The sequence below is a fragment of the Pundamilia nyererei genome, unplaced genomic scaffold, assembly GCF_000239375.1.
Source record: "Pundamilia nyererei isolate P.nyererei 1_Seehausen unplaced genomic scaffold, PunNye1.0 scaffold00002, whole genome shotgun sequence".
In the NCBI taxonomy this organism is placed as follows: Eukaryota; Metazoa; Chordata; class Actinopteri; order Cichliformes; family Cichlidae; genus Pundamilia; species Pundamilia nyererei.
Genome location: NW_005187403.1, coordinates 6,330,601 through 6,402,689, shown reverse-complemented (window position 1 = coordinate 6,402,689; position 72,089 = coordinate 6,330,601). Strand labels below are relative to the sequence as shown.

The 72,089-nt window shown below is 41.7% G+C and overlaps 2 protein-coding genes across 2 annotated transcripts; one reads left to right on the top strand and one right to left on the bottom strand.

Moving 5' to 3' along the window:
* Window positions 1–11,535: 11,535 nt before the first annotated feature.
* On the bottom strand, window positions 11,536–45,808 carry LOC102210561 (serine/arginine repetitive matrix protein 2). The gene is made up of 3 exons (XM_005720297.1): window positions 42,115–45,808; window positions 38,392–38,466; window positions 11,536–11,795 (listed from the first exon to the last, which is right to left on the bottom strand). The coding sequence occupies exons 1-3, from the start codon at window positions 45,072–45,074 to the stop codon at window positions 11,606–11,608; spliced, it is 3,225 nt and encodes a 1,074-aa protein (XP_005720354.1). The 5' UTR covers window positions 45,075–45,808; the 3' UTR covers window positions 11,536–11,605.
* Window positions 45,809–60,612: 14,804 nt separating this feature from the next.
* Window positions 60,613–66,909, top strand: LOC102210274 (BCL2/adenovirus E1B 19 kDa protein-interacting protein 3). Its single transcript, XM_005720296.1, has 6 exons — window positions 60,613–60,839; window positions 63,730–63,880; window positions 64,143–64,224; window positions 64,340–64,413; window positions 65,053–65,199; window positions 66,137–66,909. Exons 1-6 carry the CDS (start codon window positions 60,797–60,799, stop codon window positions 66,183–66,185), a joined length of 546 nt encoding a protein of 181 aa, XP_005720353.1. The 5' UTR covers window positions 60,613–60,796; the 3' UTR covers window positions 66,186–66,909.
* Window positions 66,910–72,089: the final 5,180 nt, after the last annotated feature.

Sequence of the window (72,089 nt, the reverse complement as noted above, 5' to 3'; positions counted from 1 at the left end):
GTGCTTATCCCAGCCTTCAGGGTGAGAGGTCATCAAAAGTGGCTGAGGGGTGGCTCTAGCTCAGGAGACCAGGTCATCTACTAATTGGAAGGCTGGTCATTTGATCCCTGGCTGCTCCTTTGGCAAGATACTAACCCCAAGTTACTCTCCAATGCATCCATCAGAGAGTGAATGTGTGTGAACGTTAGATAGAAAGTACTTCACCAAAGAAGCAGTGGCTGTACGAATGGGGGAGTGAGGCATGTTGTATAAAGTTCTTAGTGGTCAGGTAGAGTAGAAAAGCCCTATATAAGATCCAGTCCACTTACCATTTACCAATCAGTTACAGCGTTAGCACACAGAGCGAGACGAGCACAACCTTATAGCTTACAGACTGATCACTCTGGGCGTGACTAGTCCTTCCAAAAAGTATCTCGGTGGCTATTTTGCTTACAGGTTGATATTTGGTTGAAGAGCAGAGAGCTCCCCTATATTTACCTCTCATGGATACCATGCTCAGTGAAAGGTACATCATGATAGGTTACATATGTTAGCCAGCTTGAAAGGAGTAGCCATAGATATAAGCTGTTTTCATTTATCAGCAGTTTGTTTAACTGTGGGCTGAGCATCTAAACCACACATAGGCAAAATATGGCCTGAGGACAGGAACCACCCAGCCAACTATCTCAATCCAGCCCACAAAACAAAACAGCCCCCCTCAAAAAAAATCAATAAGAAAGAGCAGCATACAGAGGAATCTTGAAACAAATAACTGCAACAAGTCTGCTCTGCTGTTTAACTCTATTCCAGTCCAATGTGTTTCAACAGTGACCTACACAGTGGTGAATGTGAAACACCTGAAGAGATGTAGGCTAAATGTTCTTAAAGCATTTAGGTGATATTTTTTTGAAATCGCGATTTGAGTTTCTTTATGGGGCGATTGTGGCTCAAGGGTTGGCAGTCCGCCTTGTAATTGGAAGGTTGTCGGTTTGAGCCCCGGCTCCGACAGTCTCGTCATTGTGTCCTTGGGCAAGACACTTCACCTGTTGCCTACTAGTGATGGCCAGTGTCAGGCAGCCTCGCCTCTGTCAGTCAGTGTTGCCAACTCCTCAGTAAGGAAAATCGCTATTGGTTGTCCTAAAAGTCGCTAGAAGTCGCTAAATGAAGTCATCGTCTAATTTGCATAATTGGTCATGCTAATCTAATTGTAACCTACGTTGTTGGAGAGAGAAATAACATCGTGGAAGAGACATAAAGTGAGTAAAAAACGTCCTAAATGCATTTAGAGTTTATTTAGAACTACAAATTAAATTTCTTTTAGCAATTATTGTTTTTTTAACGTCACAATTCCAACCCTGCTCCTTTACCCGGGCCTGGAGTGGCAAAAGTGACCCGAAATAGGCACTCTGGTGGAGTTACTTTGTGTATGTGTTTGTAAGTAGTTTTAAACCTTGTGATCCACAAAACAGCATAAGAGTAAAAGAGTAAAAGAACTGACTGCGTTACAGCACCCGCTGCTTGTTGAGAGTAAAAGAGATACGCGCTTTCACGTCTTTTTTAGCGACTTTTTTTTAGAAAAAAAGTCGCTAAGGGGTCTGAAAACTCGCTAAATATAGCGACAAAGTCGCTAAGTTGGCAACACTGCTGTCAGTGCGCCCCAGGGCAGCTGTGGCTACAATGTAGCTTGCCATCACCAGTGTGTGAATGGGTAGATGACTGAATGTAGTGTAAAGTGCTTTGGGGTCCTTAGGGACTAAGTAAAGCGCTATACAAATACAGGCCATTTGCCATTTTTCCACCATGCAGTCCTTTTCTTGCTTTATCAAAGTCAGTGTGGCACTCTGGAAAGAAAATTTTGTCTACTCCTCATCTAAACTCTTTAAGACGCCATAGTTACCTCTTCCAGCTTCAAATAAAACGTTTTCTACTTGTTTGATTTTTTTGTTTTTGAAACGCTAACCTACGCTTCTGTTGATGTTATCAGCCTGTTTTTGAAGCCTGTGCTAATACACCTATTTGTATCATTTGTAATGTTAACGAAGACTAGACATCAGTACTGGGACACTGACATGTTACACCTACTGGAACTGATGGCCATGGAAACCCATACAGTGAAACTCCCAGTGCACACTGTTTATGCTGATGTTAATGCCAGAGGAGGCTGGGAATGCTACAGTTGCATGGCTAGGTGCTTGATTGCGGCAGCTGACATCAAAGATCAAGTCCAAGCAGAAGCTTTTTTCTCACCACCATACATAACAAATTTTTTTTAACTTGTTTAGTATTGAGATTAAAGTGAAGAAAAATTTGAAGAAGGAGATGAATTAACTGAAATAATCTGTGTGATCTGCGAAGTTGGATAGCTCAGTTGCCTTAGTTACATTGCAGCATACTACAGATAAAACAAATCCTCTCATCCAGAGCCAAAGTAAGCGATTATTCCATGTTTTATACTTCTACAATACTTTATTACATGAAAAAAATGCAAATGGCAGGGGATGATAGGAACCAGAGGATGATTAACAAGAATATGCGACACAGCATGTCTCAGTGTGTTCCTGTTAGTCGAATCATTATGCTTTATTTCAGAAGAGCCGGAGCCTTTTCTTGACTTACATCAGACAAAAAGCTGCTAAAAACAGCCGTCCTGCCATTCTTTTATTTTCCCACAGTCCCGCTGTTCATTTCTAACTACACAGCGTAAGTCAAATGTGCACAACACTGCTTTGTTTTACTCATGAAAACTTAAACCAAAGCTTCACAAATCCCATAAATACTCAAACTCAAATACAAATTTCAGACCGTGCTTAGTGTGCTCGACAGGCAAAGATTGGACGAACGGGTGCTTCGTTTTCCACTTCACGCTATGTATTTCATACTGTGGTTTTATTTTGCCTGAATGGGCTCAAGGCCAATATGCAGAGATGTTTCTATAACATCCACCGACACTCACAGTAATTCCAACTAATGCCTCGGCATCAGTCATATAATTATGTCACTAGAGACCTAGTATATGTGCAGCAGGTAGATGAGGTTCATAACAGCATGTATGCAGGGTATTGTTGGAGGATGACTTACTAATTAAGAAGACGTGTAGGCCTCAGCCTCTAGTTGCTGTTTTGATGCCGTGGGAAATAAAGGCAGCACAACAGCTGATCATTTCTGAAAAGGGAGCAGCTGTTCCCTTCTGCCATACTGCACTTTGTATTCATACATACTTATGTACATTTCCCGTTTAAAAACCTTTATCATCCAGAGACTTTGGCAGCATTTATTTGTTCTGATTTTCTTTGAGGAATGAAAGGAAGGTCTCACAAAAAAGAAAAAAATCTTGTTAGATAAAGAAAAATATTGTCTGGAGCATCCGTTCTCTTGTGTTCCGTGTAACCTGAAGGTCATAGTAATTCTCGGACAATATCGTTGCTGCCTTCAAAATAACAACCTTAGGGAGAAAAAAAAATAGTTAGAATGATAGATTTGATGTGCAATCAGACAAAAATTTGTAAATTACAAAATTATAATGTAATTTCATCATGGCATCTCGCTTCATGATGCTTTCAAAGTAAGAAAAAAAGAGAGAGAAAGAAATGGCACAGCTTCAAAAGACCTTCTCGGAGCTTCTTCCTCGTGTACCTACCTGTCAGAATATTTTGGTGGTTAAAGTCTCGCCCGATGCCTGTTCAGACCTTGAGCGGTAAATTACAGAGAGCAGGTCCATGATGCAACGTGGACTCACAGTCTTTATCATCTGCTGCACAATGAAATGGAAAACAAAACTAGCTGAGCAAAACAAAGGGAAAGCACCTCTTGGCAAAGCAGTCACAAGACTTTGAAGTTATCTAACATGTCTTCAGAGAGACCGACTTTGATGTTCAGAAAAGTCTTCTCAAGCAGTGACATATTCCCCTGAAAATAATTGTCAAACGTGTTCCTGAGCACACTGACTGCCCTGCAGGCAGCACAGGCGTGAACTCTTCCTCTTTGTTCAACTGTTCTTGCTGTTTTGTATGCTCTGTTGTGTGGCATCATGGCGAGTGTTTGCCACTAACAGTGCGGGTACAAGCAGGGAACAAGGGAGCAAGCACATCAGTAACATCGAGAGGACAAGTTTTGTGGCGTTAGCTTCCAAGAGGATGCGCGTGACTTGAAATGGAAGAACGCAAATGCAAAAGTCCAAAATCCAAATTTTTTAATGGCAAGAAAGGTGATCGGGAGAAGCAAACAGATCCAGCAAGGGAGGACGCAAAAGCAGAAATCAAACGAGACTAAAAAAAGGAAGAAAAAAAGATGATAACTCAAAGAGCAGACAAACAGGCATGCACAAGGAAAAATAGACAGGAACTGCTCAAGGAAATGTTTGAACAGCTGGACAACAATGGCTTCAAAGACAGTCTGACAAGTAGGGGGAGGCTGCGCACAGTAGCTATAAGGAAGAGCTTAGTAAAGGAGCGAAGAGGTGGTGAATGGAACTTGTGTGGAAAAGAAACAAACTAAAACTACCAAGTCTGCACGAGAGCCAATGGAAAAAAATGTAAAACAGGAAATCAGCTGAGTGATAAACATGAAAAAATCCTTTTCTCTGGCATTGTGTTTGGTATATAGGTTTGCATGGTTTAATGAAACCATCACATAAATCATAAATCTACATTGTTGACATCTTATGTTCAAAGATTGAAACAGGCAGACAGTTTTTATCACCATTTTTTTTGTTTTTATTTTATTTGTTCTTTGAACCAACCTTCTAGAAATTCTTCATGCGGTTATACATTAATGTTGCATTTTATTCAAAGTAATATTAGGCTAGTGATGCACTTGAAGCCTCAACAATTCATTACACTTTTACTCCTAAAGACTTGTAAGAGAGGTCAAAAAGCACAAGGGGTCACTCTGATGAGGAGTCTCTCAGAGGCCAATTACTGCACCAGAGCCGTTCAGTGAAACAGCCAGACGTGGAGGAATGTAATGATTCAGCATCTGGTACCTTCAGAGCTACTCGCTTCTATGCTGGGGAGGAAGACCTTGCATAGTTTCACATTCTCTGTCTCAACGGGCTCACCACATGTGTAACATCTTGGATCCAGACAGTGAGGAATGCGGAATGCTCAGAAACGGATACACTTTGTGAAATGTGCACCCTGTTGTCAGGAAGGCTTCCAGAGTGACAGTGGCTTGACACGTGTTAACTTGTTCTGCTGCACTCTATTGACCTCAATAAACGTCTCTGTGAAAGACATTCCTGTCTCTTGTATGTCCTTTCTGCACAAGCAAACGTCTCACATTATAAAGAAGCGTGATTGGAAATATTTTTAAAAATTTTCTCTTCAAACCTCGCGGAAATGCTTTGCTACAACGGGCTTCTCTAGCCAAATGCCTAAGGGGCTCTAAAATAAGGCTAATCAATGGCAGTGGGAGCCTTTAAAAAGATAGGAAAAGCACTTCCAGCCTGCAATTTCCACTGTCCAAAATGTCATGTAAGAAACAGCACTTAAGGGGGAACTGCCGAAGACAGCCTTCAACCTTTTTGTAGGATACCCCTGCACATTTTAAAAATATATATATATATTTTTGCCACAGCGTGTGGGCAGAGTGACTCCTTTTAGATGTGGAGAAAGCTTTTTCACACAAGGCTGATTATTGGCTGGAACATGACCAAGTGTCACGTACGCGAATATAAAATAAAAAAGGCATGCAAATCTCAAATGACCCCACACCGTGGCATCTCAAAGAGACAGAAAAACAAGTTTCGGCCCTAAAAACCTGATATTAGTTTTACTACAACTACTAAAACCCTAGCGCAGAGGCTCCACAGTGAAGTGGTTTATGCTTTCCTATCAAATGAATGATTGCCAGTTCGATTCCGGCAGGAGGCACAAATCATTTGGGGATTGTGTCTGGTGTACAAAAAATTCTGTCAAGAAATGTGGAGCTTCTTGCTGTGGCACCCCATTGTGATTAAGGAAGCAGCTGAAAGTAGAATTCCAGTGTGTTTGATTTGTGGCATAAATATGCTCAGTCTTAAGGAAGGGGGGTTCAGAAATGCAAAGAGCTTTAAATAACACAAACTATAGAGAAAGCCATTAGAAGGGAAAGGAATTAAAACTATTTTAATGAGAACAGCTCCTACGTAGGTGTTCCTCCAAAGCTAATATTGTATACTATTGGGAAGTTGGTCTGGCTCTTCTGAACCTCCTCCAGCATGAATTCAGTCAGGGCCCCCTTGTCACATATCATCCCACTCTTTCTTAAGATCTCTGCTGTGTGTGCCTTCTCTGAGGTTTTCCTCTGAGTGGAAGATGTCCAGAACAGAGCCAAATAGATTATTAACGAATTCAGCTGGTTGGAATTTTCCTTCTTTTTTTGTTGTTTTCCTGTTACCTCAGTGTGTGCCGAGGACATCCCATCACATTTCTCTCCAAAGCTGGAAAAACCCTCGAAAACCCTTCGTGTCACAGAACCACTTTGAGTCCTTTCTCAGCCCCAGACACGGCGTGTTTGCGTTACATTGCCCCCACCCTGCCTTTTTTTTTTTTTTGCATCACTGCCAGCAATGGCAGGGGAGAATTTAGCTCATATTTTATTAAACCAATCTGCAGCTATCGCAGTTGACTCAGAAACTTGGCAGGTCGTCTTGAAATGGGTACTTTTTAATTCATTATTTACCATTTCCAACTGATGCATGCGCTCATAAATATAACTGTGCGTTTGTGTGTAGTGCCTCTGAAATCTACAAAGATAAGCCAGAGGATGTGCCCAGGCATTGTGTCAGTCGGTGTGTGTGTGTGTGTGTTTTAATTTGGATCCCCAGGTCCGCATTCAATCCATATTTTTCTTTTATTTGGTCACTAATGAGGCTTCTTTCTCAGTTCAAAGAAAAGAAAGTACTTTCAAGTATCATTGCAACTCTGGGGCTTGTTTATCAGCATCATTATTAAGTCATTGAGAGAAGACAGTTTATGTTGCATCATTTATTGCATTAGCCTCCAAACAATATTCGCTGCAGGACCGGCGGACAGGTTAAGGCTGCTGCACCTCTTGACTTCTCACTCTGAGTGACTGCGAAATGACCTCTTTAGTTGTAATGTGGCAAAGTAGCAGCCGAAGCTCAATGATTCATGCAGTAATAGCTTTACCGCTTCCTCTCAGCGTGTAGGGCCGGTTGTTTTCACATGCCCATTATGCATGCTTGTTGATGCCTCCAGACATGCCCCCCCACCACCACCACCCCTCCTTCATTTTCAGCCTCCTTGATGTTGCACTGAATTGCGTGAGCCAACTTTGACCCTTGATGTTTCTTTGAAGAGGCCGTTGAAATAAGCTTGTTCTCTCACATTTCTCTGCAGACAAGCCTGGACCAGAGGCGCTTTATCTTATATGTCAGTGTGACACACCGGCAGCCAGGGTAGCTTTCCATGTGTAGCTTTTGTGTGTGCCAGCATTCTTGAATAACACTGCAGCAGTGCTGACAAAATAGTTACCGACCTCACCTCAGAATCCTTACACACTCACACACACTCACACACACACACACTCACACACACTTCCTTTCTCTTTATAGATTCAAAGCCAGTCTTCTCTGGCTCCTTTGTTCCCCACTCCAGGCTGGGCTCAGATCCTCTCTGCTCTCTGTAAGCCCGCTCCGCTCTGTCATCAGGATTACAGGCTGTGCTGTAGCAGATTAATGACTGACAACGCTACACTCCTCTCAGCATTGCACGGCACACACAGAGCAACCAGGATGGAGCGTGTGCCCGGTTGTGAGGGAGAGAGGAACAACTGCGGGGGAGATAATGCATTGTGTTGGTCTGAGAACAATATGTTAGCTGTGAGATTGGATGTGAGTGCCTGTGTGCGTGTGTGTAGTTGCGAGAATGTGTGCAGTTGCGTATGCGGCCGAGTTTGTGTTTGTGAATTTGTTGCTTATATGCACGTGCAGAGCGAGCTTTTCGGCTTCTACACGGCAGTGCAGTCATGTCAGTGAACATTGGGGGGTAGTGATGTGCGATACTGCAGATTTTGGTGTTGATCCAATAAGTATATACAGGGCCAGTATTGGCGATACCAGTACCAATACTTTTAACTTAATAAACTTATGGGGAGAGCAGTGTGTCATGACTTATGAGATGAATCATCATCGGTTTGTAAACTCTGAACAAACTTTAATGACCACTAAACCACTGATGTAACATTTTAAATTGTATTAATACAATGTCTGGCACATGTCTGTTCACAGTAAAGGAAGAATTCCAATGAACAGGGAAACACATGACAAAAAGACCCCAAAACAAAAAATAAAAATCTTTTGGAGATCTGCAAATGTGGCTGTCTGTGAAGCACTTCTGGTTAAAATGTTTTACATTAATAAAACATTATTTAGACATTTTTCATAGTGCATGTTTTAAGTATATTTTCTTTACCCCCACCCCCCACCCCCAAAGAAAAAAAGGAATAGAGGATAGAAACAAAGTATTGATCCTACCGCATTAGTATCGATCCAATACCAATACCACCACTGGCATTGCTACTATTGATTTGGATCAATCTGCCCACCTCTACTGGGAGTTTAAAACTGCTTAAAACAGTGTGTGTCTGCACTTATCTGTGCATATGTACATATATACTCTTGTCTTGAGCGAGTGGGGGGGAGGATGCAGCAGATACGTGTCCGGTACATAAAGAGCTGTGGACGTCCTGAAATATCCTGAAACAGCTTTCCCCTCCAATAACTCTCCCCTGCAGACACAAAGCACAGTCTGTGTCTAACTGCTTTGTTCGAGGCAAAGTGGAAACTGCCAGTTGTTGTGCAAATCCAAACAAGCAGGCAAACAAAACTGAGAGCTAACGCTAGAACTCCGAAGTTTGGAATAAATTAGGCCAGGATCTCACACCACCTCAGAGCCTCGCAGAAGCAGCTTATGTGTGTCATGAATTACTAAGTAGTAATATTTGGGGCTTCTCACAGCCATCAAACAGCTGAGGCTTAATTTCCCGAGACTTGCCCTGGAGTGTCCACAAAAGTGGGCTGTCGGAGCTGCCATCTGAGGACTGAAGACTCGCCTCTTTTTGATGTCTTAGAAATGTTCCTAGAAGTCAACAGTGATTGTTTCTTAGAAGTGAGAAATGCCTAATAATAATCAGTGATACCCATGCTCCATTCTTAAATGACTTCATTCATTTTCTCTGCTCGGCTAACACATTTAAATATTACAATTTCATTGAAATTATTTGAAAACTGGGGGTAACTAAATTAGTGAGATGTTGCATATAAAAGATACAATGCACTTCTAAAGCACAACACATAGTTGTTGTTGTTGTGTGTGTGTGTGTGTGTGTGTGTGTGTGTGTGTGTGTGTGTGTGTGTGTGTGTGTGTGTGTGTGTGTGTGTGTGTAGTAATTTATCTGTCTGGACATATATTTATATATATTTCATCTCAAAAATATGATTTTCTAGACTGAACAGAGCCTCACACATCCACATATAGCACTTTCATACAGCTACTCAGCACATCCGTATAATTGCAACACACACACACACAAATACACACATTTTCATATCTTAGTGAGGACATCTAATCATAACTCAATCGTAACCCTGACACTAGAACCAAATATGTCTTTTTCCCTCTTCTTATTCCTCTTTTTAACATAATTATTATTTATTTATTGTTGGGTTTTTGTTAGTGTTGTTGGCAGTGCTTTGTCTCCACACACCATCCTGTTGTATGTTTGTTGTTTTACAATAAAATGTAAATTTCAATTATGTTATGGCTTAAAGCTGTGCATTATTAGGGGAGTGGTGGCTTGGTGTGACAGACTGGTGCGAAAGTAAGGGGATTGTGTCAATGCCAGCAGCTTTTTTGATTCACTAAACTGGACTTCTCCACTGTCCATGTGTTTTTTGTGCCATTTGGAGCTACATTTGTTTGAGAGTCAATATGGATACCTGTCAAATTAGCAACAACAGCAGTCCCTTAACTCTGTAATGCAGTTTTTCCCTTCACGGAATAAAATTCAGTTTTTATTTTAGTTACAGAACATGTTAGCACTGATCGGGTAATTCTGTGTCTGAGTGATGCAGCTTGCTGATAAGGCACCTCTCATTCAAATATAAACTGCTGAAAAAAATTGAAGATCTCAATGGGGGAAGAAATCATGCTTGATATTTACACAAATATGGACTGGGTAATGTGTTTGGAATGAAAGGATGTCAGATGGAATTGATTTGGTGGAAGTGGTGGAGCTGCTAGTTTTGGTATTCTATGGCAAATGCCAGTCGGGCTCCATTGTACTGGGCAGCTAACACAGAGGATATCAGTCTGTTTCTGATTGTTTGGTCAGAGACATTGACACCTGTAGCCTGCTGGAGGTCATTTTGTATCTCTGCCATTGCTCATCCTCTCCCTCCTTACATAAGTTCGCAAATGCCAGTCTGCTGATGGGTTATAAATAGTAGTAATAGCCTGTCTCCTGGAATCTCCAGAAATCCATGCTCTTGAGACTGTGCTGGGAGACCCAGCAAACGTTCTGGCAATGTTAAATGTTGAATTATCTGATCGTACTGCAACCTGTCCAGGTATAGCCTGTAATCTAAACTGTAATCTCTGTAGAGTATCATTTTGAAACTTCAAACATATGGGGGATGTCACAGTGACTATCATTTATACACAGTCTATGACTCAACTCCCAAACCGGACACTGCTACTTACGCTAAAGTGAAAACCATACACACAATAATTCCACTGTGCACTGTGATGGGCAAAAAGCACACTGAAGTCTGAATGACAAGAGATACCAAGGAGCTGTGGTAAAATACTTTTATTTAGCAGTAATCCATATCTGAAATATAGCATCCAAGCAAAACAGCTCTGACATATACAGAACTCAACTCACCATTCTCTCAAGTCATATATGCCTTTATTTATGTAAATATGTCGATTTATTTGCTCTTCTGTGTGTTGGCATGTGTGCATGTAGACACATGTAGTGTCTTTTTTTTATTTTCATCAATTACATTATAATAAAACTTTTAAATACAGGTCATAATAATTCTCTCACTCTCTCTTTTTTTAAATGTCTCTGGATATAAAAGCTGGTGTTCTGACCCTCATTAGTCCAGTGATGATGATAAGTCCTATTTCTCTTTATCTCTTTGCCCATAAAACTCTGTTCATTACATCATTTATAAATATGCTCCATGGTATCTGCTATACTGCCGCTCGTGCTGTGCCCCTTAGCCGCTATATATTCTTTTTATATCTCCTAATTGCTTCCTAACCGTGAGTCATATTGTGGACTGAACTTTTACTTTTATTTGACTTCAGCACTTTTTACTTCCCTGCACTGGTGTCAGACCTGTGAGTGTTGAAGAGGCATTTTAAGAGCAGTAACAACATGTGCCTCCCAGTCAAACCATTATTTTAGACTCCAGCAGAAACAGCTTAAATTGTAACCTTTGTAGCTCTTTCTCCACCCACAGTTGTACATTTGCATTTTAATCCACCCGTTCATTTAACATTTGTCCCTTTAAACAAATCTCTGCAGGTAATCTTTTTTTCTTTGTTTTTTTTTTTTTTTTTAAGATCGTTACTCAGTGCATTATAGTATAAAAATGTCTCCATCCTCTCGGTGTTCAGAGGAACCAGAAGCACTTCTTCCGGTTCTTCTTGGTGGTGGCAGGGGGTCGCACTGGTTGTGGGGAGTCCTGTTGGTGAGGTGTCGTGGGCTGGGGTGTGGGTGTCTGTGGCGAGCCTTCTGGAGGGTCGCCCACCTTCCACGTGCGTACAACCTGCCCTTCCTGCAGACGAAAGTCATGCTCTACACTGGAGATAGAAAGGGAAACATAGGCAGTTCAGAAAAGTGTCCGTAATTCACATTTAGACCTGCAATAACTGACTTGATGGCCATGTGGGGGCAGCAGAAACAACCAGTGAACGCAACATATGACCTCTAAAGTTGGCTGCACGACCTTGATGGCAATTATTTGGAAACAATACATTAAGCTGAAACTCACTTGCTGAGGTTTCATAAAGCAGAGGGGAGCTTGCCCCGGCCCCCCCATGGGCTCGACCAAATGTGTTGTGCTAAATTACACAACTGGTACTTAAACCTGCTTTAAACAGCGTGATTTACCGGAAAGAACGCGTACGACAAAGCATCAAACTGAAGCAAGAAGGAGATAATGAGACCCACATCTACAACTTCCTCGCAGACAATAATGAATCTGTTGACAAAGTGAATCAAGCGCTAAAATGCTGAGGATGGCAGAAATGTCGCAGCACCAGCACTGATCCCCAGGACTGCAGTTGACACGCGCTCCAAAGGAAAAGTCAGCAAAGGTGCATTGTCAGTCACATTCAGGTCACATGACCGCGCAGCTCAGGGGCTTGACCGTGAGAATGAGACGTGAACTCTGATGCACCTCTGCAGAACTGTAAAGGTAAAGGTAAGCAATAATAAATGAATGCATGCGCAATAAAGGAATAAGGACAATATTTGCTTACTGAATTACTTTTGTCAGCAGTTACATGTTGGGTAAGCATTTCCCCAATGAACTGATTCTTTCCCCCCTCTCTCTTCTCGTCTCTTTTCTTTTTTTCCCCGCATTTTACTTTGCTGCTATTCTTGCTTATTATGCAGTGGCCTAGTTAGATGGTGTTTCTCATCACAGCACAGATACTGGAAATAAAGAGGACTCCCTCATACATGTGGATACGATGAGAGAAGTGCTGCAGAGGAAGTGAGGAGCACTGAGCTCAGCAGCAGCAGCAGAGGCAGGAACAGCACCAGCAAGGCCAGGAGTTTCCAGGCACGAACAAAGAGGGCTATTGCATTCATATCCATCTGGCTTTGTAACTCCCACTACCGCAGTCACTCAGCCACTCCACTCTGGATGGCCCACTGGTATTCTAATGCACAGACACAAAAAAAGAAAACAAAAAAAAGCCCCAAAATACAAATGAAACATCAAACTCCAGACAGGAGCACAGCGCAGGTAACGGGTGGGAGTGTGTAAAAAGAGCAGTGAAGCGGATTTCTTCCCTCGTCGATATTTACAGCAGGTAAAAAAAAAAAGTCACTTCAACTAAAGCCCTCTGCGATAGTTGGGACTGCTTCACAGCTGGAAACAAACCTCCAGAGCTGTGTAAAATGAGCCACTAGTCAGTAGAAAAGTATGAGATGGAGACTATGTCTCTATCTGTCTCTGCCAGTTTTTATTGCCCTAAAATGAACAGAGTAAATAAAATGCACCACCAACGTCTCCCTGTTTGTACCAACATACAGCTCGGCTCCCCTATAGAGCTCCCCAGTGGCTCTTGTCTTGCTTCTGCTGTGTTTCTTTCTTGTTTAAATGAATAGCCTCGGTCCACGGTTCTGCGTGATCAAGGCGCATCGTAGGGAACTGTCCACCCTCAACCTTAATTACTGTATCTGCACACTGAGCCCACAAACTGTGGCAGGCAGGAAGCTGTGAACCTAACAGCTCTTTCTCCGTGCTCCTCTTCTGTCCTCCGCTCACGTCTTTGCAAATTTTTAGCTGGAGGCTGCGCCCCGCCACACCTCCAGCCCGTGGGCAATTAGGTGCGTTTTACACACCGTACGATGATGGCCACGCTTTTGAAGCAGAGCGGCAGACTGTGAGCAGAGCTGAGGGTGTTCTTATAGTTGTGGAACTGTAAGCGATAATGTGCGTGCGCCGCCACACTTGAATTTAAAGTGTCAGGAATGATGGCGATGATCAGATCTGATCAGCTTTATGGTGGTAATCACCCACATCTGAGCTCGCCACAATCTCTGGACATTTACAAAAAGATGAGAGAAGAAGCAGATTTACATATGGATGCAGTGATTTTACAGGGCATATAAAATTTGTACATAGCACTGGTCGGTATAATTGTATTACATAGATACACAAAAAACGTGTTATTCAGTAATGAATAAAGGAAAGTCTTCTTTAATATACATATACGTGAGTTAAGTAAAGAACGGTTACATGTTTTTGTTCTTTGGGCTCTGTTCTCTAGCACATTCCTTCTGAAATACAATAATACAGCATCATAAGTGCCGTGTTTCAGCTTTAATTTGTGAAGGTTCACATCAGACAGTCTTTGTTCCAGGCTCTTTCTTTCTTTTTTCCAGCCTGACCTTTTTGTTGACCAGAGGTGTCCATGTCTGTTGTGAAACCTCGTAGGCTGTCTTCTTTTGATCATTTCCAGATCATGCGTGACTCACTGTGCAGTCATAAAGGGCTTGTGCTAATGATTCTCTGTTTTTGCTTTTTGCGTTTTTGCGTTTTTGTTTTTTTTATGTTTTAAAGTCTCATTTTTATTTTTATTTGCATGGCCAGTTGAGTACTTCTTATACAATAACAATCATAGCCTTGCCTCTAACTTTGTCTCCAAACAACCTGAGCTGTCCCTCTGATGTACTCATTTCTAATTTTGTCCCTCTTGGTCATTCCCAACAAAAAATCTCCAAACCATATATCATAGCAGTTCTCACTATATGAGATCTACAGTTTTGTTTATTCTTTTATCACTTTGGCGGTGTGTTTGAAATCATTATCATACTGAAAATTGAAGATGTTGCTAATCAGACACTTGCACAATGCATCACGGATCAAAAACCATATTGCATTGATAATTCTATACATTTTGACAAGATCCCCAATGCAACTACATGTAAGTCATTGTCTAAGGAGCATCTAAAGAAAGAAAAGCTTCTGAAGTTCTTTAAGTTTCCTTGAAGACTTTTCACCTCTCATCCAAGAAGCTTCTTCAGTTCCAAGAGCAATGAATGTAATGACATTTATTAGTGACTGAAACAACAGACATCCGAGTTTCTGTGTCAACATCAAAGCCCGTCGAAAGTCTACTGAGATCACGTAAAAAATATGATATTTCACATTGTTAAAGTGTAAGTATGCCGTTCATTCCCACTGAGTGACCTTACTTTGCACATGCTGGTCCAATCCTAACAGATTTATTGTAGAAACTGCCTTTTATAAGCATTCAGTTTGGGAGACAGTGACCTTGCCAAAGAGCACTACCACAGCGCATCTCTACAGGGGATTGAATCAGCATATTTGTAGTTACAGAATTCAAGGTTGTTTCCATCAACTACTTGAAAAATTAACAGCAAATTAGGTAGAATGATTGAAATGCTCTTAACAATTTTATTAACACTATCAGACTATCAGTCGGATGAAATTCCAGTTGGAAAAGCAGACGATGCTTGGCTGCGTGTTTGACACTTTCTGTAAATGAGTGTGTTACGGAGTCAGGTTGAATATGATTTAAAAAACTGACAAGGTAAAAATAATATTTTATAACCACAATTTAAAAATATATATATAGGCATAGAGATTGGACACTACTTCATCTCTTTTTCATCCTTCCATCTATAAAACATTCATTCAAGTGCACCAGCAGGAGATCATCATTCCTTCTCTATCTCTCCTCTGTGGTTTTGCTGAGTAGTGGTGGAGAGACATTGGGCAGAAATATAGCAGCGTAAAGGCAATCAACTCGAAATATCTTTGCAATTTTCGCTCCTATGTACTGAATATCCCTCAAGAAAAAAGAAAGAAAAAGCCCCGAACATTTCCTTACGACAGGGTTTGATGAACAGGCAGTCTCTGTGTGAGAGCCAAGTGTTGAGCCACCACACCCACAGATGCAAAACAAAAGATAAACGTATATGCACACACACACATATACACTCTTACAAAACCTTGATACGCACAGATAATCTGTAATATTAGTACTCAGGAGAACAGGCTGCACCATGAGGTAATATTGTTCTGAGATGGCCTCATCATCTGCTTTGCTGTCACAGAGTGTCCCAAACTGTGGTCGTTTACTTTTAAAGGCCCCTCTTTTCCTTTTGGATTAACATTCAGATTGAACTGACTTAGTAATGGGATATAAACAGACAGAGTGTTAGGAGTGTCCAAGGCAGTTGTTTGAATCTAGCATTTCATTCTCCCTTAAGGTGGTAATTTATCCAGCCTGGTGTGATTTGTTGAGCACGTCTATTTCAGTAAACCATTAACTATGATGAGGGATCTTGAATTCAATCTTTCCCAGACACTGACCCATGTACTGCTGCTTGTATATGTATATACTTTTACAATATTGTGTTTGACCCATGTTTCTGGTGTAACTACACCACATGTCTGTTTTGGTTTTTCTCTTGAAGCAGAGAGTAACGTAATGCTTATAATTAATATAGGAACTAGAGGTGTATTAAATGGGAATATTTAGCACTGAGAAATACTGTACAAGTCATTCAAGATCTTCGAGTCAAATGAACGACAAGCACGAGTATCTAGGATCATCACTTAGAAATACTGCATAGAAAGTGCAATTGAATTTTGCAAGGCTGTAATAAGTAAGTAAGCAAATAAGTAATAATAACAATATGATGATACCAGGTTTTTTAGCGGATGATCTAATGTTACTGGCGATGGGGCCGATGTCAGTGCCAAACACTAGATCCTAAGTTTTACTACAACTGAGATGGATAAAATCTGAATACAACCAATTAGCAATGGCAGAGAAGCATTAATTGAAGTAGGAAATGCTGTTTCTGTTGTTGGGCTAAACAGAAAAAGCATAACTGTGTATCATCTGCATAGAAATAGTAGGCATAGAAAGAACAGGTGATACCTTTAAATCTATTTAATAGATGGCCCAAGGGTAACACATATAAACAAAAAAGAATTAAGCTCTGATGAGGACAGCAGATGAGGATGAAGGATGTGTCCCACAAGTATGATGAAAACTATTTGAGACCAGTCAGTAGGAAGTCAATAGTGAAGTTTACTTAAATAGTACTTTACAATATAAAATAAGATACAACAAATACAAGTGTAAAAATATGCCTAACAAGCTCTGATCAGCTGACCTTTCAGACCTCATGGTTACATACAGATGTAGCAGCTCACCAGTATAGGTGGGCATCTGACCAGTGATCACCAGCGTTCTAGGACTATAGAAGCTTCCATGCTCAAATGTCGTCTTGGTACTGGATTTCTTCCACTAACATATGACTGTAAGTTAACTGTGTGGTTTTCCCTTTCCAGGATAAACCATGCCTCTGGCCCCTTAACAGGCAGGATGATCTACAGCCCAGTTGTGAGCAAGGCTGTGGCGATAACTCATGTTTAAAAACAAAAGCTTGATTAGTTATCATCACAGATGCTCATCACCTCCACGTATTTGGATTTTGAGTCAAATTTGCCAGAACGAAAACAGACATAAACAAATACAACATAACAGCATTGTTTCTATTGTTTTCAAATTCTCTAGAGATATTACAGTGGAGTATTTTGACCATGATCATCGTGATGTGAAAATCTGATATCGCAATCTCTGCACATGCAGACAGACAAACACATAAACACCTGCCAAAATACTGCAAACCATTTCTCACCACAGCAGGTGTCTCCGTGACCACATGACCCCCTCGCCCCCTTCCCCCAACCACCACAGAGAGAGAGAGAGAGAGAGGGAGAGAAGCAGGTTTGTAAGCTGAAAACAATACACAACTACATGAACACAGCTGGTGATAGCACCAGGACTCTACAGTCACGCTATCCACAACGAAAGGCCGCACTATCTTTTGAACAACAGAAAATTTGAGTCAAATGCTATGAACAGCTTGCTATAATGATAACAATTTGTGGATTGTTTTTAAATGCTATTGTTTCTGTGAAGGCCCTTGCATTTTGAGTTTAGAAAGCTATTATAGAAAAAAACAAAGTAAATAAAGTTTATTAATCTGAAGTCTTATTTTTGAAATAGCTTTTTTTTTGTAGGGGGCGTTCAAGAGACATTAGGTTTACAGTGGTCCCTCGCTATAATCACGTTAGGCAGCCTCGCTGTTTCGCGGCTTTTTTTTTTGGTGCAATTTTGCATGCTTTTTTTTTTTTTTTAAACAGCGCATTGTGTTCTGCATTGTGATTGGCTGTAAACCATTGTCAATCACCTCGTGCCGTGTCTCCTGTACACTACAGAATGCATTCAGCTTGTCAAATTTATCTAAGTCTTCGATTGATGGCCGTGTGACTCTGAAGTGCTGTACTGTATGTTTGTAAGTTTTCTCCAACAATACCCATTTATATGGGTATACCCAACACCCATTTCCCCGACAAATGTCGATGAGACATTTTGCACGGCTGCCTTTGGTTTTATTCTATAATACTGGACTTATTTCTCTATGAAGGTTTGAACTTTTAGAGTTTAAACCATAGAGAAAAGTGTGAAAATGTCCAAGCCTGTTGGAGAAAAGTTTATAAAGTGTGTAGTGAGGGGTTTTACAGCCATAAAACATCTATAATAATTGTAAAAAAAATAAAGTTGGCCACTTAGCGGATTTCACTTATCGCGGGTTATTTTTAGAACCTAACTCCCACAATGAACGAGGGACCACTGTACTTACATTTTTATTCATCTTGATGGGGTTTTAATTGTACTGAAATACCTTTGTTGTAAGTATTAATGAAATTATGCACCATGATGCGCATTTGTCATTTTGATTTTACACATTAATTAACCCTTGTGTGGTGTTCATATTTTTGTTACTCAGCCAGTGTTCATGGGTCTGGTGGACCCGCTAGAGTTTTGGCTTTCCAAATTAACACTATCAAACAATTTTATGTTAAATTACTCAACAGATGTTTACTTCATCCCAATTACAAGCCATATGAACAGCAAACATGGTTATTTTTTTCCCTTTACCTTTGTTAGATCACATTTATGAATCAATGTGCTTCTCGTTTTTTTTTTTGTTTTTTTTTATAAAATGTTATAAAAAAATAAATCAGTTATAATCAAGTGGAGTGAGTGGAAAGACACAACACATTTACACGTGAAGCAATATGTTTCACAACTAAATGGCATCAGCTGCTCATCAATGGTGACATTAGGCCCAGGTTTGTAAAACAGGGGGAGGTGGTGCACACACTGTCCTGATGGCAGCTAGCTTGTCTCTCTGCCGTCGAGCTGGTCTGTCGTCTCGGTTATCAAAACGGATAATCCTGGAAATTTTGTGGAAGTTTTCCAGAGACATTGATGCATGGAAAGGTTCTTGCCGGTTTCTGCATCCCACAGGATTCTGTGGATTCCCCTTTGGACCTCAAAACTCCTGCAAGGATAAGAACCCCAAAGTAGGCCTTTGGGGTTCTTAGATGGATTTGGTCCATCTCCTTCCACCTCTCTCCAAAAACACACCGTCCTTCTAGATTACTGCAATCCAGAATAATTTTCTGGATGGAATCTGGGATGAAAAGCTCAAATGAAGACTTGATGTCCTGCACATGAGTAACTGTCAGCCGTGTTGGCCCTGGCTTATCACAGTAACAGCTCTGCAGGGTGGCTCATTTCGTGGGCAAGAAGACCATTCAATTTCACCAGTTATTGACATCTATATTTCTTCACTTGCTGTCTGGTGGGCTTGTTCTGGTCCTGGAGCTGGCTGCTGATGGGGTACTCGTCTTCGTTTTGTTACTAAATGGTGCTCAACCTCATCCTCTTCTTCAAAGTCACTGTCAGACTCTGAATTTTCAGAAACGTGAAATATTCTGAAACCTCTTTGTCAACATCATCATCCGAAGCCCCTCTCTCTTCCAAAATCAATTGGATGGCCCTCGCAGCAGATAATCTTTTGCCATCTTGATCAGTTGTGATAAAGAACCACACTGGCAAAGTCTTATTTATAGTATTATGCCCCTAATTTGCAGGTGGGACAGGGTATGAGAAAATAAAATTTGGATCCCTCAAGAAAGAGGGTAAAATGTGTGGGAATGTAAGAGCAGACGTGTTGATAGTTGAATTTTCAACAATGTGGAAACTTTGTGCGAGAGCAGGAGGGGAAGAAAACACTATCAGCAGCACCAGAAAGGAGGAAGACAGAGTGTGGGATAACAGGACCTACACTTTCAACACTTTTATTAGGCCTGGGTCCAGTGGACCCGAACACCTTGTATGTAATGTAAATGCGTGGGGGGAGGTACAGTATGAGGTCATTGAAAATTAGTTAGGATTTATGTTCTTCACAGAAAATAAGCCAAAGCCAATGAATTTCAGGTTGAAAAAATAATTAATTGTTTAATTTTTCTTTTGAGAAAAACTGAAAACGGGTCTCACAGACCCGAACACCATACAAGGGTTAAGCAACAGCCAAAAGACAGACATGAGGCAGGATTCACATGGACATATTCCCAGCAAACATGGGTGAAACCCCAACATCATGTCTTTCGTCAAAACTGGACACAAAACAATAAAAAAATGGAACTATAGATGGACAAGTGTTGGGAAAATACAAGTTGTGTCAGACTGTCTCTCATAAAGTGAGAAAAATAGATCAGATTATTGCAAAATAAAGGAAGTAATGCATTAGTACTTTTTAACAACAAATCTGGTTGCTGACTGCTTGTGAAGGCGACGTCTTGGCTAGCTAGGTGTGTGTTTGTTCCTATAGAACAAGCTGATTATTCACCGCAATGATCAACTTCTTTGACATTTTGATGCTGAACTACAAAGGCAACCACATCGCTCTCTTAGGATATTTGTATAACATTGATTTGGTGGTGCTTCAGCTGAATTACTGATCTTCTCTTGACATGTTCACAATAAAGCCTTACTTAAGGCACATGCCGCGGCTAACTCCTCTCCCATCCCAGAATTTCTGCAACTTCCATTCACCTCCCACCGCCGGCCACCCTTCAAACTGCTCAGCCATCGCTGGATCTGCCCTGTTGGACTTCAATTTTATCCGACCTCTCCGGTGTGCTCGCTGCTTCTGACCTGGATTGGGACCTCTGGGACTCGCGCTCAACGCAGGCACCTAAGCACGCTGAGGACAAGGAGACTAAGAGCGGGATGGCATTGTTAAACACAAGATCATTGGTGAATAAAACCTCCTTCCTCCCTTTGCTTGCTTTCTTACAGATACTGTAAGTAATCTAGGTGTTTGCCTGGATAGTTCACTTTAGCTGCATAAACAGGTTTCCTCAGTGGTTAAATCTGGCTTCTTCCAATTGCGCCAAATTTCAAAGGTCAAACACTTAATACCGTACAACGATCTCGAAAAACTGATACACGCCTTTGTGACCTCCAGATTAGATTATTGTAACTCGCTCTACCCTGGACTCCAGCTCGCTCACCTCCACCGATTACAGCTCGTTCAGAATGCTGCGGCTCGTCTCCTAACCGGAACTAGAAAGTTTGCCTCTATTACTCCAGTGCTCTCTGACTTACATTGGCTGCCTATTAAATTTCGCATTGATTTTAAAGTTCTGCTGCTTACTTTCAAATGCCTAAATAACCTTGCCCCTGACTATCTCACCGGCCTCCTCAGTCTCTATACTCCCAGCCGTTCTTTACGATCATCTGGTCAGTTACTTCTGGCCCAGCCCAGGCACCGTCGTGCCTTTGCCTCTATAGCACCAAACCTCTGGAATAGTCTTCCTGCTACCATTCGTGCCTCTGACTCTATTCAATCCTTTAAAGCACGCTTGAAAACGTACCTATTCAACCTGGCTTTTCCGACTCGCTAATTCTCACCGCTCATTAATTGCTTTATCGCTACTCATTTCTCTGGATAATCATGATTTCTCCCTATCTCTACACTACTTATGCTTTTGTTTGTTCTCTGCTTCCTCTATTTTACCTTGTTTTAATTACTTACTGTTCAGTGCAATCATTTACCGTTATTCCTAACTGTGAAGCACTTTGGTGTACCCCCTGGTTTTAAACATGATATATAAATAAAATTGTATTGTATTGTAGTGGTTATTAGTACTATCATTAGTATTATTGACCAGTTAGCCTACATTAATAGACTAATTGCACTGTATTGTTCAAAACTGGCTGTGAGAAAAGCAGTACTATAGTTCCAAAAAGCTATCCTTACATTTATGCTTTATTTGTCTATAACTGGTACACACAATAATTTGAACCACGTATCTGCATTCACACCTTTCTCACAAGTGCAGCTAATTGAGTATGATGACATTAATATAAATTGAACATAGTACATATACAGACACTGGTTTGCTTTAGAGAGTGTGGCATTTCAATCCATAGCTCCTCTGAAGTCAGTCTCTGCATCTCAAGACATGTAATAGGGAAAATTTAAGAAATGTCTAGCATTTGAAAACAACATCTTCAAATAAGTATCTTGGGATGGAGGACTTTGAAACTAAATAAGAGCTTCAAATAATTAAGTAATGATCATGAGAAATTGTTTTACATCTAAAGATAATGAGACAATTAAGATGAGAGCTCAAGCATGACAAGCATGACTGCCAGGTTACAACCAAGTTTTGTTGTTGTCGTCAGATTCACTTTATTGACAGCTGGATGAAACATGTTTCCTCTGGAGGCCTGAACTGGGGTTGATCCCAGTGTAATCACAAAGCTATCCGAGGAGTTTTTGTATTGGACAGAAACACAGTGACACCAGTAAGTTACAGACCTTAATTTATCAAACTCAAAGAGGTCTGGAAGAAATCTAATTAAAAATCTGAAGATACAGCAGGCTTCACTAACAAGATAGCCGACTCGGGCAAGAACCAGCTGAGACGGATGCCTACAGCAGACTGAGACTGGCTCACTGAAAGGAGACTGTGTGACTGAGCAAGAAATGAAAGACACTGGATACATGAATAATACCTCAGGGACACATCATCACAGATTTATGCTGTCCATGATAGGGTTTGACTCTATAATTATGCTAATCATAGGATGCTAAATGTCTAAACGCACGCCATCAGCACTGAGATCACTTTACAGCAAAAAACGTCTTTGCAAACGACAGAGCAATATGATGTATTGAAGCTATTTGTATTTGGATATGAATGTGACTTTTTTCAAGGTCGGCACATTTGGCTGCATCACTAAGTGCTGAAGTTCTTGGCAGCAATTCAGAATAAACAAAGGCAAACCTGTTGTGGATGTTTTAACCTTGTGCAACTTTAACATATTTCACTATCCTCTCTATAGCTTTTCTTTCACAACTCAAATAATGAATACCCAATATTTACATTTTTATAGCAATTACCCACACAGATTTGACTAATGTGACCTTATTAGAGACCGCTGGCACTTTCAAAAGTGCTTTGTTTTTCAAAAATCAACACACAGCTAATCCCAGTGAGAAAAAAGGACCCATCTCACCTTGTTTGTATTTCGCTTCATGTGCATGAATAAGTAACATAAACTGTTTTTTATTAAAAAGACGAGATAAAGTGTTGGGTTTTTTAAAAAAATCCAATGCATCTGCATGGTGTTTTAAATAAAGAGCAAGTCAGGTTAAGATTGATTGGTCAGGAAGCATAAGCTAGGGATGAAGAAATGAAAGCAGCTGCTGCCCAGGAGCTTACAGAGTTAGCCTCTATCAGCTTAAGACTTGACCCGCTACTGTAGTCTAAGTCTTAGTGCTTTGTTTACTCTGTAGAGCTCATTGTACCATGGGATGATGGTGTACAAAGTGTATAAATGAGACAAAGCTTTACATACACTAAACCATCAGCCAAGAGTGAGGCTGGCTGTCCTTTGCATTCATGGTCTGCTCTGTGGGAAAAGAGCTGCTTGCTGTGAATTCACATTCATTACTGAATTACTTTGGGAGGTCACTGTGCATGCATGCTGCTATCACCTAACTGCCTCTGTCATGAGCTGTTTTGAGCAACTCGATTATTAAATGTAGCATAACAGAGGAGGTGAACTGTAAACCAACACAGCCACCTTACAGGCAAAATGAAATGACACCAGAATTTGCTCTTTATAGAAAATGAAATTAAGTTACGCTAACTGATCCATCGTGCCTATAGATGTTATAACGTAGCCATCGCTATGTTACCCAATGGTTTGTGAAGGCCTGTTTTGAAAGTTTGAGATGAGTGTTTTCAACAACAACACTGGTGTTTTGAAACCAATTAATTATTGGCTAACAAAATTGAATTAATGTTTTATTCACTATGATGTGAAACTGATTGACCAAACTCATCAGGAAGGTCTTTACAGAGGTCAGGGCAGAAGATGTTTCCCCAGAGACAGCTGTCGTGCTCTGATAACTTTTACACATCCAACTGACAACTCTGATATATTCTTCAGAAACTCTTTGTTTACTCACTGAAAAACGAGTATTTGTAGCTGTGAATGCTCCCTACCATTTTCTAAAGACAAGAACAATGTCTGGTTCTGCTAAATCCACTACATATGTTGACCAGCTATAGTTGCCAAGCAAATTACATTTAAAATTACACTTTCCTATAGCTTCTATGGGCTAAGTCACTCATTTTTGGTCACACCGAGTTAGAATTAGGTTTATTTTATAAATCTTGGTCATGCCATGCTTCGTTGTATGTATCCGCACATTCATTGACTAATTACTTGTCTGTGACAATCAAACCCACCCCCATTTGTCTCATCTCAGTTCGTGAGATTACAAAGCTGCACTTTAGAAACCAATGAGTGATGTCACAGCAGCTATATCCATCTTTTATACTTTCTATTCTTCCATTGAAGTTGTGCTAGCAGCCCATTCAATTTATTTTAGTTCTGAGCAGGTATAATTATACTAAGCAATTTTCCTGAAAAGTCATGTTTACAAATGACCGTGATAACAACAGAGAGACAAAAATAATAAACGCATAAGACAGAAAATAAAAGTAATAAGTCATGTAAGATGAGGGTAATTGTGGAGGGTTAGTTAAGTAATCTTATTGTTATAAGAGCAAGCAAGTCAAGCACTGCTTGCCCACTGAACTCTAAAAACACACAAAGTGAAAACAATCTCTTTCCTTTCATTTCACCCAGTGTCTTGTCCCAGTTTGCATCTGTCCTTTAAATTACTGGCATCTTATGGCTGCAGTTGGCTGTTGTCTTTAGAAGTTAGCTTGACTTTGAGTTATTGGAATCTATAGTTTCTGTCATTTTCATGGGCATAACTCTGTCCCATTAACACAGACTTGTGTTTTGTGAGCTGAGAGACAAACGGCATTGCCTGTCATGCATATTGTGAATAAACCTCTGTTCTCTGTTCGTTTAATACACACAGACAGTTGACCAGCATATTAAACAAGCTACTTCTGGCTCTGCTTCTTTCACTGCTCTGAGATTAGTTATGATCTGTGTGTTATTATACACATGTGAAGATATGTGTGGAATGATAGTTAGCAAAAGTGAAGTAACCAAGCAAATTACTCTGTGATTGAGCATCTTAACAAGCAAGATTTGTCACGCTGATCACCTTGACCACAATGTGTGACGTAGCTGACTGTTATTAGTAGACTGTTATCATTAGATTCAAATGATGGAGAAAGGACACAGAGTTTGATAAAAAGTTGAACAGGTGCAGGGTTCATACATGTATGAGATATCACTCTATTCATCGAAAGTACCAAGTTTAACTGGCTGCTTTGCTACTGTGTCAACATACCAGTTACACTGCCACATTAAGTTTTCATTTATATTTTTAACCACGTGTAGATATTGACAGTCAGCAATGTCACATACACTATATGGACAAAAGCATTGGACCACATCTCTTAATCTTTGAACTCAGGTGTTTTCAGTCCCACTACCAAAATTAAGCACCTAACCATGCAGCTTCTTATGGCTAGGTGCTTGAGCAGTGTAAAAGTCACCATATGCCACTGAATATAAGGAAAGAAAGAATGAGTACAGCACTTTTCAAGTGTATTATACCTTAGAAGCTGGGAGAAACAAAAAAGCCATGAATTCCATCACAGACATCAGAATAAATGGATACTGGGAGTGGGGGGGCTTTAATGGTAAATCTTTCACATGTCTGCACTTTGCCTATACAGCACCATTTCTGGACAACTGAGCAGGAAAGTTGGATGGTGGATGTCATTTCAATTCAGCCGAGCTGTAATTCTGAGTATAAGCACAGCTTCAGTGTGTAATAGTGGTTAAACACAAAGCAGTGTAGATTTGTGTTGATATGAGCTGAGTGCTGGTTTTGAGAAAATTGGACCAAAATTTACTGCTCAGCCTCTCTGAGCTGTTGTGGGCCAAATTTAGTGCAGCATATGTGATGAGGCGTGCTTACCCAGTCTGTCCTAACACTCAAGCCAGGATTTTTCTTCAGCACCCGCCTACAATCAATACTTATCCAGAACTCAGCAAGGTTGCACATAAAAGAACTGCAAAGTTCTCTCGTTGCTCCAAAGGTTTGTCCATAATTTACTTAGACATTACCACAACACAGCAACTGTACAGTAAGTCAGCTGAGGGGTAATTCAAAGGCATAACGTGATAGCTGGTTGCACACAGTGCCAGTTTGTCTTCAGCACCGCTGAGGTATTGAGTGATAGCTGCTGGAGCGGAAGGCTCTGATGGATGAATGGTGATTGAGGAGATCTGAAAGATAGAGGTGTGATGGCATGGTGGCAGCTTGCCACTTGTAAAAAAAAACAACCAACTAGCAGTTAAGATCAATCCATCTTTATATCTGTCATAGCCATTCATAAACATATACTATTTTAGTAGCTTGCTCTGCATAAAGGGGTGTGGTTTTGTTGCATCAACATTTCAAGGTAATGAAAGATTGCGGCTAAGATGAGCTGGAAGATTTGTGCACAGCTGCAGCTAATATGGATTATTAGCAATGATTACTTCCCTTTTAGACAAAGAGGATTTTTATTTCGGAAAAAACAGAAATCTCAGCCATGTTTGACGTGCATAATCCATTTGTTTTATGTCTTTTAAAAGATAAAAAAGTATCAACTATTAGATTTGATGAGTATTGTAAAGCATTCCTGTTGTAAATACACTGAATTAGTCCATTCATGATGAAGTCTGTGAAAAAGGTAGGATCCTTTTTTTTTCAGAAACAGACTAAACCCAACCAAAAACTCAGGGTGTGTGTTTTATGACCAATACGGTTATTTTAAGGTTGGATGCAATTCTGATAGATTGTGTCATTTAAGGTCAGGGTTATGATATACTGAAACAGGAAAATGAAGGGTTCATTGTTCATCAACATTGCAGCAGTGTGTTTCACAAATTAAACAACAATAGAAAGTGTGAAACCACTTAATACCACACTACTGCTGGGATGCTATTCTGCTACATGGCTGCAGACAGTGCTGTAAATATTAAAGGTGGAGCACAAGTTAATGAAAGCTAATATCCCGATATAAGACATCTATCGTCCCGATAACGATATAAATCACAAAAAGTTAACATTTTCTTTAAATTCTGTGAGTCTCGGGCAGCTCGACTTGCATGAAGTGTTTCCAGCTGGGCGCCGTGTACCTGGAGTCCAGTGTTTTAACTGATGCATGAAACGATACATTTTTAGACATAAGTTGTAACGGCCACCGTTTTCTTTGTGAGTATTTATTACACAGCGTGCTGCGGGGAAAAGCCTGTTCTAACGTTTGAGTCTAAGGTTTATATTTAGGACCTGACGGCTCTTTTTTGCTTCTCATCCGTAAATACTCTGCATACTCTTTCACGTGATTCAGTTTATTTTGAAAAATCTCAACAGGATCTTGAGCTTTATTGTGAAAGGTTTATGTGGAAAATAAACAAGCGGACACGGGATGGTTTTACCGTCCTTGTTGCTAATGACAACGCATAAAAACAGGCGCTTGTCCATCCGTAGTGTGGTTATATTAAACATAAGAGAAAGAGAGAACTTTAAGAAATTAATATAGCCACTACAGTGACCAATATTGCCGCAAACGGTTTATTTTGCGACACCACGAAACAAACGATACCAGCATATCTGTCCTTAACCAAGATTGGCTGTTGATATATGTATGTATAAACACCTTTACACATACATCTAAGCTGCTGTTATGATTTATACTGACCCATGACCAGAGATGGGCAGTAACGCGTTAGTAATCCGATTACTTTTTTCAAGTAACGAGTAAAGTAAGGGATTACTATTGCAAAAAAGGTAATTTGATTACTGTTACCTTCCCATAAGCACCTGCGTTACTGCATGACTAAAACCGGGATTTTTTTGCAAGAGTATCTCATGACAATGACATAAGCAAGTGCAACGTTTGTGGCAACAGCTGTGTGCAGATCAACAATGGATAATATATCGAGTGCGGGAGAGCATATGATCGTGCAGCGTTTAAAGCGTGGAAGTACTTTGGCTTTGATTCCGTAAAAAGTGACAAATCATAGCGTCTGCTGCTCACTGCGTGGGAAGAAAACTTCTTTTTACAGCGAAAACCCCCCCCTAAACTTCCAAGCAAGCACCAACAGTACGCTGCCACTGGAATGTGAAATTCACAGAGAAACTCCCAGATCCTTCCACTGACCGCTGCGACACACCTGCACCAGGGCAAACCTCCGCCTGCCTGCTATACAGGTGAAAATAGAGAAACAGGACTGCTGAGTCTTTGATTTTATTTATTTTCTGCTGTGTTTTACTTGCATCTATTTGGAAGAGTGAGTGTAAACACAAATAACTATTTTATTTTATGTGCTGGAATGTGCAGAAAATAGGTTTAAATGTTAAACAAATTTCTTCCAGTCAGAGAATGGTGCATATAATTTAATGTTTGCTTGATGCTTAACGTTAAAAGATTAAAACTAATAAAACTAGTTTCAAAAAGTGACTTTTTCATTTGATTACATTTTATATGATGGATTATGCAGAAAAAATAGAATTGGCTAAAAGATCTATTGCTTTATTAGTAACTTAGTAACTAAGTAAGTAATTACTTTTGAAAATAAGTAATCAGTAAAGTAACAGGATTACTTTTTGGGGGAAGTAATCTGTAAGTAGTTACTGATTACTTTTTTCAAGTAACTTGACCAACACTGCCCATGACTCACACTAACAAAAGTAAAGGTAACTACTGCGAGTAAAGGAAGAAGTGAGATGATTTAGGTATTGAGCCACAAAGGGCTCATGGAGACGGTTGGGGCAGATGGCTGGGTAAGCCAACACTGGATTTTATCATGGAACATAATGTTTTGTTTCCTGCTCCAAATACAAGATTTTTTTATACTGTTACTGTTATATATCTTTAGCATGTTTAACTTTGCAACCATGATGCTCAAGGTCATTTATTTATAAGAAAACCTTCACTTCTTTCTAAATCCAGTCTTCACTAGATAGTGAAGATTTGTGAAAAGCAACCTTAATGGGCATTCAGGTTGGAAGGCTTCAACCCCAACAACGTGTTTAATAGACACGCTGGTCCACTGTGTCCCTTTCAGGCTTTTCCTCTGCAAAATGTGAAGTTGCAGAAGTTGCTTTAAGTTGCAGTAAGCTGCATTAATAGCAGAAGGACATTTTTTTATTTCAAGTCAATCGATTCTGACGATGAAGGACCCTGGAATATACTTAATAATATTTTTGCTCACTACCAACTTTGTGGCTTTAAATATATTATCTCCCTCTGCTGGTAATGCAGGGAGATTACCAGCAAGAGATTTACCCTGCTCGTATTGCACCAATTGCATGCACTAATGCAACTTCTGCATGCGTATCCATTTCATGTTTTAGAGAGGCAAAGTGTGAAATGGACCAGCGTGTCTATTACATGTTTTGCCGTGATACTGGGCTGAAGGATTGTTGCACTAACAGAATTGGCTGGTAGAATATGCCAGTTGATTTTACATGAAGTAAGGCTGATCAAAATGGTGAAGCTGTAGTGTTACTTTAATAAAAAATGGCTCTATAGCATTGTTTTTCATCTTGTCTTCCAGAGTTTAGTTTAGGAGACGTATAAACATATTTGTCTGTAATGAGAATGGAGATCACGATCTACTGATGTTTAATTTCTATCATGCCCCAGAGTTTATCTTGGAAGTGAAACACCAACCAAAGGGATATTCATACAAATTGCCAACTCAAAAACAACACTATAATGGGCCTATAAAACATTATACACTGACTTATTATCCTCAATCAAGCAGACAGTTACCACTTATATCACCCAAAATAAAGTGGTCCCCACGAATACTATTAGAGCAATGGAAAAAAGAATTCCAGAGTTGGCGTTTAGCATTTAATATCGCATCTATTGATCATCTCTGATAATGACAGAGGCACAGTGCCAAAGCAGGGAGAAGATTGAGAGTGGGTGCTAGTGGATGAGCTTTAGGGATCTAATTTAGCTGTGGGTGAGATTCTAGCCTGATTATTATTTATATGACACATCATCCACATTAGGCAGAGCTTCCCTGTTCCACATGCCACTCTTGATCTTCCTCTCTCCTCCCTGTTTCAAAGACATGGCACAATGGTGATGGGCACCATCTGGCACTCACTGTTGGCACAAGTTCGGTATGTGATTAGCAGCATGAACAAGGGTTTTCGCTCTCCTGTTTTTCTTGGTGTGTCTCTCACCCTTCTGTTTCACACCCAGGTTTATATTTGTCATTTCCACACACAAACAAACTCACGAGTGGATGGATACACATTTGTAAGGACATAAAACAATTTTATGGTTTCATATCTCCTCTGAATGGTCTGGGACAAACATGTTTTCAATGTATGCACTATGAACACGTCACATACCACGGTGCCTTTTCTGACCTAGCTGTAGTGCTGTCAGCAGTTCAAGATAAAAATTTTTTTTAAAAAGTGTGTAGAGCCAATAATGCTCTTCATGTCTATTTTCTTGTTTTCTCACTGTGAAAATCTCGTGCTCCAGCTGGCTGAACATTTCGACTGTGTAGATTCATATGAATGAGATTGATGCCTACAGTGTGTTTTCTCCCTCTCCCCCGCGAGATGCCTGTTGATCCATGGCTCAGCCCTGAAGTAAAGATGGATTACTGCAGAAGAACTGCCTGCCTTGCCCTTTACACATTTCACACACACCACTTCTCCATTATCAGGCTCATCCACGGGGGGAAGACGTGCACATGTGCACACACATGCCCCAACATCAACACAGGTCTTAAAGCTCTGATGGGGTTGTTAGCAAAAGGTCACTGTCAAGACTCTGACAAATCTTTCTTTAGAGAGACAAAAACGTGTCATATCCAGTTACATTCGCAATATACCAGGTATCAGCTTTTTGTTGTCTTTCTATCACTTTCCATTTACATGTCTCTCTCTGTTTCTCTCTCTAGTTTTTTCCCTCCATTTGCTTAGGTTGTACAGTAAAGAATTCATGCTTGTATGTTTGGATCAATTTCCCATGGAGTGCTCACAATCTGGATGTAGAAGACATCCATGAAAGCAAATCCAATCTCAGTTATGGGCAGTTTAGATCGGGATACACCTGGATACTGGATGTTGACAGCTTTAGCCTCAGGATTCAGTTAAAATTGTTTTGACTGGTAACTAAATTTTTTTGAATATATCATGTCTAAGAGCTATTCTGTTTATTTTTGCTCTTGCAACAAAATGTTTGAATGCGGCGAACCTCCTCTTCTCCATCTTACATATTAGTCAAGCTGGTTAGTGAGAGAAAATGTGTCCGATTGATCCTCCTACTTTACTTGCTATTGTTTCCATACAACACAGATATGGTAACAGACTGATGAAAGTAGAGTCAGCTACAGTTTGTCTAGCATAAAAGTCTCACATCAGTTTCTCAAGTTAACCACAATGTTCATGTGTAAATAATCAGAATAAAAAGCTGCTGGCCTTCTGGCTCGCCCAACTCCAGCCTTTTTTTTAAAAGGACATGGACATTTCCATAAAACTGGCAAATACTACAGATTCCAGAGGAATTGTATTAAAGCAGAGTTAAGCCTGCTTCCAGAGACAATAGCCAACTGTGGCCACAAGATGGCAGTAATTTAAAAGATGGTGAAAAACACGCAATGACAGAAACAGAAACTTTATTTAGTGTGATGGAAGTGAAACATATAGGATCAAAGGATGTCACTGACTCACATATGATGGGATATAAAATATATTCGAGGGTGAGCTGTGCAAGTGGAACTAGTGCCCAGGGGTGACAAGCAAATTGCTAGATAAGTGGATGGACCTTAATTACATCTGCCTGCTGTTTGGTGATGAATAGGCAGGTGTTCATTGGGTCGTAGGGCTTTTTTTCTGAAAAAAAAAGGGGGTGCGCTGCAGTTGTTGACAATGCTTTGACATCACACCAGAATGTTAAAAAATTGTGGACCATAAAATAAAATAAACAGTAAAAAAGAAAAAAGAAGCAGAAACCTGCCACTAGACTTTACAGTTTTTTACATTTAGGACCATAGGCATGTTAGCATCAGCAGAGGAAGCTCAGTCTCAGTGGAGGGTTATTTACACCGTCTTTGAGGTCACAAATCACAGCACTAGTACTACATTGCTCCCGAAACTGTCACTGCTGCCGCACAGATGATGTCACGGGACTGGAGGAACCCCTCAAAATAAGGACCATTCACTTAAATGATTGCAGACTTGGCCCTGCAATGTAGAAGCAAATCAGATTAATGGTGGAACAGATGGCGTTTGCTTGATTTGTGAGACTGACGCTGTATGTGACAGTCAAGTCTGGACGACGTCTGCTCACTCTCTTTTACACAAACACAGTCAGGTCCCTCTGTCACTAAATTATACTTTGTATGGTTTATGTTTCATAAAAGTAGGTTTTGTGTTTCATCTTCCTCCCCGCTTTGCTCCATTGCTTCTTCAACTACAGATGCACTCTTTTCCTCCTCCTCCTCCTCTTTCTTCCTCTCTGTATTTTTCCCCCCTGAGAATTCATTTTCTATTCTATTCAGTCAGGTCTTCTCACTCCCTGTTATGATAATGGAAGAGAATCGTCAATGTTTAATGAAAGCCTTGAGGCTACATACAGGTTCAGACATATCCTTGTGTACGTGAACATAAGAAGTTCATCTATAATTAGTTCACACATCACTGTGTTTCAAGGGGAGCTCTGTTAAATATCTGCACATCGGGGTGCAGACTTTTTTGGGACGAGTGTCTACTGATTTGCATACTGCATGTATAGTGCAATTGTTGATTTGCCTCAGTAAACTGTGCATAGAAACATGTTGGGGTCATGGTTCATTTATCTATTGAAGGGAATCCACTGCTGTAAGTAGCAATTGTTCCCACTAAACACCTCTCTGATGTTCCTCTCATCCTTCTTTCCTGCTGCTGCTATACCCAATCCAGAGTTGCCAGTTTGCACCACTTCACCTCATCCCCATTTAGGTGTGAAATGTATTTATATTCAAGGCGGGGAAAACGGAGAAGTGGGGGCAGAGCAGAGGAAGTGACACAAGCAATCTGTGGGAAAAGGCGCCTCTTTCTGATGCCTGTAAAATAGCATATTCGTCTGGATAAAAGCAGGACAGTGAGAAGCTGTCTTGTAGCTATGGGCCACAGTTAGGAACATGTGGAGAATATTTGAATTGGACTGCTATGCCCTTCTGGGCCAGATGAGAAGGTGATTCAAAGGTGATGGAAAGAAACGTGAGACCGAGCTGTGAAGTGGCACTCTGGCGATAGGGAAGGAGACAGAAGCATATTACAGAGGCCAAGAGTAGTATGAATGAGGGCTCTACGCAACACAGCCCACAACTCTTAACACTCACTTGAGTTCCTGAAAAGACACTATGAATTTTCTTACTAGGTTCTTCACTTTAGTGTGCTTCTCTTTATTCACTTGTTCAGCCTTTCACAGCTTGACAGAATCATAAAAAAGCCACATGCTGTTTTAAAAACAAACAAACAAAAAAAAACAATCAATTTGTTCTCTCAATCAATTAATTCTGTCTGAAACTCAGCTTGCATTGTGCTGCATGTTTAATCATGCAAGGCATGCAGAGCTGCTCCATCACAGAAATCCACTGGACAAGCGTCTCTGGCAATCATCCTCCACCCATATCGAGCCAACAAAGAGATGACTCCAAGTCTCCCCCGGCACTATTATTACTTTTTAAAATCTTTTAAAGCCGTTGTGATGAATTCTTGATGTGGATTAATATTTCACTGCACACAAGAGTTAGACATTTGCGCAGGGGAAAAAGTAAGAGAAGAAGGGATGGGACACTTGCCAAATTTTTTTTTAAAAAAAGGAGAAATTGAGATGCATCGAGAGTCATCCGCAATTCATCTCCCACGCCCAGTCTCCAGACTCTCTTATTCTCAGCCGACTCTCTCTGGGGTCTATCACAATCGAGGGACAGCGTGCGAATATCTGTCGTGCAATGTTGTGCCAGTGGAGCTGTGCGTCAGGAAGCGCTGATTCACGGTCGGTGTGTGGTGGGATTGGGGAGCGAAGAACTCTTACTGTAGGCACTGTCACAAAATGTTCATCTCAAATCATCCCGATGGATCAGTCTACGGCCCGATTCTTACGAGACAAGCAAAAGAAATCCTCTGTCATCACCGTGCCTGGGCATGCGTATGCATATCACTGATGTGAACAGGCACTCATTGACAATTGTTTAAAGAGTCTGACTAGGCTGTAAATGAGAGCAATGGAGAGAAAACAATATGAGCGTGGAACAAGGCCACACACAAGATTGGCAACAAACACGAGTGATATCTCCGTGGATAAAAGTCAGCGAAAAGGAAAACAAGAAAGGCAGAAATGCTTCCTCAGCACTCCTTTTTTCCCTCAATTATCTGCTGTTCACTGAAGGCGACGAAGGTTTTGTTTTAAAGAAAGGAAAAAAAGAGCAAACTTTAGTAGACTCATAGTTCAGATGAAAACATATCGTCCACGGAGTCATTAATCCGTCTCAGAGTCGCGGCCCATCAAGCTCCTCCAGCGAAACGCGTGATCGAGCAATAGACAGAGCAGTTGCAGAGATAAAGCAGCAGAGTACAGATCTGATTAGGCTGCTGTCTCCGTACACTCCACGGGGATTAAGCACAACAGCTCCTTGTTAGACCTCCCTACTTCATTTCATACAGCACATTCGCCATTAGCAAAAAGAATAACAGGGAGAGAAGGGGGTGGGGATCACAAACGCATTCACTAATTAACACTCCTGCATGGCCACACAATCGAATTCACATTTTAATATGCAGTTAATGTGCCAGTGGTGCTGGATAAATAGCATCAGATACATCATGCATTATTCGTCCTGTAAAATGAGACCTTAAAAAAAGGCAGAACAAATGAAGTGTTTGTTTATGAACCGTGTTTGGGTACAAAATGCTCAGAATGTTTCTCTCTGTAGCCACTAGAATCTACATTTGCATGCTTAAAGTGTCATTAGCATTTTGATATAAGCTCTGCCGATGTCCTGAGAAACTAGAGAACAAAGCCCTGTGCGCAAACACACAAAGGCATGCTTAAATACACATGTATCATAACAACTTTGTGCTTAACATATTCATGATGTTGTTAGGTGTTTATGTTTTTTAAAGAGATGCTTATCATATCCAGCTTGGTGCCTGCATTAAAGTGAGGGTTAGATTTTGTCCTTTTTTTCCTCCAAGTTTTACAATCCCACTCTTACACATATCATTACGTAACATAACTTTTTCCTAGACAATAAGTTGGATGCTTTTTTCTTTTCTTTGTTATTTCTGATTGATTACGCCTCAAACTGCACTTTGGTAACCAGTAATTAAATTTAAAAATGTCATTGTCCTGGTCACAAAAGCAAAGTCTGAAAAGAATAATATGGATTTTCTCGACCTTTGAGGCAATCAGGAGAAAAAACACTTACTACACAGGATCAAAAGCGTAGTGTAATTGCTGTGTTTGAAAACTGCAGACTCTCTACTAGAATGTATCGTTGCATTAACTCTTTCCACCTGCAAGCTGTAAGCCAAACACTGATGATTATTGTTAATTGGATTTCAGGATCACTCAGGACAAATACTGAACTGAACTGTGTCTTTCAACTCAATTTTGCTCAGCAACACCAGGTATAAGATTTAACTCAAAATCTTTCCTTAAAATTGCAATGGAAGAAAAATCAGATTAAATGTAGATGAAATCTAACACAAAAACATACTATGGTTTCAGCTTGTGTCCATACCAGAAACAGCTGTGTGGCACAGCCAAAAAAAGCACTTTGAGTGCAGTGAATCAAAAATGCAGAAAAGTCCTCTTTTCTGCCGCTGCCCTGCCAGTGCTGGCACCAGCTCTGCCTCTGTGCCTTTTAATAATCTGGTCGCATTTTAGCAGGTTTGAAACCTGAACATTACACTGCATTATGCAGTGGAGGCTGGGGGTCATTACTGGAGGAAGAAAATCATCAGGAGAAAAATCTGCATTTGTGTAGTTTCCTGCCTTAGACCCTCACAGAGCCACTGAGGTCAGTAGTTTGAACTTTGGACCCAAACGACCAAACCATCCATCCATCGCAAACAACCTCTGCTGGCTCCTTTTCGATGTGGCAAGCATGCAGCCACTTTTATCAAAGGCTAAGCACCAGCACCACATGCCTGAGGAACATGTACGAGCTGCCGGCCAACTAACCAAAACAATGGTTTGATTGTAGCGGTATTGACCTGCGAGCTTATCGCGACGCTTTTTATACAAGTACCTATCTGATCCGTGAAAATAAATACTCTTTATTTCGCTTTGAAATGAATCTCGGTCACATCACTCGGCTAAAATTTGTTGCGGCTGAATTGTCAATGACAAATAGTCTTGCACAAAAATTCTGAAATGGAATTCATTTTTCTGAATAAACTCCCATCTCAGCTTTTCAACTAGATTGACAGAGTGCGGCGTGCTGAGCTGGGCTTTTCTTCGAAGACTAAGATTCCAAGAAGCTTCTTAATTGATGAAATCTGCCTTGTCAGATTTCAGGGCTTTTCCATCACTCACTTTTTCAGGCTACGCTTTATCTTCACCTTCTTCTGTACTGCTGCCAACTTCTCTTTTTCTAAACTCGGCTCTACTTGAGTCGCAGAGAAAAGAGAATCCCCCCCCCCCCCTTTCAAAGCAGGAAAATCCTCTTGTCACACATGGAAAGAAACATGTCGACTCGGCGGCAGATTGACTGATAAGTCCTCATCTGACCATAAAACCGAGGCTTGCGATGTCATCGGCAGGTCGCAGTATTAAGTCAAATATTTCAGAACTGAAAAAAAAACTGCGAAGAACATCCCAGAGTGATAACTTTTGAATCTCTCTTCTTTTTTTACTTTAACATTAGGAAGTGTCGCTGCTTCAGACATTCCTGAGGAGTAATGTGGCAATATTTCAAGATGAACCCCTATTTAGCTTCCAACTCAATCACTTTTCTTATAGGCCTCTTCTCCCTCTTTTCATCTTTCATTTTAAATCTCTCTTTTCTCTTAGATCTCTCTGTTTTTTCTTTTCTTTTTTGCTTTCTTGTCCTCAACTGTCGCCCCCACTGTCTTTTCCATGTGTTTTGACAGAGGGGCTCTCCACACACAGTATAAATACATTACTGAACACAATCAGATTAGGATAATAGTTTGATTGAATCATTTATGTGGTTTACAGTAACTAAGCTTCAGTTATAATGCCATTTGCTTGATAATGGAGTTAAGGTCGAGGATACGTCGCAGCTACAGGAAACACCTTATTAATGAAATAATAAGCAAAATAATAAATAACAAACGAGCGAGTGGGCACGGAATCGAATCACTGGAAGTAATCAGTCTGAGGTGAATGCATGTCACTTTTCGCCGCTCCAGACCACAATTAAAAAGACTGATGATGAATTTTGTCTCCTTAATTGAGTTATTCGTTCGCAGATTTATGAAATAATTTCTTAGCCCCCATCCGAGGTGTTTAAATGAAAGTTTTAATAATCAGAGTACTGCTTTAATCCTGCCATAATCAAATTACATCCACGCATGCAAGCACTCTTGTCACCCCTCCTATTCTATCATGGGTTTCATTTCTCCTCTTGTCTCCTCTCTGAAGGACCCCCTCCCCTCCCCCACAGTTTTTGACATGTACAAGCAGGAGACACGGATTTCAATTTTGTCACAATCCCCACTTTTCTGTTCTTTTTTCACCCTCTCACAAAGTGTGAAATCCTGTTTGTTAATTGACTGGTTTTAATTCAAATCTCAGAGCAGAATGATTCTGGAGTCACTCTATGTGTGTGTGAGTGCCTGTGTGTGTCTAAAAGAGAGATGACGAGAGTTGAAAAATGAGAGGAGCAAAAAGGGGAGAGGGAGGGGGGAAAAAGTGGTTTGAACACAGGTGCATGACTTAAGTCTGTGTTTCTTGTTTAGCCTATTAATTTAGAGGAGGAGCAGGAGAATGATTGCGATTAATGCAGCTCTTATAAATGCGTTCAGTGATCAAAACTGGCAGCGGTGTTTATGCAACGAGTGGCCATACTCAGAGTGCTTCATATCCGTCCGTGCTGTCACACAGAGCAGAATGGCAATCCTACCAAGCCATAAAACTGAACTTCTGATGTGACTCAAAGTGACAGCGTGATGCACATAACTGTGCACCGACACAAGCTCTGTGCTCTCGGTGCTCACGTGTGATGCAAGCAATAAACAGTCAGATTTCCAAATGCGTATACATCCACGTACCTGTAGATGATGCACGCGCAGTCCCTGCAGGTCCCACAGTTCTCGATGTCCTGTCCGGTTCTGTAGGAATGTCTTCTGTTGAGAAGCGCAGAGATGACATATCAGGGGAACAAAATAAAAGAGGAATGGTTTTGTGTTTGTGTGAGCCCACAAAGACATATAGAGGTTATCATTTTTCCCTCGCTGAGTCGAATTTTTGGCACACGAAGTCCTGAATATAAACCAATCTCCTCCCTGAAATCACCCCTGATCATTTTTTAATGAACGATACCCCTTCCAACGGGCTCGGTCGGTTACGTAAACCATGAGTCACTATATCACTCCAGGCATAAAATAATGCTTATGAGGTAGAAGTCAAGTCTGCGTGCACAAGGCCGGGGACTGAATTTAAATACTGGAACATGCAAGATGTGTCACTTTATGAGACAGTAGGCTGTTCAGTCACATGTTCAGATGTCTTCAAAGGGCTGGCATTAGTGTTAACACTGTGATTTGGATTACGCTGCTCAGACATCAGTCAAGTCTTTCCATGGATTCACAGACACGCATCCCTTCCTGTGTATCCATGATTTTTCTTTCGCGTCTCCCCCGCAAACATGTACTATTTTGGAATGATAAGGCAGAAGAAATTACTAAGCTGCTTACAATGTAGGAAGCAGATTAATTAAAGACTTGATGAGAATGGCTTTACACTAAAGAGGCATGGAGCATCTGAAACCACTTGATGACAATCTCTCCCGCCTGCTGCATACATGCATGAGGAACAAGGCTTCGCGAAATAGGTGCGCCCAAACTCCCATAAGCCTCCCCGTGGTCTGACATGAGATCAGTTCCTCAGCATATTGAGAGCTGACACTTGCCTGACTGACATGAGACGTCGTAAAAATAACTACAGATGCTCCCCTGCTTTCTGCTGTGCTCAATCTGGTGTTGCGTTTTCCTCTTTCTGTCGCTCAACCTGCCGTTTTAGCTTTTGCCTTTTTCACTCTGACCAAATTTATATTGTGTTCTGTCCACAGAGCTTTGTATTGACACTGTGTGCAGTAGGGGGATTGGCTATAAATAGAGGAGCTTCATCACAGCAAGGCTTAGGCGCAACAACCATCTATCTGTAATATTCAGAGCACACGATGCTGGAAAGTTATTACTGCTGGGCTGTGGATATTCCCTTTTTGGTGAAGAATAATCTGTCTACAACAACCCACTTGTCTGCTCCGTTCCATGAGAGAAGAGACAGTCTATTAGTGCAAAGCGCTGTTATGTCTGGCTTTGATATCTATCCATCTATCCATCTTTCTAAATTTAATAAAGGCTGAGCGATTGACTGTTAAAAATTAACAGATGGCTTCTCACACTGTGCTTGGAACTGTGCTGCAAGGCTCTGGTAGCCTTGGGTTTACAGTTCCATTAGCCCAAGGGTTGCAGTCATTTCATATTTACAGCTTCAGTTGTGGGATAGCTCCTCTTTTAGCCCAGGGCTTTCACACTACTTTTAAAACCAAACAAGCCCTTTTGAGGCTCTTGATTTAACCCCAGGCAGCAGCACCTTTCACACTACTGGTAACACTACCTTTGGAAACCACCTTGGGCACGTGGTGCCAAAGAACAATGGTGTGATCCGGGGCCATCTTCACTAGTGTGTGAAATTTCTAGAATTAAATTCCAGACTGTGTGATTTTTTTAAAAAGGCCAACAGCCTTTTTTAATAGCAAGCTCAGGAAATGAGCTCTACTTGCGGAACAGTCCAGCAAACTATTAAAATGTGCTGACCCTGCTGTCATGTAAGATCTGCGCATGTATGTGTATTGCATATTTTTAGAGTTTGGGCTCAACAAGCTTCGGTTGTTCCCAGTTGCTTTGGCTCAATTCTTCAATAACAGTCCAAACTGTCACACACAATATCTGAAAACCTTCAGCTTTAAATGTATGCACATCAAAGAGAGTATTTCTCTTTGTTATCGTCTGTTATTTAGCATTTGCTAATATCTTTTAGGACATTTAAGCAAATAGCTAACAACCTTGGCATGTCTTTGTAATTAAAAGCAGACTTTTTTGTGTTTGGTGGTGGTCAGAAGGCCCGGTGGCGCCAGTGTTCGGCAGCCTCGCCTCTGTCAGTGCGCTCCAGGGTGGCTGTGGCTACAATGTGGCTTGCCATCACCAGTGTGTGAATGTGTGTGTGAATAGATGGATGACTGAATGTGTAAAGCGCTTTGGGGTCCTTAGGGACTAGTAAAGCACTATACAAATACAGGCCATTTACCATTTTTTTAAAAATAGTTTTGCACTTTATTATGTATGTCATTAAATGCAGAATAGTCCACCAGAAAACCAAAATCTGGTGATCCAGGTGTATGTACATATTTTATAGAGCTTGAGAGCAACAGAGTTACAACAGTTTGTTAACACTGAAGAGCCAACTCATTTCATAGGGCAAGCAGCCTGCCATGAATGTAAGAAGATCCAGGAGAGTGCAGAGGACGGATGCGGCATTCAATGGTTCTTTCTCTTTTACACTGAAAGCGAACACATTAGGTGTGAGGTGGCTGAGAATCTGTGGCCAACAGAGTAACAGGATGTCCAGTGATTCCAGCACTGTTTATTGATGTAGAATACTAGAAAACCGTGTCTTGTTTCCACGCTATGTGCTTAAAGCGATGACAATCTATGTGGTGGTGGTGGTGGTGGGGGGGGTGTCTTTGCAATTAGGTTTACATTTTACGGTCTGTTTACTGCAATTTACTATGTTGTATGATAATTGCAGGAAATTTTTATTCATCACATTACATGCTAATGTATGTGTACTTTTGCTCTACAAAGTATGCAATAAACACTGCATGATAAATCATCTGAATTCACTTTGATACACAACAGCACTCAGTTATCATCAGGAAAATAAGCCGAGTGCAATATAGTCAATAGAAACACTGTCAATAGAATCACGTAGAACAAAACTTTTTAGGGAAATTAGAAGATGAGGAAATCACTTGTAGAGTTATTTCGACCAAATACCGAAACATTCTGATGACTCTGGTTTACACAGTGTCAAATGAGCTTGTCATTTTTTGGCAGGAGTAACTTATTCATTGAGACAAAAGCCTATTCTGAAAGGTTCGGGTCACGTTACAGTCTTTTGCAGGTTAACTATGGTGTTTTTTCTATGTTTGAGAGAAACTGTAAAATGTCAATTATCAGTTGTTATTGTGGCAAAAAAATACAGCCAGTAGATCATCAACAAATAGGCTTAGTAGTACATTATTGCTTTATAAATCAGATGAACCCAGGTGCATATGAGACTTGTGCTTTCTCTTTGTTTTCTATTACTGTTGATATGAAGTTTATTGTTGACTGGTTGTTTGGTTATGTTATAGTAATCCCCAAAGTCACCAAAGTCTCAAGTGAAGCACTTAAAAATCATAGTTTTAATTTAAACAGACTTGTTCATAATAATCACAATTTAGAAGTCGCAGTTTTCTGTCTTACCAGGGTGAAACGTACACTGGAGAGTTTATGTGTTATTCATGTGGCTTACATAAAAGTCACTTTCTGTCAACCAGTGATCAGAAAGAATGATACTGCACCTCCTGGCTTACTAGTGGGTACAGCAGGGTGCGCGTGATCTGTGGGTGACAACTGATAACAGTCATTTAATTGTCTAATAACATTCAAAGCAGGTTCACTTTTTCATTATGTAAATTGTCTCACTGAAATTAAATATAGCCTCACCCATCTCTCTCAGCTTCCTTCTTCTCAAGGTCTTGAATGACATCCAGCAGGACCTTAATGGTGTTCTGGCTGGTCTCCAGGACCCCCTCCAGGCTGTGAAGTTGAGTCTGCAAGCTACGAATATCATGCAGGGGGCCATTGGGACTCAAGAGCTTTTCTGTAACCCTGGATGGGTCCAATTTACACCTGGCCCCAGACACCAACCCTCCCAGAATTTCCTGGACCTGTCTCAGAGTATCAGCCTGGGTGGCAGTCAGGGGCCCAGCTGTAGGCCGCCCCCCAGAAGCAGAGCAGCCCCTGGATCCAGAGCATCCCTGCTGATTTGGAGGGAGAGCGTGTTGGCTGTTGGGGGTGTTCGGCCTGACGTTGGCTCCTGAGCAGAGCATTTTGTGTAGGGCCCCAAGCTGAGCCTGGGCTGAGCTAAGACAGCTGGGCTTAAAACAGGCCTTGGCAGGAGAGGAGGAGGAGGAGGAGGACTGCTTCTCTCCCTTCATCACAGCAACTGGCGGAGTTTGAGCTCTGTGCTTCAGAGAGCTGGCTCTCTCACAGAGCTTTGGTGAGTCTTTTATATCCTCCTTTTTTTCCTTCTCTCTATCTTTATCTTTGTTGCTGACCTTGCTGTCTGCCCTGAGCATGGGTGTTCGGACTGCAGGACCTGGCGGATCATTTCCCTTTTTTCGTGGTGTATATGGTGGTGGCGGTGGAGGAGGAGGTGGAAGTCGAATGCCCCTCTTATCCTGAGCATTGTACGGGGTCTGAGAAGGGGGGGTGTATGGTGGTGCAGCACGAAATGTGGAAGAGTACAGAGGAATGGCTTTAGTTGGTGTTGCACATTGTTGAACATTTGCAAGAGTGGACGCATAGGTTTTCACAAGCGGAGGCGGAGAAGTGCAAGATTTCAGTTTTGGGACGGGGGAGGAATAAGGGGTTATGCCTGTGCAAGCAGAAGAGGTATTTTGCAAAGTTTGACATGGGATGTTGCAATGAGAGACAGTTTGAATAACTGTGGCATAAGAAGGTGCAGTTGGGTTCAAGTGAGGTGCATGGGGACCAACTGCATGTGTAGTTGTGTAATATGATATGGATGTGCAAGATATGGCAGTTTGAGTAACAAATGTACAGGGAGTTACATTTGATGAAGGTGTAGCATTTGATGCTGCTGATGGTGGTTGATGTATTACATTTGGGGCAGGGGTTGGCTGTTTGGTGGGATCAGCAGGAGTTACAATGGGTGTTATAGTTGGGGTAGAGGTGGAGCGGGTTAACTGAGGGGATGACACCACGTTTGACATAAAGGGGGTGCAGTTTTGGGTGGGGCATGGCGATGCAGCTGAAGAAGCACTGGAGCAGACTGCGGCTGTGCTGGGTGTTGTTGGTGGGGACACAACAGTGTAATAGGGGACTGGGAGTTGGGTAACAGTAGGTACAGAAGTGGCGCAAGGAATGGAAAGTGCTTTGGGAGGAGGTGGGGTTGTGGAAGCTAACTTGGCTGGAGAAGTACAAGGTAGCTTTGTGCAGTGCTCAGGAGTTTGTATTGGTGCACTTGTAGGTGGGGGAGATGTACAATAAGGCACAGTAGTTGTTTGGGTAGTAGGAGGGTCTGGAGTCACTGTTGGGGATATAGGCTTGCACAGAATTTGCACTGAGCTGGGTGATGGTATTAAAGGTGGGGAAGCAAACGGGCTTTTAGTTTGTGTCTGTGTAGTGGAAAGTTTACGATCAGGAGAAGAGTGACTGGGAGAGCTTGTTTGTATTTGAGCGGTACACTGTTGAGCATTCAGAGGTAGGGTTGGATTGGTACTGGTGGTCTGAATTTGGGTTGTGCATTGTTCCTCACTTGAAGGTGGAGAATGGTGATTTTCAGTTTGACTCTGGGCGGTGCTGTACCTTGAACTTAAAGGAGGGGGTGGGCTCTCAGTCTGAACTTGAGTGGTACAGAGTTTGGTATTTGAAGGGGATGGGGATGGACGGGGACTTTCAGTCTGTGTGGGAGTGGTGCAGTAGTGCACTTCCTTTCCAGGATCACTCGTTGTCCTATTTAGACGCTTTCTCCTCCTGATCGCTGAGGGAGTACTGCTTCCCTGACGTTTGGGGCCATCTCGGCAGGATACAGAGGAACAGTGGTATGGCTCAGCATTTTGAAGGACTAAAGGGGGGCAGCTGTGCCTTGAGGGTTTTACAGCAGACTTAATTTCGGTCCTTGATACTTTAGACCTTCGTTCCACCACAGTTCGCTCCCCTGGGCCAGGAGGGCCGTTCTGATCTTTGGACGCAGGTAACAACACATGGTTGTGAGTAAGGAACTCGTCTTGAGAGTCATGTTCGTCATCCCCATCCACCCCAACTGAGTCCCCAAGGCTGTGGCTACGAGTGTGGGAGGAAGGGAGAGATTGGGGCTTTTTCAGGCATGGGGAGGTCTGAATGGCTGTGCTGGTGCTTGTACTCGGCCTGCGTGTCATTGGCAAGGTTAGGGAGTTAGCCTGCGGTGGTGCCCAGGTTCGACGTGTAGGACCAGGTGTCAATGGATGAGGAGGCGCTCGAGCTAAAAAGGCAGCCACCACCTCTATAGTGCTCGCCATGTCACCACGCACAGCCCCAACCACAGAGGTTTGGCCAGGTAGATCCTTGGTCTGTGGCCTGTCCCTGTCAGTCCATGGCAGGGGGGACCTGCTGCTGTGTTTGCGAAGAGGATGTGGACTGTCACAGTCTTTGACAGGCTTCTGATGGCTATTGTTTTCCCCTGTTCCACTATTGCCACTGCTGCTGCTACCATCCTCCAGGTCTTTGAAGCGGACCTGGTGGGTGCGGTTGCGGCGCCGCTTGAGGCGACTTTCGATATCGGGGGAGTCTCGATTGAGAAGCACAGAGCGCACGGTCATTGTCCCAGGTAACTTGTCTGCCAAGCTGCTCTTGCCATTGGTCTGGCCTGTGAGCAAGTGGTCAGGCTCTTTGCTCACCATTTCTCCAGCCTCTGTCGCTCCCACAACATCCACACACTGTGAAGGCAGGTTGCTGTTGTGGAGAATCTCTTGTGTTAGTGTGTCAACAAGGAAAGCGATCGCTCCATCACTATATATTCAGTGTAACAGTGAGAGATCTATACGATTGACTGACTACGTTTCACTTTCATCCCAGAAAATACTGTAGATGTAGCAGTCTCTATACAGTATTGCATTTAGCTGCTCAGCTCATCTGTACACCAAGGACTTCCTTTGCAAATAAGATTGTCCTCAAGAAAAGATGGATTACCATTTTCCCAATTCAAGGTATAGTATAGATATCTGTGAGAAAACTTGTCTTAAACTTCCCTTTAAAATCTTATATAAAAATAAATATATGCAGCATCAAATATTCTTTAAAATGTCCATGCTGTTTCATGTCTTCTGAAGTTGTACATGTATTTTTTTTGCCTCTTATTCACATTTCTCTTTAACGTTCCAGCAAGAAGAACTCTTGCAGAGGCCAGGGAGGTTACCTGCAGATAAGTGGAGAGGAAGGGAATGCAGCCTATCCTTTGTCTGTCCATCACATTGGCTGGTCTACTTGGCAGCCTGTCCTTCTCCACCTGCTTTGTCCCCTGGGCCCACAGGAGATTGGATGGCCAAAGTACGGGATTGGCTTGACTGCGTTCCCATAATGATCTGGTCTTTTTTAACTTTTTTTTGGTCTCTTCTGCTTCCTTTTTTAAATTTTTTTTATCACTTTCTTTTTCTCTGTCTGCTTCTTTCTTTTCTCAGCTCTTCTCTCCGTGACTCATTCTCTCATGGTCGAAGGCAGCATGAGTTCCTAAAGAGAGGAGAAAGATAAAGAGAGAGACGAATAAGAGACTGTAATTGTTTCCATATTATTGTGCTTCAGTTTCCATCGAAACACAATGTGCTCGTTCCTCCGGATAATGAAGAAGATGTAAGATAGGCAGCTATTTTGAAATGCATGAGAGCGGGGGTCAACACAGAATGGGAAAAGGAGACATGAATTCAGAAAAAGTGCTGAAAGGATGGAGGTTGGAAAAGAGAGAGAGAAAAAGGCTCGGTGTATCATCAGCAGTGGAGAAATGTAAACTGAAAACAAGTGAAAAGAGATTGTAATTAAGGCCTATTCACACTGGCCAAGGGGGGTGTATAATGTTTCATTCCTTTTTTACGCTCTTTCCTCTCAGTATTGTTAAAAGTAGCCGTGTTTTAGTGACAGCAATAATTTTTGCATTGAGTATCACTTCTGCTCATGGGCACACAGTACGACTGTTGTCGTATTCCTTGGATTTCTCTTTTTCCTCCATGTTTTACAGTCTGTTGCCCTGTTATCAGTTCTTGATGATCTGCCATGGTGACATCCTCTCTGATTCATCTGGTCATTTTGTGACAGTCTGTCCACCATGCTGCAGTTAGTAGTATGTTCTCGTCACCCCGATTCCGTGCTCTGTTTTTGACGATCTATGGCCTTGATACATGCAGTATATATCACTTCATTTCCTGTCTGCGAAACAGGCAGCCGGGCGTGATGCTGTCATTTGCCTTACACGATCTATGGATCTGTTCCTCGTTATCTCCCCGTGATAGCCTCTGACACTGACAGGCTCGGGCTAATTCTGTTGTGCGAGTGTGACTGGCTGTTACTCTGTTCCCCTCACCCCACCCACCCTCCCATCTTCTGTGGGAGGGGTAATTAGTGACTCCTTCACAGCTCCCAGGTTATTTAGGGAGAGAGATACCCGAGGGGCTGCCACTTTTATTTACATCCACTGTTTTCCTCGCTTTCCTCTCTTTTCTTTCCACTGAAGAGGAGGATCTTTGGCACAACTGCCCCCACCCTCCTCCCTCCCTCCCTCCCTCCCGTCAACCTCTTTAAAAACATGGTTATTTGGATTAATCATGATTAAAGTCACAGCAGATAGAGCCTTGAGGGGAAATATCAACCATGCACACTGTGATATATTAATGGATTTAGAAACAAACCGCGGGATTCCTTCTCATTTTACTTTCTTATCGCCGCCATGTATACAGATGAGCCGCTTAACTATGAATCACCGGAAAAAAACAAATGACTCTGAGTTGAGGTACACATTTTTTCAGATGCGGGCGTGGGTGACGGTGCACTACGGAGGCTCAAGAACACAAGCTACGGTTCATCTATAGCATAGAAACTTCTGTTCATTTGACCTTGATGGTGATTTCTCCTTTCCTCACTTCTCCCTGGATAAATTAGTGGTTCCACCCTTCCTGTGTTTTTCATTAATATCCAATTTCACTCCGGTCGATGGTCTACCCATTTCTTGTACGAAGCAGCCTTTCAACCTTCACCCTGACAGATTTCCCTCTACGTATCATAGGGCCATTACCCTTACTCATTCTGGACGTGTCACCCTGAGCACACCTTCCTTTCATCTTTCTCCCATCTGGCCTTCTCCTTTTTTTACCCACTCTCAGCTCTATCTTTCTATCTTTATTTCCCAATCTACCGAATGCTTTGCAGCAATCTCTTCTGCTGCCTCTTTTTGTCTAGTGCTTTCCACAGTTCATCCCCCTCACTCTGCAAACTACCCTCGGATCAAAATTTACGCTGACAGTTTAATGAATCCCTCTCTTAATGCTGCATGGGCTTACCGCTAGGGCTGAGGGCAGCTCTTTTGCACATGTGACATTTCCATGTTGAGCTTTATTGGCAGACAAGAGATAAATCACCAGGGAAGAGGTGGAAGGTGTGCAGTGGCATAATCCTAGCAAGGGTCGTAACTCTTAGCAGTTATTGTTTAGGATGTACCATAGTCTCTTTGCAAAGGTTTTGCTCCTATTCTCTTTCCTGTGTGTGTGTGTGTGTGTGTGTGTGTGTGTGTGTGTGTGTGTGTGTGTGTGTGTGCGTCATGAAAATGCTAAGGTCACATCTGATCATCCCGTGCTAAGCTGTTGTGACTCTTAGAAACGCATCTGAACATTCAAAATAGAAGAAGTCAAGACTGGTTCCACAGATATAATAACATTCTGATGATTTCAAGGATACCGAGAACTGTATCGATGCCAGTAGCACACTTTTGGGTCCAACTATGCAGAGGGGATGGGAGGTGTCATGGATTGGATTGTTATGTAAAGACATGTCAGATCAGATTGTCTAGGCACGCTTAAAATTTGTCAGAGAGGACTGCGATGAAGAGGAGGCAGAAAGAGGAAGAGGAAGGAGAGGAGGTAGACATGCTGGGATATATTTAGAGATGCTATGAGACACATAGCAAAGCAAGAGGAGTAGGAATTGGAATAAGTAGGAGGGAGGAAGAGGCGGAGGGAGACAGACAGGCAGAGGGGGGCAAAAGCAGGAGGAAGCAACCCCTGGCAGCAGAGGAAATGTCATGGTTAGGGTTCAGTGAAGTGGTAAATCAGGAGCATCAGCGTGTCAGGGCATTTAAGGGAGAAGTGGAGAGGAACTAAGAAAAGCTATATGATCAGCTATCGGTCCTGTAAGCACACGGAGGTTAAGAGTTATAACTGTGCTTTGTCACAGAAATTTACACCACGGTCGGCTCAGAGACGAGATGCAAAATGCATAAGCCGTTTTGGTGTTTGTGTTCTTGTCCAAAGAGATTTCCAATTCAAGAGCAGCTCCTTGGGAGTTGCCTGCAGATGACTACTTTGTTAGGTAAGCACTGAGTGTAGTACAGCTCAGCAATCTCACAAACAAAGGGATGTTCAGTTTTATCTAATACAATAAAACCAGCAAGTGCATTTAAAAATGCAAATAAAAGGCTTGTGCATGCATGCGCAAATCAACAGCCTAGAATTATATATAGGTTTAACATATTATTATTATTAGAAGCAAGGGAGTATATGAAGTAAAGCAAGTAAAAGTATTGTCCTCGGTGCTGGTGCTTAAATTAGAAAACGGTACTACTGCTGTAGCTGCTTCTCACCGCTGAAAGTCTTGAGCCAGATTATGCTTAACAGCAAATTAAATTAAACAAACACAAATTAAATTATGATTCTTAATTCATTAGATACCCAACGCAACACGGCGAACACAGCCATTGTCATTCCTGTCAGACACTTGTGTAATAGCGTCTAAATGTAAATGCTGGTTTGTTTGATTATGACTATGTAGGCTACTGGCATTCCAATTTGACCAGCTTCAATCTTGGCAAGCTGTTTTTCAGCAAGCTCTAGCTGCAAAGGAATTTTTATATAATCAAGCAGTATAAAATAAAGCTATTGCCCAAGTGGTAACCACCGTGGCTGAGAATGAAAGAAGTTTAGCCTCTGGATGTTAACCGCCATGCATTAAAAAGATGGTCTTGTGCAGTTTACTGGTGCTGATGGCTGCATGTGTCTCTTGTTCAACGAATCTCTAACGAAACTCTATCATAAAATTACATTATTTCTAATGACCTGTAGGGGGAGACTCCTCTGGCTGCAACTTGATTTATGAACTCAGCAGGCACTTTCCTAAATAGTTTACAGTTTAAATGACTAGTGGAAAAGCTTTCTTATTATAGTAAGGTGCTCATTTGATAAACTACAGTGAAATTTAAAGTTTAATGAGAAAGCAGACCCTGTTATATCATCTATTTATATGATCACTACCACATAAGCTAATGGTGCTTTTGGCTTGCTGGTCTGATTGACCTCTTATTCACGACATCTAATCCCAAAACCTGGACGACCATGGTTAAAATGTCAAATTTAAAGTTTCAGAATGTTAGGACGAAAACCTGGTAGCTAGCATTTCAGTCCAACAAACACACCCTTCTTTTCCCTCCAGTTTATTCTAATTGTGAGCATTCGTTACTGTACTGAAGAAGGCTTATACTAAGCAACTCCACCAATAAGGTTTTGTGCTTGGCTTGGTTTGTTTTTCAGAATGATCAGTCTAAAGAAAGTCATGGACAGATTTGCACAAACAATTATTTATCTCTGGGCAAAAAGTTCCCACTATATCGTCACAAAAAATATTAGACTGATGGAAGAGAAAATGGGTAATGCTGTCTTGATCTTCGAGACAATACTTAAAACTAGCCTAGATGGAGCTAGCCTAGATGGAGCTAGCCTAGCCTTTTGGATGCAGAGACTGGAAATTTTCCACTTCATCAGGAGTATGCAGTCTTTGATTGTTCTTGTTGCAAAGTGTTTAATGAAAGTCACAAATCAGATGATTTATAATATAGTTATTTTCATATAGGTTTCTATACAATCTCACTGCTTGTTTGTAACCAGAGGAGTCTCCCCCTGCTGGTCATTATAACAAATTAAAGACACGTTTTGCATTGCCTCTGCTTTTCAGACCCGAAGGCCAAGCTGTGCTTACTACATGCTTCTGCTGTTCCCAAGCGACAAGAAAACAATCATTATTCACCTCACAGTGTTTGGCATAACCATGAGATTCTGGCCTGGTAATACCGTTAGCCCCCCCATCACCACCACCACACACACATACACACACGTCTTAATTTGGAAAAGCAGGTTTGTTTTGAAGCAGTAAGTCTTTGAATTTGTGTCAGAAATGGAACATTTTTGAGTTTCAGTGCAGAACACTCTTAAAATTGTATTTAATAACAGATCTGTACCACAGTGATTTAAAGTGCTTTATTGCGATGCTCTGCACAGCTCAGGTGGCAAATACTTTCGCTTCTCCTGCCGCCTTCATGACTTTAAAAAGTCATTCAAACATGCATGATATGTTATCTCGCAAAGTTTCTCACCAGCTTCTTACTAAAGAGGACACTCTACTTGTTCCAGCTTTCTTCAAGGATGGCTGGATTACCTCTATCTTTCCGAGCGCGAGTGCCAGAAATGATTTGTTCCATCTGTCCTCTTTTAACCAAAATCCTCTGCCTAATATGAAATCCCTATATGTAGGCCAGTGGATGGTGATAAGCATACTTAGCCAACTGTGAGCAAATTTGAGAATGTTTGGGTGTCTGTGAAAGAAAGCCAGAGTAAACATTGTTCTTCCTTGTGCTCATTCTGCAAGCCCAATTGTCTTGCTTCGCTGGCTGCTTCAGTTTGTTTCTTCTACTGTTCACGTCTCCTCGCCACTCTGTGCCACAGATTTCCAAGGTTCCCAAGGTCTCTGTGTGAATTCAGCAACACCTCGTAACTCGTGGTCAGACGGACATGTCCAGTGCACAGCAGCATGTTACACGTATGCAGCACAGTCCACTCCCCTGGGGGGGTTACTCTCTGCCAGGCTGCAACGTTGCTGTCCAAACTAATGTCCCAAGAGTACATCATAGTGTGTTACCTATGAAGCCAGCATGCTGTCAGTCCAGTGGAAACACCTGGCCCGCAGATAGGCATATTCTCCAAGTGCATAAATGAAATTAAGAATAAAAGAAAAGGACACGTTAACTTCTCCTGGGCAAAGACAGAAAATGAAGTGACGCAGATAGATGACAGATTCTTTCTTTTAAAAGCAATGTGCTAAAAGAAAAAAAAAGTGCTAGACGGAAGAGCCGAGAGACAGCAATATCTGACCTCTTTAGAGATGAGAGATGAGATGAAAGGGAGCGATACAGTGGTGCAGCGCAGAAGGAGGGAGAGAACAAGGGGGAAAGACTTGCGCGACAACAGTCGGGATTAACAGCACAGCGTTTCTTCACACAGGAAAAAGCGGGCGCACGAATCTGCACCTGCGCACGTGCACGTGGAGGTGTGTGTGTGTGTGCGCACCCACGCGAAAGAGTACGTGTACGGCTGGGATTGTTTCATGCGCGCCAGTGACAAGATTGCTTCAGTGACGGATGCAAACACATATGCAAACTATGAGAAACAATTACTCTCACATGTGTGAGAAGATTACTGAAGCATGTTAATATGATTGAAATTGAAATGCTCATGTTGCCAGAGCAGCACACACACGCGTGTACGCGCGCATAAATAAACACACACACACACAGATCCATACAAATGGAATTCCCCCATTCAGAGCCTCCTCCTTAAACTTTCTGTGTATAGCTCCAAACACTCACACACTCACACATGCACACACACACACACAATCCTGCTCATGACAAATGTGCAATGAAAGCACGCTGCTGGAACCTGCAACGCCACACCACCGACAAACCAATCTGAGCTTCTCACTCTGTAAAGCTTCTCATAAAGCTGCCCAGTATCAGTAAATGACTCCCACACCTGCAGTAAAGCAAAAATCCAGAAATCACTAGATTTCTCACACACACACTCACACTCACAAATCAGCAGGGGCACACCCCCACTGCTGGAATATGTGCATACACACACACACACACACAAACCTGCCGAGTATGTAAACAAAATGTATGCAGGCACGTGTGTGCACGCATGCGAGGACCATTCAGCGGGCTGATGGGAGCCAAAACAAAACAATAAGTCAAATATGTCCTCGCTGCCAACGTCCACTGCACGCAATCAACACAGACACTTGTACGCTGCTTTTTAAATCTCGCCTCTTCTCTGATTTGCCTAACTCTCCATCTCTATGGTGATGCTGCAAGAAGGCTGCTGATGAGATTGCTGTACTATCTTCCATCAGGACACAGAACTGAGTCACACATACCTCATCTTTCTCTCTCTCTTCCTGTTTTCCTTCTGTGTTGTCTTCCCACAAGTGCTCGCTCCCTCTTCCCAAGCTATTCCTTCACGTCGCTTCCTCCCATTCTTCCATCCCTCTGGCATTCATGTTTGCTTTTTTTTTTTTTAATTCCCACCTCTCTGTCACTGCTGCTCAGTGAGCTTCGCACCGTTCCCCTTCCTCTGTGCAGAGTCCATCTGCTCCTCTCTTGTCTCCCTTTCCTCTCCAGCTCACCTCTTTCTCTCTCTCTCTCTCTCTCCTCCTCCTCCTCTCTGGTTGTGTCTTCCTCTATTTCACCCTCCTCTTTTCTCGTAGATTCATGCCTTTCACGTGGGAACCCTTTTATCCATCCCTCACAGCTTTCAGCTCCGCTGTGCCTACCTAGTTGTCTGAGCGTTTGTTCTGTGTGTGGAAGTGAAAGGACAGGAGGGGGAGTAAGAAGGCAAGAGTGAGCAAACAGGCAGTTATCGTCTCAGATGCTCCTCTCAGTTCTCCCCGTCCTGCTCCTTTTTTGTTCTCTCGCCTTTTCTCTCTGCATCTCTTCATCATGACCTCCTCTCCATGTCGCCATGCAAGCCCCCTGTCTCCTTGTAAGCAAAAGGAGGGAGGGGAGCGAAGAGAGGCTGGGGGAGAAGGAGTGTGGGATGGAGAGTAGGAGGTAGGGGGAGGTGGAGCTAGTGAGTTGGTCTAATTAAAAAGCAGAGTATGTACGGCTGCAGAGAGCGAAGAGGGAGACAGTGAGAGGAGGAGAGGGGAGGAGAGAGGGAAGGAAAGTGATCTAGGGGGCGGATCTAAGGGACATGGAGGAAAGAAGCAAAAGAAGCAGTCAGTGGGGGGTAGAAATGAAGAGCATGGGGTTGTTTAAGGGGGCGGTGGTACGTAGAGGCTAGTAGTGCGAGGTGGAGGAAAGGAACGATCTGACAGGACACCAAGGTCAGCTGGAGAGGAACGCAGAAAGGTCATTCATGGAGAGGGGGAGGAAGGAGGGGGAGAGAAGCAGGGAGAAGGCGATAGAAACAGACAGGTAGAATTATTCTACAGATATCTCCCATATGAGCGGGGGCAGCAGAGCAGGGGGGAACCGTGACCAGCAGGATAATAGAGACACATGGACAATGGCCCTCAAAGGCAGAGGAAGCTCCGTAGTCAATGAAGGTTAAACTGCTCCCATGGTTTCAGGCCTCTGGATTAACATGCATAAGTGCCGTGCATGCAAATTAAAAAGGAAAAAACACCGACCTGTATTACATCAATCGCAGATTTTTTCTTTTCACCTCATTTTCTTTCCTGTCTAAAGTTCCAAGCTCACTTTTTGTTTTTCGGTGGGGCGAGGGGGTGCTGACCAACTGATGTACATCGAAACTATCATCGCTATACTGGCTGTTATTACCTGAGGCTAGGCAGCAGAAACCACTGTACTCTGCAGAGATAGAGAGATAAAGTCTACACCTAAATGCCTTCAGGGCTGAGACACCTCATCCCATTTTATCAGCTCTGATCACTTATCTTGTCCCATCTCCTCCGTCTCGATCAGACTTACATTAACATCCCAGCAAATCTTGTTGGGGTTTTTTTTTTCCTAATGTCTAAGATGTTCTGTTTTTTGTTTTTCTAGAACTGTATGGATTTAAAGTGCAATCACATGCATGAAGTGCATAATGACTCCCAGTGATTTTAGAGCAAGTGGAGCTGAATGGAGAGGCACTCCCCTGCAACATACATACAGAACAGGATATAATATACTATAATGCATGGGTACATGTGAATACTAAGGCTTGCAGCTACGTGCACTACTACAGATACTGCATTTAACTTCCTGGCAGACAGACTAATATATAAAAAATATATATTTTTGCTTTCCCTGGAAATTGCCACTCAACATCTGCATCCCAGTACTTAAGCAGAGTGACACGGTGTTTGAAAGGATCACCCAGGGTTGCACGCTGGATTGAGAGCTTCAATTTGCACGACCGAAGCCACTTTGACGCCTTCGAGAGTTAAAAGAGCTCGTAATGTTAGAATCAATGTCTGCGGCTGTCAGCGTGGTGGAACGGCAGATGGAGCAGCGGAGGATGATGACAGGAGGACAGACTCAGTGAGGCATCTAAACAGACAGAGCAGGCTGCTGATTAAAGCGAGGACCTTGAGTTTACGGACAACAAAGAGCTTCTGCTGGCGGAGCTTCAGGTGGTGTTTAGCGTACTGTCCATTAAATTTTGATGACGTTTGAGGCTCTCTACAGTCTCATGCGCTTCACTGTGGATTATGAGTTGCGTGAGGGTCAAGCCATTTTTAGGAGATCTTAAAAGCAGCTCTTTATAGCTTCAGAGACTTTCAGATATGGAGGCTGTGCGCACACTGCTTTATGAAGAGCCACATTTTTTTGGTGCTAGTCCACAACTTCAAATTCCACTGTGGTGATCCTTTGACTTTTTCCATCTAGTGCTAATATGAAGCAGAATTTCACTTTATTCAAATACTTTGGTTTGTGACCAAGCACAGCCACACAAAGCTACAAGTTTATATTCTGCACAGAGCTGTCATTTTAAACCCTTTGCTTGGCTTTCTCTGGCTTTGTGCTGCCCACGGTTACCATGCACTTGGGTGAGACGGGGGATTGTAATTATTATTTAAACTAATCCAACGGCGGCCTGCTTGCACTCAGTCAGATCTTGTTTTCAGAGAGCACCTACAGAGCCACCAAAGGAACACCACTAGTTTCCCGTGGCACTCATTAATCAGCCTTTGTGTGTCTGCAGACAAAAAAAAAAGACTTTTAAGCAGATCCTATAATGTACACTCAGATCAAGTCATCAATCACAGCCCAATACAAGGTTTGAGGCAAGGGGGCATGTCTAATGGTGATATCTAACTGTAGCCATTACCTGAAAAGCTTTTATTATTTTTGCTATCTTCTTTTCAAACATGATGGATGAACGAGGTGGCGAGTCATTTGCCGGACCTGAGTACAGCTGGCATCTCCCTCTTTGATCTGAGCCATGCCCAGGACAGTGTCAGATATCTTTAGTTGCTTTGATGGATGAGGAGAACTTTTCCCGCTTTGTTTCTGGGCTGAATAATGACTTTCCGTGTCTGTCCCCTCGTCTCGAAACAAGGCTGGAGGTCAGAAGGGAAAATGCTGCTTGGCAACATAATAGATGGGTGAGAAGATGGACTGTGAAAATCGAGAGGTTTCTGGCTACTGCTGTTGCCCTAACAAAACATTGCATCATCCCTAATGCCGGGGCCTCACGTCCACCCTCAAATAATAAGTCTTGGAAAGTGATTTACAAAACAGTTTAGAGGCTCTAAACCAGTTTTACTTGGATCAATGAAATGCCGCGCAGCATGTGGCGGCTCTAGCTTTAATAGAGGTAAATAAAATTGCCTCGGGACGTGGTGCTTTTTAAGGCCTCTTTCCACCAGGTGGGGATGTTGTTCATAAAGTGTTGGGCAGTGTTGCGTCACAATACACTTTTCCAAATGATTCAGGAAAAGAAAAGCAAATCTATTTCACCAAAATGCTCTTTTAACTCATTGGACACTCAAGGGCTTTATGTTTGCTAAATTAGAAACTACTAGCAACTATCAGAATAAACGTGATGATCATGGTTATTTTTTCCTTTTCTTGCACGACTGTGCACATCCTCCTGTGATGAATGAAATCCAGCAGAGCCTCTGTACCGCCAAGCGTCTTAAAGAAATGTCGCAGAAACAGATGAATCACTGGCCACGGGGTTTATTTGATGCAGAGCAGAAAACAGAAAAATCTGACACACGTTCCTGATTTAATTCATTCAAACTTTTTCCCCCTTCCCCTCTTTCCCTTATGTTCCAGGTACATGTAGCTGATAAAGTGATGATGCAGCAACCATGAACGCCCTGATCTGCTTTGGTCCGTTTCATTTGATGTTTTTAAGGCGCACATCAAAGACGACTCTCCAGGATGTTCAGCTTGCCAAAGATTAAAAAGGGAGGACGTTAGAAGTGTTTTTTTAGAGTTGAGCAATGACCTTATCTTAGAGACCTATGAAGCTGTGATTTTATCATAGAAAAAAAAATGCAATAATTATAACAGATGTGCCAGTATTTGAAAATATTTTCGTTTGGTTATAGATAATATCAAACAGCAGACATTTTGCATGAGCCTCCTTAGGCTGAAATGTGAAAGCTGTAACACAAATCAAAGATACATATTTTAAAAGTGTGTGCATGTGCCATTACTTTCATGTACTCTATCATTAGTTAGAAACAAAGGCAGATCTTATTGTTTCCCAGCATTCTCTCTGTTGCCTTTAGCCTGCAGTATTATTTTTGGGCTTGTGGAAATAACAGGTGGGCACTTTATGGGGTTGCTGTTGTTGTAGCTTGGAGATTATAAAAGTGGACTAGCTGTCTGAAAGATGCTGGTTTGATGGCAGATGCTGTCATGTCTTCCTCCTCGTGTTTTTCGCACACAATCCCTGACAAAAAAATAAGCATAATCCATAAAACCTTAGTCCACAGACTTGCATCGTTCCAGACTCAAACCAAAACAGGTTTGTGTGTCATTTTTCACAAGCAGTGGGGGCATATTTAGACTGTTTGCACAGTCTGAGTTCATTCAGTGCAGTGGAGGGGACTGCCTGCTTCAGAGTAGACTGATTAAATAGCCAAGATACACTTTTGGGTTGTAAAGACTATGTAGCTATGACGGCTCTGGGATTTAGAGGAGACAAAGAGTCATTTAATGCTTTATTGTATACTACAGCCCTGTAAAAAGTAAGTACACCACATGATTCAGTAGCTGTAGACAAACCTTTAGGTTCTGTTCTTTTTCAGACATTCTTTGACTCTTAAATACTTTGTAGAGAAACAATCCCCAATCATCATTTCTCCACCACTGTGCTTGACATGTATTATGACGTGTTTGTGCTAAAATGCTTTGTCTGGTTTGGCACTGTGCATTATGGCTAAACATCTCCAGTTGGGTCTCATCTGTCCAAAGGACATTTTTCCAGAAGTCTTGTGGTTTGTTTAGATGCAGCTTTTCAAATCTGAGCTGTGCCACCATGTTTGTTTGTTTTTAAAGAGGCTTTCTCCTGATAACCCCTCCATACAAGCCGTACTTGTTCAGTCTTCTTCTAACTGGGGCCTGTAGAGTTTGAGATGTAGCTCTTGGGTTTTTTGAGGAGTCTCTGAGCATTTCAGTCTGACCTTGGGATGAATTTGCTGCGATGTTCACTCCGGGGAAGACTGTGGCATTTTGTCAACACACACCTGAACACTACAGAGTGGCCAAAGCGTCTGTTTTGATAGAGGTCCTCACACATGATGATGATCAATTAAGCAACTGCATTTGATTTGCAGCACGCTCTTAATTCCTCTGGTAGCAGTAAAAATGTATGTAGTTTTTATTCGTAATGCGCAGAATCGCATGATTACATACATACATGATTACGTTGCTAAAGATCTAAAGTATCTGTAGTAACCACAGAGGTAAACTGATCAGAAGCTGACTTCATTGGCACACACTGGGCAAATTAGAGTATAGAAAACTACAATGAAGAGTCAGAGGAGCAAATAACTACAACTCAGACACCATCACATCTATCACACATTTCAAAGCCCTGAGGTCTTCTCTACCACTAACTGTGGGTGCAAGAAAAGAACAAATGGATAAAACATATCAATAGCCTGGATTATTTTAATAGAAAGCAAGAAATGATGAAAAAAATAAAAGAGAATAAATAAGAAGGATAGTGTCCTCTTAAAATGAAATAACCTATAACCCATTGTAAACTCAAAGAGCTCTGTGAAAATTAAGGATGTCCACTCACTCTTCATGCTGTTTGTCATTCACATCTGCCAAACAGCAAGAAAGCTCCTGGTTCAAACCCTGGCTGGGGCCTTTGTACAGTTTCTACACGCAGTAATTGTTGATTCCAAATGGAGTGTGGATGCAATGTAAATAAAGTGCTTACAGCGTAAAGAAGAATGCATTGTGACCTGTAGTCTAAACCACTTGGTCAGTAAGAATATAAAAGCACTATATAAATTCCAGTCATTTCCTACAATGCAGTGCGCTCTCATTAAAAATCTGCATTATTATAATGGCTGAGTAAGCGGATTTTTTTAAACCAACAGCAGCACTTAATGCAAAATACTAAAAGATTTACAAAATGCCTACAAATGATGCATATCTGTACGCGTGGGAAGGAAGAAAGGAAACGCCTTTGCATGTCTGTGCCAATTGGCCCATTGTCCTATAATCCATCCATGAATCCAACAAATAAACTGCTCTCGTGCAGAATTAAGGTGATATAAATATAAATCTCCAGAGGAATGTAAGAGCCTGTTCCCAGAACCAAGAAAATTATACTTAATCATCTTTTACAAAGTAAAACAATAATTTAAAGTATTTGCTTTGAGAGAGTCTCAAAGCATGACACGCTGACATGAAGAACAGGCCTACAATTCAGCTTACTGAAATGAGGTGCTGTGCAAAAGTTTAGACCTTTATCCATCACAATAGCTACAGTGTCCCATAAATGAGTGCAAATATACAGACAGAGGCTGAATTTAAGCCACAAGAAGAGCAAGGAGTTTTGCAACAGATGGAATCACCCCCCGGAGTCCGTTTTGGGCATCGTGAAGTCACTGTGGGCTTACATGAAGAGGCAGAAGTAATCCACAGAAAAACCGTGGCATCCAAGATGCTGTCAAGTACTATCTAACTCTAAATACACTGCTAATGGAGACACTGCTAGTTAACTTTGTCTAATAATAAAAAAACATGAAAAATTTAATTGGAACAAATATACATAAAGAAAACATGAAGGGGGCTAACACTTTTTCACTGTATTTCTGTATCTAAGTGTTGATAAAAATCTACTACAAAGTACTTTTAGAAAATGTAATGCATTACTTTCAGTATTTAGTCCCTCTAGAAAGTCATTTGCTCCATTAATCTTTAAAATTTACAACAAAGCCAACATGGGTAGAATTTCCACCTGTAACGATACTAGACTGTTGACCTCTGCCCATTTACAATCAAGTGTTGGCTGGTTGATTGGCATCACCATCAGTTTAAGTATTTATTCAAGCACTTTGAGTCCAGAGGTAAATCACTACTTGCTTTGTGTTAACATAACAGACTGCGGTCTTGGGCTTTCAGCTCATTGTGGCCCATTGAGTTGATACAATGTTGCATCCACGTCCATCTGTCCACAGTTTACAAGACCTGCTACTCCTCCTACAGTATCGATCAGAGTTTAGTGACTCTTGCACACAGTGATCACCCAGTGGCTCTTTACTATTACCCACACTGTGCTCAAGGCCAATATCATATTTGTTGTTTTACAGTCGTTAACACATAAAATGTTTTACTTTTGTTCATTCTCCCTGTAAATAATTGCTAGTGCTGTACGATATTGCAAATGTTGTGTATTGATCAGATACCAATAAATACACAACAATAGCCATGCCAATGCTAACAATAGTTCAACATATGCAGAGCAGAGTAATGGGGCACAACTTATGAGAAGATTATTATTATTTTATATATTAGGATTGTGGGTCAACTTCTGTTGTTTAAATACTTGTGTTGGCAATACATAAAATAGATGTACACAAAAGTTTCAGACATTTTCTTTACAGCGCATGTTTGAGGTATATTTTTTCATTTCCAAAAAAAAGAATTAATTTAATCCAATTCAGTGGGTTACATACTGAACCTAGAGGATAGAAACAAAGTATCAGTCTTATCTTGTAGTATCGATCCAGTACCCACACCAGCGTCGGTATAGATACTAATTACCTAGTAACTGCTCTTAACAGATCATTAATGGTGTGAATGGTGGGTGCAATTTGAATAGGTGCTCAGGACTATCTATCCATCTATGTGTGATGTTAAGCTGCACAGTCTGTTTGTTTACCTCTTCCTTCTTGACACGTGGGAAAGCGGAGAGGGAGGGGGTGCGCGCGGGGAAGGGAGGGCACGGGGAGCGGATTAGCGTTGCGTCGGTGTCATTTTTAGACTACACAACAACGCAGAGTGACTGAGGGTAACGTGTACAGGGTAGAGACCGGTTTTGCACCTGCTTGTCCTCCTGGGTCAGTGTCAGCATCTCTCCGAGCTCTTTCTCCAGCCTCTCCCCAGCGTTCAAACATGTCTCTGTCCGGCTCGCAGACGCCAGAGGACGGACTCTACGGTGAGTGATGGTGGCACATGGACCAGGCCGTTGTTTCTTTGTTACGTCATCACTGTTAACTATTTGCCTTTTAATAGCGTGTCTGTAGCCGATTGTTGCATACCTTAAACAGGCTGTAAATTAATTTTGCGTGCGCACGGGTCGATTTATACTCCAATTTCACGATGCAAATGTCAACAGTGTGTGGGCAAAACATTTCAGGCAATGAGAACATTCATTCCCTCAGTGTGTTTGAATGAAGAGCTAGCCAGCCGTGGCTGCTTATCAATGGAGACAAGATACTAACAGCCTGTCAGACTCTGAGAGCAGGTGTGAGAAGAGGCCACAGACGGAAACAAGGCACAGGCAGTTTTATAGTTGTCATTGTCGTTGCTACTGTCATTGTGTAAATGGATTCCCTGACTCACCTGTTTGTATCTCTGTAAGCCAATTAAGCTGCGGAGATTTTCTGATACTTATAGCTCCACTTAGCTGGCTGCACATTGCTTGGAACAGAGGATGCTGGGTAAAACATGTGGATCACTGTAATTGGGAGCTGTACAGTGGAAATCACTGATGTGCAGGTTGTTTACTAAATAAATAAATAAATAAATAAATAATAAAAGATGAGTTTGACAAATATTTGATTTCAGCCCAAAACTGAAAACCCATCGCTGATATGTCATCTGATAGTTTCTTGCTAAACAAGAAACTATCAGATGGTAATTTCAAAATCCAATAATCCAATATATCCACCAGCATTTTTTTTACTTTCACACACACAAAACATAAACAGATTTCCCTCACATTTGTTGCTAACAGGGAAGGTAGAGTGGGTTGTCTACCAATTGGAAGCTTGGTGGTTCGATCCCTGACTACTTGAGTCCGCATGCTGATGAGTTGTCCACAATGAATCCATTGGACTGTGAGTGTGTGTCAATTTTAAACAAGGTGCATAGATATGTAAAAGTGCTTGTATGAATGTGTGTGTGTGATTGGTTGTAGTAAAAAAGCATTTTGAGTACTCGATTAGGGTAGAAAAGTGTTATATTTCATTAATAGTTAGCTAGCTAGGTATTGATCTTCTTTTTCCCACTTTATTTCAGGGTCTCCATGCCCGTTTCTATCACAGCCTTTTTAAATGTAAAAAGAATCACAATTATTGTCTGTATCAATACATTAAAAATATAAATGCAACCATATTTTCATATTTTATTTATCTTTTTTTATTTTTACATCCACATGAATAGGACACAGCTGCTTTAAAGGTAACTTTATATTCAATTCTAGAAAGACAAACAAAATCTGAATCTCCCGTGCTGTCCAAAAATAATCTGATTGCCCTGCAGCCATTCTTTCAAACTGCACCTCACACCCTAATTTTTGTTTCTTTTTCTTGGCCCTAAAATGGAAACAGTCATTCTCATCCTAGCAGAGCACAAATTAATCTGTTGTGCTGCAGTTCATTGAGTCTTTTCACATCCTGGCTCCACATTACATAAAGCTGATTTGGCAGCGGCACAGATGAATGTGTACAGGACTGCGCCATAGAAACTGATTTAGTGCTGCAGAGTGGCATCACATAGATAAGGCAGCCAACAAGGCAGCTGTTACGTCACAACTCCCCTCTGTAGGAAAATAACTAGGGCAATGGCACAGTTTCCTCTGCCCTCCCTTCCCCCCATCCCTTGCTTCCACCCCCTTCAGCACTGTGCCCGCTCATGCTTCCACCGCCTCTTGTTATAAAGCGTCATAAACCAGGTAAAGTGACAGTCAGAGAGGTCAGATGAGGAAGGATACTTTGGTAGGTAAATGAGGGGAGCTGTTTCGTAAGTGCTGCCTCTGTCCGAGAGATGTGGGGCAGCATGACAAGGGAGAAACAGCTAGAGGAAGGGAGAGGGTGAATGGCTAATCTCTCACAGAAATAAGTTCTTGCGTAAGCAAGCATGCTGTCAGGCTGAGTTAGCCCTGCCCCACTGTTTAGCTGTGGGAGCGCGCACACCATACAACATGCCAGCATGCATGTGTGTATATGTGTGTGCATGTGTAAATCCCTTTCTGCTCCTGTGCCCGATCACCAAACCCCGCCCCCTTGTCCATTCATTCATATGCAGTTTATCTTTTCAGCACTCATTGATGGGAAGAAGCAGGCACACTCTGCCTTGCTCTCACTGTTTATATATGATAATATGTGTGTTTTTTGGACGCGGCTCAGCGTGAGCTCTGTGATTCTGAGGTCATTGCGTGTCATGTCAGGACAGCCGCAGGGCAGCTTCTAAATCTCCACATGCCAGTGGACAACAACACACACCTGTCCATTCACTGCCCACTCGGCGCTAAAGAGATTCGAGTTCTAGGAAGGACCTAAAAACGTGCATCAGTAATGCAGTGTGAAATTTGCTCTGACAATGTTTCGGAACCGGGTTAGGATCAGTTACTTGGCAGTAAAAATAATCTGAATATGTCATTATGACAATAAAGCTGAAGTAATCTGCATAACATAGTTGGGTAATCAAATGACTTAAGTCACGTTAATGGCAAGTATAAATAAAAGAATCAGGAGAAAGTGTGGGCTAACTGCATCATTGCATAGAACATTAAAAATGAGTTTTTCACATGTAAAACTATGCACAACACGGTTATTTTGGACCTTTCTGGGATCACACAGACTTCAAAATGAAATATGTACAGTTGTAATTATAGTAAGATTATAAACGAGACAACAAAATGCCCATAAATGTTAAAAGCTCCATAAAATGGCTTCTGTTTGTTTACTTTCCACATCATGACTCCTTCTTGGCTTATTAGAAATCTAATATAGGTGTACTGAGAAGCATTGTTTTTTTTCCCCCTTCTTACCGACACCTGAGCGTCAGCACAAACTCAGCTTGCCCTCCTTTTTCCTTGTCAGGCTCCTGGGTCGAGCTGGAGGAGCTGATTGCAGCCGTGAGCCGCAGAGAGAGCCTGACAGGGCCGCAGGACAGCGTTTCCACCGCCCTGCAGGGGGAGCTGGAGAGGATCCTCCTGGAGGCACAGCTGGAGTGCGAGCGGAGTAGAGACAGGTAATGATGCAGTTTGTTAGCACGAACTTGTTTTGTTTGGGGAGTTTGGGGCGGGCGAGCTGCACAGTGAGGTGTAGAAGTGATTTGCACAGTAATGAGGTTTGTTTTGTGCTCAGAGGAACTTTGCTTGTTTTCCACGGCGTGTTTACTTTTTCTGTTCTTGTTTGTTGGGCTGTAAAATTATCACGCTGCAGCTTGATTGTTTCTCCAGACCGCACCCACCTCGTACAAGTTCACTTGTTTGTTTGTTTTTAATCCACAGTCCTCCACAGGCCACGACTCCACAGTCCACCGGCTCACCAAGACCCACCAGTGAGCACGACAGTGACTGTGTCACTATACAGGTGCTGGTTTTCATTTGAACACAGAGACATGGTTAATATTTATCAGATAAAGACATCAAAAAAATATATAATTTTTTAAAATTATTCAACATCATCTGATTCTTGTTGCGTTCAGGAGGATGGTGAGCGACGGGTGGACACTGACTGGGTGTGGGATTGGTCCAGTAGACCTGAAAACATGCCACCGAAGTAAGCCTAGCTCCTTTGAATGTTACTGTTATTTATTCCTGCTGTGATGATTTACTCCAGCAGGCAAGTAGCTTAGTTTGGCTTAAAGACTGACAGCAGGTGACTCGAGGCCCGCGCCTCCAGAGGTACATAATTAAAAGATTCTTTCTAGTTTAAAAAAATAATACATTTTAGAAAAAATGAATTGTAACACGAACCAGCCAAGATTCATGACGTCACCCTGGCAGTATGCCCTCTAAATATGCATACAAGTATAAGTAAACAAAAACAAGCTTTTTGTTTGTTTGTTTTGGGTTTGTTTGTGTGTTTATAAAAAGCCTGTTTTACTCACAAAACATTCAATAGCACATTGTTTTTGTCTTTTTTTGTTTTTTTAATTTAGTTGGATTATACCTTTGAAGCCCATGAATCGCTTTCATTTTTATTTATGCTGCCGCACTTGACATTTAATCTCCTGCAATAAAATAAGCCTGTTTGACAGGTAGCAGTTCTCAGGCTCTCGGTTTCTTTCTTGTATTCTCAGGCTTCTCTCTTGTGCTCTCATTATCTCTGTTTATTTTTATTTTTTTCCCCCCCGCCTTTCAATCTCCGTGCTTCCGCATCTCTTATCTCCGACGCCTCTCTCTTCCTTCTCTGCAGAGAGTTTGTGTTTCAGCACCCAAAGCAGCAGAGCTCCCTCAGTGTCAGAAAGACAGAGGTGATGAAGAGAGGCATCTTCTCCTCCGATGTTCTCCTCATTCTTGTTCCCTCGCTGCTGGCTTCACACCTTCTCACGCTTGGAGTCGGGTGAGATTCATTCACATAAACTTGACATTCTTGGTAATACTTGGGGAAAAAATAACTGGATGCTTTTCATCCTGGTAGAATTTGGAAAGTGTGCAAATTAAGAAAGCGATCAAAGAGTTGACCCCTGTGTGCCCTTCTAAGTGGTTTTAAAATGATGTTGCTGATGTGCAGCTGAAGCTATAGATGTAAGAAAAACAAGCTTGAGACAAGTTAACGGTAGGGAGGGTCTACTTTTTCACTGACAAGTTGCTACCTTATGATAATGCAGTGCCCTTAGTTTCTGAGTTAAAGCCTTCACTTATTTGATACATCGGGTGTCAAAAAATCCGTATACTACAGCCGGTTGGTTTGTGAGTTACTAGGAAAATTTAGTTACAAAGAAGATGCTGCACCAAAACCTTTCTGTGATTGCTTTGGTTGCTAGCAGATTACCATGGTCTCCTGTAGCTTGCATGGAAGATGCTGATTTGTCTGCACACACTGAAACAATGTGATGCAAACTGGAAACAAATAACTTTCAAAGAACCATTTTTCCCTTTTGCTGAAAACAAAATGTTTCAAAAGGCACGTTTTTTTTGTATTTTAAAGGGTTTCTGTCCCTTTCTGTCACACAGTTTTTGCAGTTCCACTGTTACTGATTGGTTAGTTAGCAAATGTTTGCAGATAAGTCGGCATCATACATGCAAAATAAAATATGTTAGCAACCAAAGCAATCACAGGGAGGTTTTCTCTTTGCAACCAAATTTACCTAGCAGTATTCTGCAACTTCCCCCAATCACTTTCCAACATGTTGGGGAATACATATTTTATCCTCATGATCAGCAGTTGCGAAGTGCTTGATTAACAGTCTCCCCGCCTGTGTGACTGGGGTCCAAGGGCTATAGCAAAGGATCAATCATTGATTCCTGTTTTTTTTTTGGTTCTTTTTCCTTTTTAGGATCTACATAGGAAAGCGATTGGCTGCATCCACCACCAGTACGCTGTGACAGCAACTATACGCCAGTGCCCCTATTTGCTAACAGTGTGGCCAATAAGGTCAAAGTCCACCCTCTGTAATGCACTAATTTGCCTCCTTTCTTTGTCATGGGGCTAAAATAGGACCTTGCCTGTCTGTACCTCTCTCTCTATCTATCCAGCAGTACTCTGTCTTTTCTGTCAGCCTCTTTGTTGTCTGTGCATTTCATAGGGCCCTGGGAGCAGATGGCTGCTGACCAGTGAGTCAGACTGAGGTCACTTTTACTCTCCCGCAAAGTAACACTGATCTCAACCAGCTAATCAGGAGTGTAATCCGAGGGGGGGTAGTTTTCCTGACACAAAAGAAGAGAGGGAAAGAGAATTCTACTCAGCTAGAATAATAAATCCCTTTGATGGGAGGAGATGAAAACTGTTTGTTGGGAACGGTGTGTTCCAACAAAATGAAAAGGATAATGTGCGATACCCATTCACCCAACCTCTGAAAAAGCAAAATGTCTGTCATTTGTCAGAAGTAATGATCCTCTGTAAGACTGAGCTGCTTAAAGCGGTTCTTAGCTCTTTCCTTTTTTCTTTTTTTGGTCGGCCTGATGGTGAATCTAATGTAGGGACTTCTAGTTGGCTGAGTGAATGTAGGAGAGGCTCTGGTTGTGCTTTTTGTCCCGTAAACCCATTAAATATTTGACCTCCGACAAAGGCAATCACGATCCCATTAAACTTCACTCCTCCAAACCTTAATGTGTCTCTCGGGTCTTTTATTCCTCTCCTCTGCTCTCACCCTGACAGCATGTATTGTACACATGCTCGTCTTTACTAATACATGTGGGGAAAGTGAAGAATTTTTAGCCAGCAAAGCACAGAGATGTGCTGAAGTAAGCGTTGGCCACTGTATGTGTACGTTTCTATGCTTTGGTAGTCTGGAGATTACTTGCAGGCATGCAGAGACAACAGCAGCAGCAACAACAACAAAAAGACTTTTAAAACCTACTGTGATGTTAACAACCTGCAAATGAACCGCAGCATCTGTTTAAAATTGATTCCTGTTTTCATATGAGGTAAATCACTGCTAATGACTTTGTTTGTTTGTCCTGATGAGCTCTTTGGTGTGTATGCCACCGGTGCTCCTTAAGCACATTGTTCCCCTGTGAGCACTCTTTCTCTTGTCTAACCGAAACCTTCCAGGAGCCTTATGACATCTGCCTTTGTCATTCTTACCTCACATAAGTCACCCTCTTCCCTATATTTTTTAACAAGTTGCTGCTTTGACTTGAATCTAGGATTTGACATTTTATTGCCTTCCCATATACTAAAAAGCTGTTTCCTCTTAACATGTTGTAAAAATAGCTGGCTTGGATTTTGAATGGTGGGGTGGGGCTGGGACTGAGAAGCCACCAGGGTTTTGCACGGTTGCCTTGGACATAAACGTGCCCATTTGTTGTCTGTCCAGCCTGACCAAGCACAATTACTTTATCAGCCATTAGCAGAGCGTTTGATGTGAGGGGTCCTGCTGCGCTAATGAGCACAGCAAGCAACTTCTAGACACACCAAGCTGACGATGCATCAACAGGCCTGCTTTGGCAGAGCACAAGAGCACCTGGTTTCCATTCACAGACCCCAACACATAACACGCCCAAGCAATCTATGGGTAGTTACTGGTGCATGTTTTGGCACCAGTTTTACTCAACAGCGCAAAAGGAAACGCTTAGTTCATGAACGAGGCACGTGCTCCGGAAATGCCCATTCATCATCTTTGACATAAATGAATTTGTCACACAGCATAGTAATTGAAGTGTGTTGGAGCTTGTATAAATAGAAAAGCAAGTTGAAATTTTTGTTCTATCCGTCGTGGTAAATGAAATGAGCTGTACTTAATACATTAGCAGCAAGTAATAATATAACTATGAAAAGAGCTCATTTCACAACAGCAAATTATAATTCTGGGCTGAAATTATTCATGCAAAAAACCAATATAATAGAGCTTGCAAAGGCTCCCAGTGGTTGAAGGCTATTTCTTAGTGCCACGTGCATCGTGAATGTAACCAAATCACCGCTCAAGCAACAACAAAACAACAGCAGCAAAAGGTAAGTCAAATGTGCACCAAAACTGTTCAGTCTGTAGAGCTGACACTTTCCTTCATGACAACTGTAGAAGGATCGAATTGTTCCAATTACAGTTATCTAAATTGTATTAAGGTCTAAATTTAGCATTATTAGGGGCGTGGTCACTATGCTGCCATAGCTGTGTCACCCTCTGAGGTCTAAGTGGTCACACAAACCCTAAAAGCCTTTACACACCAGACACGTAAAATCAGCTAATATTACTTGGGTCAAAAATATTTTTCACCTATTCTAATTGCAGCTTTTAACAGTGACCATGTAATTTCATCTGACGAATTTGTGACATTTTTTTTTAACCAAGCCCAAGTTTTCCTATATTTTGAATCAAAATAACCAGATCTAAGAGTCCAATCGCTGGATTTGGCAACAAGTGAAATACTAGTGGAACTGGTGCAATACCTCAGACAAACTGCCTCCTCAGATTTGGTCCCAACTCTCCTAACAAGAGCTCAAACTGCCCCCACTGACATCCTGAAATATATATAATGCTGCTGTGATACAGCTCCGACTGCTGGATCACACAATCAGATAAGGTCTTCTTCTGAAGATTGGATGCATCCAGAATCTGTTTCTTCCTGTTCTTCCATCACGGTGCCTTCTTTATCTCTTCTACGCATAAGATCAGTAAAATCTTAAACAGATTACACAGTTTGTTGTATTTTATTGGTAGGTTTCTGTTTTGGGGGGGTTCTTTTTTGAGACAGGACACTGGAGAGAAGATGGAGAAAACGCATGGCAGATTCTCTCCAATAACCTCCTGGCTTTAGCTCAGCAACCAGGAGGTCTATATTTTAATTTGAAATTAAAGTAAACAAAATGCAGTAGAGTAAAAAGGTGAAATACTTTAACACAAAGTAACACAAAATACATCCATGTCTGCACAAAATCTTATTATGTGGATAATGTCTGTATGAACCTATGTGGGTGACTGACCAAGAGCATGTCCCTCAGGGTGGGAGAGATTTAGATAAGGCTTCTAAACTATTGGCTCCTTTGCAACCCACATAATTGTTTCTTGCCTTGTCAGATGACATCAAACGATACAAAACTCTGTGAAAAGAAGAAAATCAGAGGAGTGGCACACCTGAACTGTTCTTTAGACTGTTATTTTAGTCCTGTGGATTGTCCCTAGTTCAACCCCCTAAGCCGTTTATCTTGTTATTTGGACAAACAAGCAGCCACAGGTGGCACTGGCTGTTGTAAATCACCGTGTTCCCACACAGCTTCATCCTATTTTGGTGTGATCCTCCATGGCTTCTTTATAGGACAGGACTGCGTTAAGATCTGCCAGCCCTGTAATATCCTCCCTCAAGATGGTAACAATTACAACTACTATCAAAGAAGTAAAATAAAAATCACCATTTTCCCCACATCGTTTCTTTAAAGATATTACCAGACAATGAGATTTATGTTGAATAGGGTTATAGATATGACTTTGAGCTTTTGGTGTTACGAAAGAAAATCCAAATCCTGTTCTTGAAGTGAGAGGAGACTGAGGCCCAGACAGAATATGGGAGAAATCTGTTCATTTCCTGGACCACACTTCAGAGATCAGACATCTGTCTTTCTGGGAAATCCATTATATCCTCCTCCTATACAGCTAGACAGGAAATAGAGAGTCCAGTTTCGAAGAGTTTGGACACAACAAAAGAATCCAGTTGAACTGGCACGGCGTTTGCGCCTTAACTTTAAAACAAGGTCACTAATTTGAGCCTCCATCTCAAGTAACATCGCTTTACCACATGTGGCCCACTTCCCCCTCGTGCGCCACTCATAATGAGGGACAGTAGGTTATAATTCCACAGAACACAATGACGTAGTCAAATAGCAGACACATAACCACACACAGCTTACCGGACCGTGAACACTCCCACACAGGAATGAAAAACCCTTTTTTCTGTTTGCATTGTGTGGGCTTAAATAGTTACACTCATGTGGAATAAACACATTCATCTCCAATATTGGATATTTGCTACACTGAGTGTTTGTAGAAGGGAGTCGCTGCGTCTCTCTTCAGATGTAATTTGGCATTCAGTAGGCACGATGAATGCATTGACGGCAACGTTTTTGTTTTGAGTTTTATGCATTTTTCCATTCTTCCTGTCACTCTTGAGCAAATAGAAGCAATTTGTCTAATAAGCCTGAAATGTGACAAGCATTCGATGTGGAACAGGGTGAGTGAAAGAAGCTCTTTTGTGTGCGAGCAGAATTTGTTTTCTTTCTACCTGTCATGTACCCAAACACACGTGTTCGCCTTGTGCTCGTATCTGCTGGGCCAGACTGCACACCAGGAAGAGGCAATAATTGCTTCCATGTGCTGGCTTCCCTCTCCACCTCATGTGTGCGCCCTTCTTTCCTCTGTGCAGTGCTCAATCAAACCAGGTGAGCGCGGCCCGGGTGTGGACGTGAACTGAACCCAGTGTGCTCTCCACTCGAGTGCTTTTTTTCTTTCCCACAGCAAGGTGGACCTTTCTAGCCCAGACATGCTTGGTCTCCGTGCACCAGATGTGTGAAGGATTAGATGAGAGCACCCGGAATAAGACTCAGTGAAGCACAATGTGTCACTGCTCATGCTGTGTAAACAAACCAACTCAATTTTTAAGTGTACACGTGCGCTGTCCTGACATGCCAAGAGAACCGTCCCGTTCGTGTTTTGCTGAGTTGAGTAGAAGATTAGGATAGGTGGATTAAGATGTGTGCCTCCAGCACAGAACAGCTTGCTGGATGATCAAATATCTTTAAAAAATTCCCTTTCCCATAAGTCTTGCTGACATCAAATGGGTCTGTGTTGACCGTTAGCCTTTAATTTGCTGAGATTCACCAGCTGTTCGGAGGTGAAAAAGGAAGCTTCTCCTGACAGCAATCCTCCACCAGTGATTACCTTGTAGGCCAAACTGTCTAAAAACATGTTCCTATCTTTATATTTAAAGCATAATCCTCTGCATGAGAGCTATAAGCTTGATTCAGATTTTGGATTTAAAGAAGAAGAATTCTGTGGTTGTCTGTCCTGCTAGTGTTGTTTCTACCTCACCCTCGGCCGATGTGTTGCTGCTCTATTGCTCTATTGCAGAACTCGGTTTGTCTGGACATGCAGTTCTCATATTTCAGCTAAAACAACTCATTTACTGCTATCTCAGATTTTAAGCTAAGTATGTGAAGTTACTTTGGACACTAGTGACTGGTGTCTGTTGTCCTGTTGTCTATATTGTGAACAAAGAAAATATTGTTAAAGGCAGAGTGTCTTTTTTCATGTATTTGGCAATGGTTGGCTTTGCTCTGACTTTGTATAATAGCAGACAAGACACACACACATACTCGGTTCATTGAGTGCATCCTTACACACAAAGCTGAGGAACATTAATGACAACTTAAGCTTTGGAAAATAATACTGAATGCAAAACAAATAAGGCTTTACTTCACACAGAGTGCCCCTGTCTGAGATCACACACTCCAAAAAAAAAAGGAAAAGAAAAAAATTCTGGCTCCTTTTAGATGGTAAATATTTAATCCTGCTTATTTCTTGTGTTAAGTCTACACGTATAAATCAGTGTACTGCTTCAGTCTATAACAAGTTCACTTTACTCAGTCAAATGCAGTAAGATAAAGATTTGTAAAACCAAATATGGGCTCTGTTGGTTTCATTTACGCAAATGCAGCATTTTTTCACTCTGGAGGATCTGCCAAGTGTTCTTTACTGAAAGCTTTTCAAATGTTTCTGAATTTGGTAAGTAAGCACAAGTTCATTGCCATGTCTCTTTGTGTTACAATTGCAAAACTATTCATTCTAGCAGCAAGCTACA

What these genes read in the sequence shown, in the direction of transcription:
- LOC102210274 (XM_005720296.1), top strand. Translation starts at nt 60,797, where the DNA reads ATGTCTCTGTCCGGCTCGCAGACGCCAGAGGACGGACTCTACG. An exon ending in GCCAGAGGACGGACTCTACG is followed by an intron (nt 60,840 to 63,729) that starts GTGAGTGATGGT and finishes TTTCCTTGTCAG; the next exon opens with GCTCCTGGGTCGAGCTGGAG. An exon ending in TGCGAGCGGAGTAGAGACAG is followed by an intron (nt 63,881 to 64,142) that starts GTAATGATGCAG and finishes TTTAATCCACAG; the next exon opens with TCCTCCACAGGCCACGACTC.
- LOC102210561 (XM_005720297.1), bottom strand. Translation starts at nt 45,074, where the DNA reads ATGGTGAGCAAAGAGCCTGACCACTTGCTCACAGGCCAGACCAATGGC. An exon ending in AAGGAAGCTGAGAGAGATGG is followed by an intron (nt 38,467 to 42,114) that starts GTGAGGCTATAT and finishes GCTTCTCAACAG; the next exon opens with AAGACATTCCTACAGAACCG. An exon ending in TGCGCGTGCATCATCTACAG is followed by an intron (nt 11,796 to 38,391) that starts GTACGTGGATGT and finishes TTCTATCTCCAG; the next exon opens with TGTAGAGCATGACTTTCGTC.